Here is a 52,983-nt window from a genome sequence, read left to right on the forward strand (position 1 = left end):
TATTTTGGACTTGATGTTACTTGCAGCTGAACCTAATTCAAACTGATAGCAGTGCAGGGCCATTGCGCAGAGCTGTGCAGGTGGAAGTTCATTGGACAGAGGCACCAAGGTGGCTAAAGGGTAAATAGGAGCTGAAACCCAGCCTGCCCTCCCCTCCTTTGAACAGTGCTGTGCTCATCAGGAGGCTGACATAACAGTGGCCCTGTAGAAGATGGAGATTTTGTCTAGACTCTAGAGCAGCATTTTCCAAACTATCATCTGCATACTTATGGACACAGTGAAGATGATTTTAGTTACTTCCCAGACATAATTTGAAAAAGCGTTCAATACAAAATGGGTTTGCATCTCATGGTAGTTAGCTCTCTGTTCTGTAAGTTCAGACCTCAATGCTGGGAAGAACACTAAGAAAGGAGTTTGTTAAGGGGCAGGAGTGAAAGAGAACAGAAACTCACCAGTCATGCCACTAGGCAGTATGATATGGTGGCTAGAGTACAAGCTCTGGAGCCAAACCGCCTGTGCTCAAATCCTGGCTCTTACAGTGTGACTAGCTGTGTTATTTTGGGCATGTTTCTTTAACCTGTGTGTTAGTTTTTATAATAGCACTTAACACACAAGAATATGGTAAGGATTTAAATTAACACAGTGACTGACATAATGAACACTCAATGAATGTTAAGCTATTACCACCATTCTGGGAATTACTTAGCAAAGGAACTAGAAACTAGCCCTGTATAGCCACTGCTTGTTGGAAGCTTACTCTGTGCCAGAAACTGTACATATCTGACCTTATTCTACTCATTAGCAAACCAAGGCTTAGAAACTTTCAGTGACTTTCCCAGAGTTATACAACTAATTCTAGCCCAGCCAGAATTCAAAATCAGATTGGTTGGATTCCAAAGCCATGCTTTTTAACTGAGATAATTAAGGGTCAAAGACAATGCCTGCAAGATTTCACAAGCTTCCTTCTGTATACTCTCTATTTCCCTACTCATGTAGCAGCAAACTCTCTCAAATTGAAAAGGTCGGTATGGGAGTAAAGGATGGGTAGACTGGAGAGATTAAGAGCAACAACTGAAAGTGTGTGGGGGGGGGAGTCTTGGGAAATGGCAAGCAAGAGTGCTCAGGCTGAGTCCCTGGGAGCTAGGGCAAAATGGGAGAGCTCGGGAAGCTGAGCAGACCTGGAAAACACCTCGTGGTGATTTATGAAGCAGTGAACTCTCAAGGTAACCTTCCGTTCTATTGGTATTCAGTGCTTTAAAAATCTTGTTGCGTTGTAAAACACAAAATCAGTCCCGTAACTCAGCAATTTTATACTTTCTAAATCATCACTTAATTGATGGCTTTGGAAGAATTTGGTCATTGAAATTATTTCTTTAAGAGTCCAGAGCACGCCTGTTAAATAATGGAATCTTTGCCTTTATTGCAGAGATGTTATTTCAACCAATTTCAAAATGTTGCCAATAGTCGCTTGGGTTTTGCCGGTTTGGAGAAAAGTAACTTTACCCGTTCCCATTGACATTGTAAACCTCTCTCTCCTTTTAGGGCTGAAAAAAACGTCCTGCAACTAGGCTTATCGTTCGCAAAGTAACTTTTTCATTCATCAAACTCAACGTAACATCTGGGGAGGGGAAACACAAGCCCCTGAATTGAGTGGCCACGCTTTGCCCCGCAGGTCATGGGAGAACTGTGCGTGGTGCCCGCCACGGTCCTGGGGTCCTCGCCGGCGCAGCTCCCATGTGCTCTCGCGTGTCCAGGCCCAGGGCTCCGACCGCAGCCGCTTTCGCCGCACGCGCGGGCTCGGGCCGACCGCCCCGCAGGTCTGTGCAGAGGGCGGCTGACTCATCCCGCCGCCCACGTGGCTTTGGTCGGTCTCGGGAGGCCCCCGTGGAGGACAGGCCAGCGCTGCTCGCTCCTCCCGCGAAGGCGCCCCCGCGGCCTCGGCGTTCCTGCTGTCTAACGTTCACTCCACCAGCAGGAGGGTGCCGCCGGCCCGGCTCGACTGCATTCCCGGGCCGACTCCGCCTCCCGCCGAGGCCCCATTTCCTGCCCAGAATGCCCCGGAATCTGGCTCTGGGCCGGCTTCCCGCGACCGCCTCCCGACGCGCGCCCTGCTGCCTCGGAGCCGGCCAGAAGGTAGCCACCCAGGGACCCTAAAAGTTGGCTATCGCAGCCGCACAGGCGGGCTGGTCTCCTCGGCGCATGCGCTCAGGGGGCAGCGCGCGGCTCCTATTTCCGGTGACGTGGCGTGCGGGGGCGGGGCCAAGGTCTGTGGCGGGCGGGTGGGGGAGGAAGAGCGAGGTGAGCGCGGACGTCAGAGTGGAGAGCGGAAGGTCAGGCAGGCTCGGACCGGAAGTGAGACTAGGGAGTCTGTCCGCCATTGTGGACCCGAGAAGCGGAGAGCGAGAGGGGAAGCGGAGCGTGCCAGCGGAAGAGACGGGCCCCTTCCATCGACTCCCCAGCGCGAGGCCCTCTTTCTGGCTTCTCAGCGAGCAGCGGCGGCGGCGGCAGCTGGAGCAGTCCACTCGTCCGAGGGCGGCAGCCAACTGCTGTGAGTGCTCGGGGAGAGGCCCAGGCGGCGGCGGCGGCGGCGGCGGCAGCGGCAGCTCTCGGGTTGCGGTGAAGAATGTCAGCCACTAGCGTGGATCAGGTGAGGGAGCCGAGGCCTCAGGCTCGGCCCAGGCCCGAGCCCCGGAGCCCCACCCTCGTGTGGGGCTTCAGCTCCTCCCCGTCGCCGCCGCTGCAGGCCCTATAACGGTGCGCCGCGCGCGGGGGGCTGCGGGGCTGCCGCCGGCCTGGGGCGTGCGCCTGGCCCCGGGAATGTGCGGCCGTGGCGGGGGGCCGCGGGCCGCGGGCCGCGCGGGGCGGGGGAGCGCTGCTCCTCGGGGCCTTGGGCCGCTTCCGGAGGGCGGCCGACCGGGGGCTGAGCCCGGGCGAGCCCGGGCGGTGGACTCCGAGTGCGGGGTAGGAGGTTTGCAGACGGGCCGGTTGGGGAATTGGAGGCTGCGGGGGATGTGGTGGCTTTTAACTCCTGCGCGGATTGTTTACAATCACTTGTCTTTGATAACGCCTTTGGTTATTAACACGCTTTCCCTCTTTTCTTTTTTTCCTTCTCGCTACGACCCCTTCCGTCTTGCTACCCAGAGACCTAAAGGGCAAGGAAATAAAGGTGGGTTTGGATATTTTTATCTTATTCCCCCATGTTGGTTTCACTGTTACTTTTTATGCATTAGGGGCTTTTTGTGTGTTTTTGCTCTTTTTTTTTTTTTGTTTTGTTTTGTTTTGTTTTGAAATGTAGGATTGGAGAAGCATGCATCACAGCGAAGGCAGCCAAATAAATGTTACCCCAAACTTCGGAAGTTTTTTGCTTTGAAGCCACTGTTATAGAAATCAGAATGGCACAAGAAACAGTTTTCTTAGTTGTATTTCAGTTTAGGAAATATGACTGTAATGACATTTCTTAATTTTGCAGTTTGTTTGTATTGTGTAACTTCTGCCACAGAAATTAATGTGTTAGTGTGTATCTACGTCTATAGGTAAGTGGATATTCTGTTTTACGTGTCGGGGTTACACTGGAACATGCAACCATATGGTATTCCATGTTACATTAGTGAAAAATGCTGTTACTCACTGATTGTATTGAAGTGAGGAGTTGCATGAGGCAGTATCACGTTAGAGACCAGTACTGAACAGGCAGGTCACCTTGCTGTGCAGTCCTTATTTCGGGGTGAGACTTCATTTGGTATTTTAGAAAGGACTGAAGGGAATAATTTGTGAGGTTCCTGCCAGTATTATGTGATTTACTAGTTAGTTTTTTAAAAAAAAGTACTACTGAAAGTTAATCGTTTTTTAAAATAAGTGTATTTTCTATTTATTGATATGGAATAATATAGTCAGCTGACTAAAACATGGCATTGATCATGTGATATGAGTAAGTATAGAACAATAACTGCTTTCTTGGGACAGTGCCAATTAAATAACATTACAGGGAATTATATATTTATAACAGTTTGTAATAGGGGTTGAAATTAGACTCAATAGAATTATGCTTCCTGGGTTTTTTTTTTTTTATTTCACTATCCAAGTATGTTCTAGAAAATAAGATCACTAGATTTTTAGATGTAATTGAATTTCTTTATTTGTGCTCTTTATAGTCTTCAGGTTTTATTCGCTATAGCAAATTTGAAAGGAATAGGTACTATGTACACAGCTTAGTTAATTTTCTTTGAGTTGTACAATTAGTTTGAGAATTTGTACATACCAGGTATATGGTACTGTATTAGGTAACAAATTTATTGCTTTGTTTTGATTAAAGATGTATTTTCTTGGAGTATAAATTAAACACTTAGAAATTTTAATTTCTAGAATTTAATTTTTAGTTAAGATTTTAATTTTAGAATTGTTTTCTATGAGCATAAACCTCAGAATTTGATACTCTTGATTTAAGTGAGTTTTTAAAAACGTATTTGTAAATTTAAAAAGAATGATCTATTTAATTTTTTGCTAGTCTTCCCATTAGGAAGTATATAGACTTGGAGATAACGTGAAATTTGTGATCATTATTGCCTAGCATAAATTATTTTATCCTAGATCTGTGGGGAGGTGGCACTTTGCAAGGCTATTTGAAATGCTAAGTGTTTTGTGTTACCTGCTTTGAGGTAAGTATGCAAGTTCTATGAAGTACTTATTTGATGAAACAAAATAGAGCATCTATTTGGTAAGACATTAAGTTTGATTTATAGTCATAGTCACTTCACTTAGGTATGTCCTAGTAACATCTCTGATAGATACAAATGATAGATACATCTTTGATAGATACAAATGATAGATACAAAGGATCTACAAACAATGTTGCATATTGACCATAAATAAAAATATTTTTATGTTATTAAAATTATTTCAATCCATCAGAATCCCCTTTGTTAGATGTATTTAGACACATACAAAATATTTATTTGGATAGTTCTTTATTTCAAGAAGTTCATTGTTCAGTTCATAATTTCATGTATGCATTGAATGATGGACTGGGATTCCTGGAAGATCTGTGTTCTCATACTGCTTGTGGCTACTGAATTGCCAAGTGAGCCTGACACATTGTACCTTTTGGTCAAAATTCCTTCTCTGTCTATAAAAGTAGTAATTCTAGTCATAAGTCCTATTGTATGTTATGAAGATTGTTGTAATTATAATAGTCCACTGCTCTAGAAGCCATGATATTTGCTAGGTTTCTTTTCACCTTTCTCACCTCATCTATTTTTAAGGTGCAGGAAGACTATTGCCTAAGACATGGCAGTAGGGGAAAACTCTACTGGCCTAAAAGTATTGGTAATCATTTAAGATGCTTTAAAATAGTAGATAACTACAAGTGCACAATACACATATACATTACTTATATTTTTATGCCTCTGCAGGGAGAATTACAAGGTGAAGGCAGCACCTCCAGTGAACTGATACAAGTAGCTGTGTGTGTGTTTGAGAAAAACTGCATTAGCTGACTTGGTTTTCAAGCTAGTGAAATTGTTTTACAGTTGTTTACTCTGTTTACTTTTGTGAAGCAGAAAGCAGTTATTTTTCTTGAACTACAGCTTCAGTATTAAGAACATGATTATTAAACTTGAATTCAGAACTTACCAAACTTATTGAAACTACATGTCCCTGAGTTGTCCGAGTTTTGAAAGTAGGATCCTTTTCAGTTTATATGATTTCAAAGATGCTGTATTTCTTTTCTAAATTATCTTTAGTTGATAGCATTAGCTCTACACCTGGCTTTAGTGTCTTTGATTTTCTGCTAAGTATTTCTCTGTCTGTCCTTAATGACATAAATGCACTAAAGGAACTAAAATTTAAAAGAAATTCTATATCAGTATCTTAGTAAGGCAAAAAAATGATTTTGTAGTATAAATAATAATTTTAGGTTTACTTGTTTATACGTTTGAATTCATTTTAATTAATCGATTGTTCCTATGTTAAGTATTAGCATTTTTTTAATTGTCCTTGGCTAAGGTAGTAATGAAAGGTAGTAAAAATTTAAGGATAGTTATTTGCGTATTGGTCCTTAATGTAAAACTGACTTTATGTCACTTTTGTTTAGAAGAATTTTTGCTTGCTTCCTTTTCCTGCAGGCACCACAGAGAACTAAGTGTCAGATCCCATACTCCCAGTGGCCTCAGGCCTTGCTACCTGCCTGCTTCCTCCTACCCCTTAAATGTATAAATAGGCAAATACATGGAAAGGAATTTATCTTTTTGCTCCTTCCCTCTTCCTTCCCCTCCCAACATAAGAGACACATTTATTGTTTGGTATAACTGCAATTTAAAAGAATTAAATTTGTCTATCTTTTAGTGTTTCAGAAAAGTAGTTGAAAATGCCTTGCATTTTGGCAATATTCTTTTGTAACCCATCCCCCATCCCCGGAAATGATTGCAAAGCACTTAACTGTCATTTTAGGCTTCATTTTATTATTAATCCTTAAAACATTCCTATAAGGAGATAGAGGGTATATGGTATTGTCGCTGTTTTTGTAGGTGGGAAAACATGATGCACAGATCTGTTGACTTTCCTAACTTGATGTAGTCAGACCAGAGCAAAGAATCACCTGGCTCCTAAGGCCCATGTTCTATCTTGATTTGACTCTGCTTCATAGAGCAGAGGAAACAGGCGAAGAATCATGTAAGTCATCTGTTCTTTTTTCCCTGAAGAACTTGTACAGACTATGGAACTGGCTTGGATTTCGTTACTATTTTATGGCTTTCAGTCTCCAAGATACTAGAGTGTCATCAAGGAATGTTCAAAACCTAAAGTCTTTAAGACAGTTGAATTTCTTAAAGAAATGTATGTTTCTGAAACTCAAAGGCTAGGTTATTCAGATTCTAATTTAATGCAAATTGTCAGTATGCATAAAATACTTTTAATTAAGCGGTTTTTTTTCCTTAGATTGTCAGTATGCATAAAATACTTTTAATTAAGCGGTTTTTTTTCCTTAGATTGACATACTACTTGAGTAATCTTTTAAGACTTCAGTTATAAATGACTAGAGTATCAGTGTGTGTGAATGTTTTGTTCTTAGTCTCAGCTTCTTAGAAAAAAAGAATAGAACAGAGGAGGAAATAAGAGCAGTGTAATACATATTTAGATAAATTTTTAAGTGGGCACTTTTTACTATATTAGTATGGATTAAATTTCTGAGAATCTAACAAATATAAGAAATAGATCATTGTAATTTTGAAATGGATAGCTGTTTCAAATATGTGCCAATATGTACTAGTGTAATAGCCCAATAGTGCAGTGAGAAATTATTTTTGAAGAGGTAATAGACCATTCATAACTAGCTTTGATAAAACCAGTGGTAAAGGAGAATGGGTATTTAGAATCTCTTGTGCTGATATGATTAGCCCACCAGAAATAAATAACCTAAGGTACCCATCTTTTCATTTCTGGTAGCTGTTAACATATTTAAATTCTGGGGAGCACTTTTTGGCTGAACCACAGCTATGATGCAGTCCTTTTTACATAGAGTTAAAACACCTCAGTGGAGCCAGGATCAAGTTGACCTTCAGGTTGCTTTTGTAGTCTTAAAGAGCAATGTAGATTATAAGAGGTTTACTTTGAAGAAGTCACAGAATAGGATCATTTCTGATGATCATTGCTATTCGGTGGGAAGCAAAAAACTGAGGGATTTCACTTGTCTTTGCTCCCATGCTATTGTCAACTCATTACTACATTTTCGGTGATCTAAACTCAAATTAGGGAAAATAAAAATGGTTTGTGATTATAAAACTTAAATCCATTGCCCCCAACCTTAACTTACAATTCTTGAGACACTGTAATAAATCTTCAGATTATGAGGTTTTTCTTTGTTTCTAAGAGATGAGTCAACATCCATCAGAAAGGTTCAACTTTTTTAATCTCATGTTTCAAAAGTAGTATGGAATAATATATTTATTTACATAGACTCGCTAGCACATCAGGTTTTAGCTTTGTAAAAAAAAAAACTCGTCATGAAGTAATTTTTAGTCTTATTTGGATCTTGTAATATTTTATGTAATAATATCCAAGATTGCTGCATACTGTCTGAATATTCAGATGAGGTGAGGTACATAGATACTGTTAAAAACCTCCTTGAACAGAGAAGTAGTCAGAATTAGAGGCTACTAATTAGAGGCTAAGTCGCTAACTGGAGATCACCCAGCTTCTCAGTGTTGGGCTTAGGATTCAAACCCAGGACCTTTTTACCTCAAGTCTGCTCAAAAATACTCTGAGACAGTGTCAAGAGAATAACAACTTTACAGAGCATTTATGGAAATAGTCTCTGAACAGATATGGCATTATAACTTATTCTGACTGGTTTTCTTGTGTGTTGCAAAAGAAATCATGATTATCCGGTTGTCTTCAGTGTCTGAATTTTATTTGTACTTTCATGTGAAAGTCTTCATAATTTTTTGGTTAAAATTAAGGCCCTCTTTATTTAGATTTTTTCATGATTATATTTATTCATTGTGATTCAAAAGAATTTGTCACTTTCTTTAACTGGAGACATTTAAGATACTGTAACTTTAGTTACAAAAAAAGGTATATTTACCTCTATTGGACTAAGTAATAGATTTAACAAAGTTAGAGGACGTTCAGAAATCTCTGTCTACAATATTATTTGAAGTGGTATTTTAGCTTCAAATATAACAGCGAACCTTCTAACGTTTTAATTTAACTGTTTGCTTACTACAGTGTGAAATTGGGATATTTACTTTGTTTTTGGTAATGGCAAGTGTATGTATAGTTTGTATTTCTCTAATCTCGGGCTTATCTATACAAGATTTGTAAGTCTTTGGTGGCACATAAATGTTTGTATCTAAAATTAAAGTTAATCCTTAAGAGAGTTTTTAAATGAAAAGAACAAAGAACTCAGGATAACTTTTATGAATTGGTTTGAAAAATACTGAATATGTTAGGTTATTCTGTGAGTTTCATAAAGACAATTACATGACATCTAATAAAAATACATTTTTTAGTTTCAGTACAAAACGGTTCGATTCATCAAAAAGATGCTGTAAATGATGATGATTTTGAGCCATACTTAAGCAGCCAGACAAATCAGGTAAGTCTGATGGTCCTATATTTAGGAAATTAAGCTTAAATTAGTATTAATTGATTTTTCAAATACATATTTTAGTTGAATGAGACTAACCATAACAGGAGTTAGTCTAGTGTGCCTGCATAACAGTGAATAGCAGTTAGGGATTTATGGCACAGGAGAATTCTTTAAAAATTACAGACAGTTGAAATAGATTATGAAATATAAAGATGTGAAGATGAACATTATTTCTATATATACAAATTAGTTTTTCTTGACTGTTGAAAGAATTTAATCTTTTAATGTCACTGTCATATCTTCATAGCCAAAGCAAACTACAAGGTTTAATTAGCTAGAAATTTGGGGGAGAGTACTTTGTGCCTGAAATTTTGGGTTAAATGCAGTGTTCTTTACATAAGGTGTTCCCATTTGAATTTCACTGATAAAGTTTTAATATAACCTGGTAAGGTAGGGAATAGATAAAATAAAGAGCATAATAAAGATTGTAAACACTTGCTTCTATATTGTAGGCATGGAGCATTCCATGAAATCAAATAATTGGCTTTTGAGGTTGCTTTGTGTTTGGATTTTTCACAAATCTTGTGAATTTATATGTGGGAATAATTTCAGTTAAAACATTGAGAAATAAACGGGTATTCTTTGGTACCATTTCTGCTTGTTAATAAAAATGTAGCTACTAGAAAAAAATTTAACAAAATAGACTTTTATTATTAACCAGTTTCTTTAGGGAGAACATTCTGGAATGAAACTGCTTTTGTTTTGCTTAAAAAAAGATATATGAAAAAAATGTACCTTGAAATTTTAACCTCTAGTTTTTTTAAACTATAAAAGAACAAATAAGGAATCAAATGTTACTACAGAACTTTACAGTTGTAGAGCAAATGTGAACAAAAAGTAGTTTCCAGTTTGTGTGATTTAGAATTATTTTTAGGACTGTAAAGAGCCATGGTTATGTTCAACCTGATCTATCTCTTGATGATTTCTCCTTAATCACCCTCTTCTATCTGTTGATCTACATTCTGAATATATGTTAGGAGCAAATAAATAAATGAGAAAGAAGAAAAACAGGTGATAAAATCTGAAAGTCTGGCTACTCTTAAAAGAATGAAAGAATTCATATTTATATAATGTACTTTATTATCTCAATAAGAAATTTACTTTCCAACTAAAGGTTGTGAGAGAATATATCATTGGAAAATAGGGGAAGATCATTTGTTGTGCAATGTAGTGCAAGTTTTAAAAGAAACATTATTCTATTTGTGCCCATTTAGTAACCTCAGTTAATATCCCTTATAGCAAGCAGTGTTTTCCAATTACTTTTGAGAAGTTCTTATATTAGGTGTAGTAGGTATTCTCCCCAAAAGGTCTTTATGATCAGATAAGTTGGGGAAGTTTATTTGGTCTAAACAATTGAATTGTTTTTTGCTACTTGATTTCATAGTATATTAAAGTGTAAAATGAATTTTCTAAGACAAGGATATAGTATGCAGATCCTTTGACTGACTTGTTCAAACTCTGTTTTCAAGGAATTGTAGTGGATTGTAAATGTTTGAGAGTTGCTACTGTAAGAATCCTCATTTTACTTGGTAAGAGATATTTTGTAATTCATTTGTCACAGGGGCTTAGAAGATTGGTAATTGGGCATTCCACAGAGGTGCTTCAGGTTTGCCTAGGGGAAACTGGGGGAGGGCACCCTGGATCCCACCCATGTGGCAACCAGAGCTATGCTCTGCTTTTTATCTCTTTTATTATATATTTGGGATTTTGCATAAGATTTCACTTGTAGTTACAACTTTAAAAGTGTTAGAAAATTATTTTTTAAGAGTATAAAGGCTTTTACCTTAGTGAACCCAATTTTTAAATTGTGTTATGAAAGCTTCCTTATGTTTGCAAAAACATCTATAAAAGATTTGTTTAAATATGTTTAAATGGAAGGTCTTATGCTTTATGTTAGTTAAATCATTTTAACTCATGATATTTGAATCAATATATTCATGTGCATTTAAAGAGATTTTAAAGTTTGATACTTGTAAGGCTGTATTTTACTTCCCTTTTCTTGCAGTACTAATGAATAGGTTTTCAGCAATTACTCTTTCTGTAATACTACTAAAAATAATTATCTGTAGTCAAGGTACATATTTACCTTTTAAGGAGCAGTAACACTAGAATATTGAAAACTGGGTATATTGGAGAGAAAAAATGGAAATTATCTGAAATTTGAAAGTAAGTTGTACAAGAATTTAACGTACTCATAATTACCTAGCTGAAATAGAAAAAAAAAATTTAATTGACCTTTCAAAGTGAAAACTGGACTTACTGGTGAAATATCTCAAGTAATTATTTGCATATTTAAAGTTCTGCAGCTACTCATAGGTCATTGTACTGACCTAGCTGAAATAATTGTTTAATTTTTAAAAATTTCTCTTTACTTGAAAATAAAGGGAAATGAGTCTTTTGTCCTGAAAGGTGTTTAATGTTTTTACTTAATTTAAATTGATTTGTATATTTAGATCCAATTCACATCAAACCCAGGCGTATTTTAAAACAGGTTGTTGGCCTTTACTTCTGTAGTAGCATATTTCTCTTTATTTCCTAGTGCTCACTTTCTTAGGGAATAATTTTTATAGTAATTTTAAAAGTAAATATCTGTCCTTTGGTCTTAAAATTAGTTCTTTATAGTTCCTCAGAATACTCAGATAATTAAGTTGATCAGAAAATTCAGGTTTGATTGGTACTATTAAAGATGCCATATAGATTTGAAGAATAAATTGGGAAAACAAAGTTTGAGTTTGTCTGCTTGTATATGTAGGGGAATAAATTCCTAGAAATGTTTATCAGGGAAGAGGTATAGAGAACAAAGAAAGTAAAATAATACAAATTTTGTTATTTTTCTGTCTGTGCTCTTAGTTAAGGTTTTCATTATCTCTGCCTGCTGGAATGATTTCCTAAGTGGTAATTCTACATTCCTACTCAGCAGTCTTCTTAAAGTCCAAGTCTGATTATGTCATTGTCATGTTAAAGAATTAACACAGCTTCACAGCTTCCTTCCCTATCATTTTTGGTCAACTTGCTCCTTCTAATTTACTCAGGGAAATAGGACTTATCATTGTTTTGTGAAAATAGAATTTTCTTTCATGATCTCAGTAAGTATGATTTACACACACACAGACGCATATGTCTATCACTTCATGAAGTTTTTTCTGATTCCCCGTTACTTGCACGCCTCTCTTTTTACTAGAGTGTTTTGCTTTGTTTGTACTTCCATTACAATACCTATCAAATTACAGCATAAATATATTTTATTTTCCCCACTAGACCTGTGAAGTCCTCCAGGTTCTTCATCTTTTTGTCTCCAGTGACAGGCACTTTATAGTCTGGCACGTAGTAGGCATTTGTTAAGTATTTATTGAATAAGAAGATACAGAAGATACAGATTATCTTCTAGAATTAGGGAATGAATGACTAGTTATGGTTGATAAAATATTCAGGTTACTTGAGTAGGATGTGTAATACATTTTTCTTATGACATTCTTATGTCAAAGTATGCAGAACTTATATGCATAGATTAGATGTGCATAAATTATACTTTCTGAAAAGTACAATAATGTTTTTGAAATAGTAGAGGAAAGTGCAAATAAGCATTAAAAGTATATACTAAACTTCACTTTTTTGTTTTTAATTCGGAAGTGAGTTCTGGAATTTGAAGTAGTATCTCAGGTTCTTAATGGAGAACAGTTTTGTTTTACTCTGCAGAAATACTATTATTGGTGAATAATGCCTCAGTCTTTTATTGAACTTCTAAGACATTGCACAATATTCTTTCTTGGATATTTGTATATTTATGAAGTAAAAATAGGTATTAAGTTACTATAATTGAAAAACTGTCAGAGTTCAGTTGTATTAAAATGTCCTTGGGTCAGAACAGTGATCATGAACTTTTTCTTACTGTTCAAGTTTTCTTTGAGATAATAGAAAAACAATTACCTACTCCACAAGCCTAAGGGATAATATTGAAATTCTAAGGAAGAACTGTCATTCTTGTTTTTTAGTTTTCACATTAAAAAAAACCTGAAGGTAAAAGCTTAACTCGTGTATTTCCATATAGCACTTTGCAATTAACATAGATTTTTAAAAATTTTTACAATTGAATAGAGTAGTAGGTATTATCTCCATTTGAACAATGAAGAAACAGGGTTAGACAAATGAAATGATCTGAAGAGATCACTGACGTAGAAAGTGGAAGAGTACAGAATTGAGCTCATATGCTTTACTACTACATTACACCGTGACTTTATACTCTTAAGCTGTGTACTGGCTTTGAAATTATACGATGTGCTTGATCATTAATTTGAATTTTAAAGAGGCAAGTTACCCTGTATTAATATAACTATTATTGGTTGAATACTTAATGTGTCCTAGGCACATTAAGTATCTTTATTGCCTTTTAATAGATGAGAACACAGTTCAGTTGTAACTTGGCTATTGCACGTAACTGATAAGTACTTGGGCTGAGATTTGAATTTACTCATAGATGGCTCATGGCTTTACTTCAACCTTATATTAATGGCCTCTTCAGGTTGTGTTTCTGAGTTTATGCTGTGGGTAAAAGGTCTGTGCATCTGTTCTCACAAGTAAGTTTATTGTATCTGTTGATTATTATATCCTTCATATGTAAAATCCTTTTTTCCCTTTCAGTTGGTTTTTTGAATATGAGGGAAATACCAAAAATTTCATTTCACTTTGGGCAAAGGTCATATATCTTTAAATAACAGTAAAATTTCACTTACCGATTTTCAAATTATGAATAAACTTTTAAAGTGATTACATAAACTTGAAATCAATTATGTCTTATTATAACTAGGTTTGAAGTAAAAAGTGGAAGTAAGTTTTGAGTTGTTATTTTCCATCATCAGTAAGTGGAAATTCTGTTTCTCTTCACTACCAAGGTGCATTTCTCTAATTGATATTCCACCCAGGTAGCAATTGAAAATTTATGTTAAATTTAGCAAAACGTTTAAAAATATTTCCAGCATAATCAAAGCTCTACTGATTTCAAAATGTGTTGGCCGTATCTTTTTTTAAAAATGTTGAAGAGTTTCCTATAACTTTGTTCTTAATAGAACCCAAACCGAAGCCTTGCCCTTTTGAAAGGTGACTGCCTAAGTTATTTACATAGAGCTAAGGAAAAAAACATCTCATTCAGCTAAAACTACTGAAAGAATTAGGAAATAAATGGTTAGCGTTGTTTGATAAACTGCAAAAAGCAGGCCATTTATCCAATATACTAAAGGATTCTAGGTGGTAGTAATGGACTGTTCTGTATTCAGATAGGGACAGTAACACATCCCTGTTTATTAGCCTGAGCTGTCTGATTGATAGGCCTTTGTGATTAGTGGAGCACATTTTAAAGTAGTTTAAACTAAATATGTTGGTAAAATTCACTAATTTAGGGGTAATGTAGTAAAGGTCATGATTTTTTAAAATAATTAAAAAGGTACCTAATCAAAGCCTTCACACTCAAAAGGGGTTGGGCCTCTTCCTGCCCTAGAGGTGACAGAATTGGCAAAAATTTGTTCCCCATTAATCTCACAGGTTGGGGCTTTCTTAGGAATCAGTTCAGATTAAATAATAATTCAAATAGAATTGATAAACTGTGGTCCAGTGACCAAATCCATTCCATACAGTTTGAGAAAAACCCTTGAGTTGGCAGCCGTTTAAAGGGTTGCTTTAAAAAAAAAAAATGTATATGTGACTGTGACCAGAGACTGTATTTGGTTTGCAAAGCTTAAAGTATTTGCTCTTTGGCCCTTTAGTTTGCTGACCCCTGAATTACACTACGGGTATAGATAAATTAGGAAGTTGGTGTGTAACTGTTGTGCAAAATTCTGCATTTCTGACGGTGAAATAAGAATATCCAAAATAAGTTTTGAGTGTAACTTTGCAAACATTTTATTAGGAAGAATGAACTTAAACTTTCCACCTGGTCTATTTTTCCACTCCTACATCCAGATGAGGACTCACTGAGTCCCCATGTCAGTTGCCAACATTCTAAGTTAAGACTGTGAAACTGATTACATCCACATTTAGCCCAGCTCTTAGTAAGTGATTAATTAGATAATAAAGTAATAAAAGGATACCTTTAGTGACTTTAAACTTTAAAAAAAAATTTAAAAATCTTTTAATCTATTATATATATTCATTTATACTGGCCACTCAGCCAGTTCTGTTCATTTTTATTAATTAAGCATTTTAGAGTTTTTTATATCACAGTGACTTCCTTGTCAGTATGAAGCACCAGGAGTACTTTAATTTTTGGCAAATAATTTAGTAATTGAAGTGTGTTTGTGTGTATGTGTGTGTGTATATCCATGGCTAGTAAAGTTTATTCATTAATTTCTTCAAGAATTTTTTTCTTTGAAAACCATTGTTGGTGATTTTGAGTTTCCCTCAGGCTCCTCTTATATTTGTATTTCAGTATAGCAGTCAGTATTTCCACTGTTGGTCTCAGAAATGGTGTCACTGCTACGGTGGTTTCAGAGATGCTCTTCATTTCCTTTGTACTAATGTGAGCATCATTTGAATATATTTTCAAATATAGTTAATAATTATTTAGTATGGTTAAAGACTATTCAACTAAATTAGTAAATGGTAACACATGTATTTCTAGTTTTGAATACAGTAAAATGTACTTAATGTCAAGTGTATTTAGTCAATTTTTTTCTTTTAATAGTACTAAGTGACAGAATTGTTTTTAAGTCCAAAATTGACTGGAAATAAACCTGTTATAATTATTATTGAAGTGCAACCTTCATTTGATCCTAAGTTATTCTTGTTTTAGTTATATCAGAATCATTTCAAAGACAAAAATATTAGCTTTCTCATAGACAGTGGACAGTTGTAACAGTTGCAAGGTGTGCCACAAGAAAGTTCGTAGTAATAATAAAGTATCTCCGTTTTCAATGATTGTTGCCCTTTAAAAAAATAAAATGCATTCCAGGTAGTACCTGTGATGTTTTGTCACAAATTTACATTGGAATACTGTCTTGAGTGGGAAGGCAGTGGCAGAATAGTCCCAAGAAGGTAACAGAGGGAAGAAAGGGGTAAACACTTTACTCTGGGTAGCTTAGAATATCTGTATAAATTAAGGGATTATTCAGCCTTCAAAATGATGTTGACCTTTGCAAGGGGAGTACTAGTTGCCCTAACTAGATATTAGCTTAATTTTGTCCCCCTGCTTATTCTACAAATTCTAAAGCTATATCCAAGGCTTTAAAAAAAAAATCACACCTAAATCAAAGAGTGAAACTGTTGTCAGACATGTTTTTGGCATAAGAAACCAATTTTCCAAAGAAATCCTTACAATATTTTAGTGTTTTCTTTTTCAAAATGAGCAAGCAAAACAAAACAGATTTGGAGAATGCTTATAGGTATGATCTTGAATCTTCTTTTCCTTCTCAGAGTTTGAGCTTTTCTCTATTTTGTCTTAATAAAAGTACAAAATTTAAATGCTGAACTGGATTCCATAACATAGATGTACTATAATTTAATTTCTCTATTATTAGTATAGTCTCCAGATTTGTATAATTTTTACATATAAATTTTTGGCTACATCAATTGCTTAAAGTAAAGCTGACTGTAAATGGTCAGTTTGTGTCTTCAAAATTTATAAATCAACCTTTTGTAGGAAGTGAAGTATTTTTAAATTGTGCTAGAGGGCCAGGCTCTGTAAACAAAAATAATCTCCATCTCCTTTTCTCCCTACCAAAAAAAAAAAAATCCTGTAATTTTATAAACAATATTTTAAGTTAAAAATATCAGCAAATTTTTCTGTTGATAAAATTGGATTTGAAATTTTAATTTTGTTTATTTGGAACAGGTGGATCTATTTTTCATTTATTTAAAACTCTTTAATTTAACCTTTCAGATGTCTTCTTTTCCTCTTACTCTTCAGAAGACATTTCGCTCCTGATTATTATCTTTTGTTTTCCAGAGTAACAGCTATCCACCAATGTCAGATCCATACATGCCTAGTTACTACGCTCCATCCATTGGATTTCCATATTCTCTTGGGGAAGCAGCATGGTCCACGGCTGGAGACCAACCTATGCCATATCTGACAACCTATGGACAAATGAGTAATGGAGAACATCACTATATACCAGATGGTGTATTTGGTCAGCCTGGGGCATTGGGAAATACCCCTCCATTTCTTGGTCAGCATGGATTTAACTTTTTTCCTGGTAATGCTGATTTCTCTACATGGGGGACAAGTGGATCTCAGGGACAATCAACACAAAGTTCTGCTTATAGTAGCAGTTACGGCTATCCACCCAGTTCTCTTGGGAGAGCTATCACTGACGGACAGGCTGGGTTTGGCAGTGACACTTTGAGTAAGGTGCCTGGCATTAGCAGTATTGAGCAAGGTATGACTGGACTGAAAATTGGTGGTGACCTGACGGCCGCAGTGACAAAAACTGTAGGAACAGCCTTGAGCAGCAGTGGTATGACGAGCATTGCGACCAATAGTGTGCCCCCCGTTAGCAGTGCAGCACCTAAACCAACCTCCTGGGCGGCCATTGCCAGGAAGCCTGCCAAACCTCAACCGAAACTGAAACCCAAGGGCAATGTGGGAATTGGGGGTTCTGCTGTGCCACCCCCTCCCATAAAACACAACATGAATATTGGAACTTGGGATGAAAAGGGGTCCGTGGTAAAGGCTCCACCAACCCAACCAGTTCTGCCTCCTCAGACTATAATCCAGCAGCCTCAGCCATTAATTCAACCACCACCATTGGTGCAAAGCCAACTGCCTCAACAGCAGCCTCAGCCGCCACAACCACAGCAGCAACAAGGACCTCAGCCCCAGGCCCAGCCTCACCAGGTGCAGCCCCAACAGCAGCAGCTGCAGAACCGCTGGGTGGCTCCTCGGAACAGGGGAGCCGGCTTCAACCAGAACAATGGAGCGGGCGGTGAAAACTTTGGTTTAGGTGTTGTTCCTGTCAGTGCTTCACCTTCTAGTGTGGAAGTGCATCCAGTGCTGGAAAAGCTAAAGGCCATAAACAACTACAATCCCAAAGACTTTGACTGGAACCTGAAGAATGGACGTGTGTTTATAATTAAAAGCTACTCTGAGGATGACATTCACCGTTCCATTAAGTACTCTATCTGGTGTAGTACTGAGCATGGTAACAAGCGTTTGGATGCAGCTTACCGTTCCCTGAATGGGAAAGGCCCACTCTATTTACTCTTCAGCGTGAATGGCAGTGGACATTTTTGTGGAGTGGCTGAAATGAAGTCTGTTGTGGACTATAATGCATACGCTGGTGTCTGGTCTCAGGATAAGTGGAAGGGCAAATTTGAAGTTAAATGGATCTTTGTCAAAGATGTTCCCAATAACCAATTACGGCATATTCGCTTAGAAAATAATGACAACAAACCAGTTACCAATTCAAGGGACACTCAAGAGGTACCCCTAGAAAAAGCTAAGCAAGTGCTTAAAATAATTGCTACTTTCAAGCATACCACCTCAATCTTTGATGACTTTGCACATTATGAAAAGCGTCAAGAAGAGGAGGAAGCCATGCGTAGGGTAAGAGTACAGTACTTTTTGGTGTAGGATCTTTTTATTGGGGTGGAATACATGGGTGGGTATTGAACGCCTTTTCGTATTACATTCTGAACTTAAGAACGATAGTTTGAAGGAAACCAACCACTTCGCTTAAGAAGCAGAACTTGACAAACACTGGTGAAAGCCTATGTCTCATTTGAATCATTTCCTCTTTCTTTCCCAAGGGTAACCCTTACTCTGAATTTGCTTCCTGCCTATTCTTCATACTCCTCAGGTGATAGAGATCTTTAAGTCGTGTTCATCAAAGCTCAGTGAGTTCTGCATTTATAATTAAGCAGACTTAAGAACTGACAAGGGACTAATCACTATCTTGAACAACTTCATGGGAAAATGTGTTCAGAGTTTGAAACAGCCTTTAAATAGATGTTTGAATATTCATTTTGTATTTATGAGAAATAAAATAGAGTTTTTTCCCCTAAAACTCTTGAAGTATTTTTATAATTGTGTGCTTAGAGCACTTGTACAAAATATACTATGGATTTGACTTTAGGAAAGCAGCTTAGAGTTGGGAAGACATAGGCTTTAGAGTTAGACTACAGAGTTTGATTTTTAATTCTGTTATTTTTCTCTCTGAGACTCTAAAGGGAATATATCCCAAGAAGTTACTCACTGTTCATATTGACCATATTTGATCACAAGGCACACACAGCAAGACAGGCTAGGGAATGTTTCCTGTTTCAAACCACAAGAGAAAATTGGTGTGGGGGAAGGTGCTGTTTTTAGGAGGGAAAGAAAATGGATGGAGAAGGCAACTAGCAGGTATTTCCATAGACAATACATTTAAATTTCTTTGCAGATGAAGCACGGATAAAGTTAGAAGCTTCTCCAATAAATTATGTTTGTTACTATGGAAAGTTCGTACATAGAAATTAAGGTAAAACAGGAACTTAAGTCTAAGTGAATACACAGCATAGTGATGCCTATCTGTGTGTGAACATTTGTATGTTGTGGCTTCTTAATCTTTACAAAAGGGAACTGTTTCAGTTAACATTGATTCTAGACCAATAGTTTCCAGATTTTAGGACACATAAATATCGTGGGGTGCTTCTTGAAAATGCAGGTGTTTGAGACCCACCCTAGGGGGATGTACTTGATAAGCAACTTAGTAAAGTACATTTTTAAGCAAGCACCTTGGTGATTTTGCTGCTAGTGGCTGCTGAACTGAATTGTTAGAAACATTGCTTTGGAATAATACAAATGACTATTTAAGGCTCTGCTCAACCTTTGTAACTGCTATTACGAATAGTGGATCAGGAGAAATGATTTAGGGTATGGAAGGTGGGATGCAGGTGATGATTTCATTTTAGGATGTGCTGATTTTAAGATGCCTTTGAGAAATAACAGACAGTGAAATCTTGTTGATTAGGCAGTTAGATGTGGGAGCTTGTTCATAAACAGTTGATTGCACAGAAGTGGGATGAGATTACTCAGGGAGAAAAAAAATGCATGGCAGGGAAATACTGACTTTTCTTTTTCATACCACTAAGGAGAGGTCATCTTTATATATATTACTTAAAAATATAGTTTTATATTACGGAGAAGTCTGAGGCCAGCCTAAATTTTCTTTCTTTGGAAATAGCTATTTCTATGTGCATAGAAGATTTTTCATTATTCTTGCAATATGGACCTGTATTTAGAATATGTACAGTGTCGGTCTCTTAGAATATTCCTTAATCTTCTGTCTACAGGTCAGTTTTTGTTTTTATTTTCTTTTTTCTAATGTCAAAAATATGTTGAAATCTTTTGTCCTTGAATACCATTGGTTCTTTATTAATTTTTCTGCATTGCGAAAATCTCTTAGATTTGAATTTCTATGGTATTGATACGATTTGCTTTGTATTGATTCTGTGATTTGTTAGGTTTTGAGTTCTTCAGTGACAGTGCTATTTTGCTTACCTTATCACATCTATCTCCCCTTTACATCTATCTGTTGATTGTTTTCTTACTTGAATCTCTTGATCCAGAGTCCGTCTTGATTTTATTGAGCACAAAGTTTACTGTTCACAGCTTCTAGAAGCGTTTTCCTATTCCGTATCCTTTTTAATTTATTTTTTTTAATTTACATACAGTGGAATTGTAAATTTTCCTTTTGGTGCTGCTTTTTATCATAGTCCAGTGTTCCCCTCCCTCTTCCCCCTAATGCACTGATCTGTTCTGTCTCTATAAGGCATTTTCCATAATGTCAGATAAATGAAATTACACAGTGTGTAATCTTTTAAGACTGGCTGCTTTCGCTCAGCATGATAATCTTCGCAGTTTATCTATGTTTTTTTTGTATATCAATTCTTCCTTTTAATTACTAAATACCATTTCATTGTATGGATTTACCAGTGTATCCATCCATTGATTCTTTGAAGGACATCTGGATTTCCAGTTTTTGGAGATTGTAAATAAAGCTCCTATAAATAATCGTGAGCATATCCCTTTTTAAAGTGTTTTTTAAATCATACAGTAAAATTCAATTTTGGGGGGTTGTACAGTTCTATGAATTTTAACACAATTGTAGATTTGTGTCTCCACCACCACAGTCAGGAATAGTTCCATTATCCCTACAAAACTATTCTGTACTATTCCTTTGTATTTACATCCTTCCCCAAGTCTAACCTCTGGCAGCCATGATCTGGATTCAGTTTTGTTAGTGTCCTTTCTTGTGAAAAAGTATTTTAAGACTCATTTTGGCTTTTTTTTTTTTTTTTTCTGTCATTATTGAGCAAGGAAGAAGATCGATCATCCAGGTCAGATATTTGGTGATTTTTTTTTTGTTGTTGTTCTTTTGTTTTTTGTTCATTTGTTGTTTGGATTTTTGCACTTTGATGTTAGTTGCATATTCTCTTCCTATTGCATATGTGGAGGTGGGAGAGTCATGATGTAAGTTAACTTTACCAGTTAAGCAATTCATGAGCCTGTGAAGGAAGAGTAAGAAGGGAGAGCAGGTACAGTGGATACTCTAAAAGGTGAACTTTGACTTTCCTTTGAGGTTGAAACCACCGTGTCAGGAAACGCTTTTCCCTGCTTATTAACTGTGTTGCATTTGGGGTATCATGTGTCCATGCTCAATTTTATTCCTGTGCTGTTACCTCTTGTCCAGGCAGAATTGGTGGATTTTCATTTGTAGATTTCCTCTTAGATATTCTTGTATTTACACTATGGCTTTCCAGCAAAACTGCTTTTGAGTACTCTTGACATCCCAGTGATGAAGTGTGTTCTTCCTGTCTATTCTAGGTCCTCCTTGGCTCTACAAAAATGACAAATTAATGGTGTTTTGCTAGGATTCCCTTGCTATGCTTTTTAAATTTTTTAAGTAAAAGGAGTTGCAAGTCATTATTTAACATCTGTCTTGTATTACTGAAATTTCTTAAAGTGTCTGATATGTGAAGATTACATTTTTCTCCGTCTATATCCTTCAGACCTTGGGTAAAATAGGGTTTTCTTAAATAAGACACAAAACAGCACTTATTATAAAAGAAAAGATTGGTTAAATTCGATTAGATTAAAACCTGTTCATCAGAAGATACAAAAACATTAGGAACTGGGGAAAATTTGAGCATAACTGCCCAAAGATTAGTATCAATATAATCGTATAAAACTCCTATGAATCACTTTAAAAAAAAGATAAATAACCCAATAGAAAAATGGGCAAAAGATATATGGATAAACATTTTATGGGAGAGGAAACAAATATAGCTAATAAGTATTTAAAAGGTATTCAGTCTTAGTAATTAGGAAAATGCAAAATAAGACTGTAATGAGAAAACATTTTATATCTATTTGGCAAAATTACAAACTTTGATAGTATCAAGTATTTTAGAGACTGTAGATCAAAATCTCTCTACAGTTGCAGATGGGAACATTAAATTGGTACAGCTATGTGGGGAAGCAAGCAGTTTTGCAATTTCTTATAAAACTGAACATTTCATATATCTTATAATTCAGCAGTTTTCCTGCAGGATAGATACCTTAGAGTAACTTTGCATATACCCCTGAAGACAAGAATTCTTAGGTGCATAGGTGATAATAGTAAAAAATAGGGAACAACCCAAATGTCCATCAGCAAGAAAATGGCCAAAATGCATTGGTGCTATATAATAAACGTGGAATGATTGAACTGTATAGCTACATGTAGCAGTATGAGTGGATATTTTTTTCTTCGTCTTTTTATTTGGAAATACTTTGTAATTTATTTGGAAGAATAAAAATAGTATGTAGAACTTTTATCCAGATTCACCTGTTAACATTCTTCCCAGTTTACTTTGTGTTTTTGAACAATTGGAGTGTAAGTTCCATATATCATAGCTCTTTACCCCTAAAAAAATAGTGTATGTTTTCTGAGAATAAAGATATTCTCTTATATAACTGCAATATTCTGTCAGTTGATTCAGTGTTCTTTAAGCTTTTTTTTTTTTTTCCTTTTTTTTCCTAATTGTAAGATCCAGGCTAACATCACGTAAAGGACTTAGAAGAGCCAAAACAATTTTGTATAATACGAACAACTTTAGAAGGCTTATACTTACCTGACTTCAGAAATCTTTGCCTTCTTCAAATTTGGGAAAAATTTTTTCCTACCCTTTTTAATAGAAGTTTTGTAGTTTCAAATTTTACATTTAGGTCTGTAGTTATTGTTGCTTTCTTTTCATTTCTCTTCTTACTGTGTTCGTGTTTTCCTTTAAATTCTTGAGTCTACTTGTGATAGACCAGGACTTTAAGAAGCTAATTCTGTCTTGTCATTGCTGGGTCTTTTTATTGGCTATTTTTTTTCTTCTGGTTATTTTGGCAGTGGAGGAATTCCCCAGCTTGCCTTGCTCAGGAAAGCACCCTGTGGAGGAGCTGACCCAGACAAGACATATCCTGTCTCACTATATAAAACTTACAAAGTTGCTCTCTGTTTTAGTGTGAAGGGTATTGGTGAAACTTAAAACTGTAGGAGAAATTCATACTAGTTGTAGTATTTTTATAGTTTTTCATTCTTAGATTTGAATACATAATTTTAGGTGTGTTTGATTAAAACCAAGCTTGATGAAAGAACAACCAAGACAACCCCACTAAAAGAAATATTTAATTAGGGAGCAGAAGATAATATACAAAACAAAATTTGATTTGTTCTTAGGATTAATGTAAAAAGAAAGGGAAACCAGAAAATGTTTTTGGAAATGTAAAATGTGGTTGTCAGAATGAAAACAAAGCAGTGAGCAAGCAGATTAATAAAATGTTCATGTTTTAGATCCGGTTGATCTGGGATTTCAAATCAAAGAAATTTCCAAATGTGTAGTAATAGAGATGAAACGTATTAAGTGTGAAAGATGTGGAAAGGAGGTCCTCTTTCTCTAAACAAGTGTTTAAAAGAGTACAGGAAAAAACAAAGGGAAGAATGATTCAAGAAAGATTTCCAGATCCCCAAGCTTTTAGAAGGATAGATTCACTAAGTGACCAAAAGGATTATTTAAAATTTAAAAGAAAAAAAAAGACAGGATTAAACAGAATATCTTAGAATCTTAAAAGCTTTCCAAACAAAAGACAAATTATTTACAAAGCGAGGAGAATCAGTCTATTATCGGAATTCTCCTCTGTAGCTCTGGATACTCACATGTAAAATCTTATTTTGGAGTGGAGGGCAATGGGGTATATTCTGTTTTTAAAGACGAGCATTGATTTATACCAATGAGGGGAGAGTGCAACATAAGAGTTTAGCCACATGCCCTTTGTGGGAAAGTTACTTGAAGAGCTACTTCAGTAGAATGAAAAAAATTCAAGGAAGGTAATAACACCTGGTACTAGAATAAATATACCTCAATAGCGACTCTATGTGTGTTTTGAAACAGACTGGTCTTCATTGTGTGGGTGGGTGGGTGGGTGTGGTGTGTAGCAAGACTATAAGCCCCTCCACCTTTTCTGTTAAATGGAACTGTGGTCTTTGAAACCTAACAAATGAAATGAGCCCTTACTTGGGAGCCACTGACCTTGGAGATAGAAGGAAGCTAAAAAAAGGTTTCTGGCTAATCTCTGTTCTCGTTGGACCATAAACTCTATGGGAATAGGACTTTTGGAAAGTTGAATGTCATAATTTTTCTTTTTTATTGGTTTAATTACTGTGTTTTATTTAGGAACTAATGTACTTGATCATTCAAGTTACGTAGTGCTGCCGGTTGATTTTTCCATTTGTAGAAATGGACAATAGAATATAAAAGAATTAATTATAGTTATACATAATGTTACAAGATATGGAGTGAGAAAGAAAGGTTTGAGGAAGGGTAAATGCACTAATTTTCTCTTTCTAAAGGTGACAGATAATTGTTTATAGAGAGATATCAAGCGATTGTGCCTTAAGCATATTATTTCAAGTCATAAGGACAGTCACTAGAAATAAAAATAGTGTGGCTCCTAATGTAGGGAGGGGGAAGAGAAGCAGAATGTAACATATTCAACTGTGATAAATTACTCATATAGTAGGAATTGATAGTCTCTGAATTGATAAATCGAGTTTATGTATTAGTGTGCTTAGAGTTAGTGGCAACTCGTCAGGAGAACTTAAAATAGAAAGGGCTAGAGGAGGATGAGTTTTTACTTCAACTTGCTATTTTTATTTGTGTGTATTCTAATGATAAAGCTAGTTTAATTGGAAAATCAAAGAAAGAAAACAAAGAGCTAATAATATCAAGTAATCTACATAGCATTAGAGTCTACTTTGGAGTAGATAATCCTGAGTAATAAAGTTGAACTTGTGTTGTACTGAATGTGAGTCATTTAGATCCTACTATATTCTTTGGTTCTTATGAGTCTTTATTAATCAGGAAACAATCTGAGGTGAAATTTTGAGTTTAATAGCTCTTTTAATTCCATAGAGAGAGGGAGAGAGTTTTTAATTGCCTATAACTTTGAGATGAACTTACACAATATGGCATTTACCTATTCCCTCAGAAAGAGACAAAGCCCTACATCTTATGCAGAAACAAGCAAGGCATAATTATAATAAAATCCCTATAAAATAGTTTTAATTCTAGATCTTCTTTGTATGTTAGTCACGTATGCTATTTTATATGGTTGGGTATTTCCAAAGGGTAAATTTTAGTATCTGATAGAATTTGTTGCACAATTGTAATAACTGATTCTGGGATGAGATGTTAGGTCTGTCTCAAAGTAACCAAGTGTGTGTTAATATACAAGAAATTACTTCAATAATTATTCCTGTGACAACAGTAAGCAATTTTCTGACAGTTCTGTGTGTACAGATGCTTCTCAACGTACAGTGGGTTTTCCTCTCAATAAACCTATTGTAAGTCGAAAATATCCTGTTGAAAATGCATTTAACACACTGTACCTACTGAACATCATAGCTTAGCCTCGCCTGCGTTAAACTTTTCTATGGTTGCAGTTCTCTATTAGTGAGTTGATTGTGATTAACAGAAACATGTTCAGTGTATAAAATCTTGCTTTTCCTTTGAAGAATATTTCTCTAGAAAATAGTTTTTGGCCCGGGGTGAATCTACCATAAACTTTTATATTATGTAATTAAATGAGTAATTCTTTGATAAAACATTGAGTGATATTTTGAATAGTCAAGATGATTCAAGTTTTATTATACTAATGCTCTGTTCTGAACTTGGTAAATATTCTTGATAAGCCAAATGTGGGAAAGGAGGTGCTTCAGTTAACATTTTATAATACTGATTTTTTATTTTTTTCTCAGATTAATTTTGTTGCCCCGTAGGAAAGTTTTAATGGTGTTGTGTTACATTCCAATGCTGATAAAGAATTTCATGAGTTTTTGGTAAATGAACTACCAATAGTTTATTGGGTTAATTGTATGTCTTTGGGAGATATTTCTTTCATATCTACTATGGTATGAACAGTCATTATTAAATTCAATGGTGTTTTAATTATTTTTCTTTAGCAGCAAATACATGTTACTTTTAGGAACATATTAATTCTAAGTGAATATAAAATATTTCTAAGTTTCAGGAAGTAACTTAAGTTATTGAATTATCTTTTGTTTACTTTGTTTATTTTAGAAGTTTGGCTTGCAATTTCTTAATTTAGAAATTTGCTAACTATAATAGTCATGTGCCCCATAACAACGTTTCAGTCAATGATGGACCACATGTACAAAGGAGGTCCCATGAGATTATACCAGCACCCATCAGCTCCAAGGCAAGTAATTGTTACAATCTAGTTGTAGAGGGCGCAGGTCACAGTGGCCCATGTGGGGATGGAACCAGCAACCGTTTTTTTTTAAGAGCACCGCGCTCTAATTAACTGGCCGCCCCCTACAGCTGGCATTTTATCCATTGGTTACTGCCTTTGTTCTACTTTTCAGCATGAATTTTTCCAGTCCTGTCAGCCAATCTGTGCAGATTTCATTTCTGTTAAGTCATTAAATTTCCTGAAGAATTGAACCTATCATGTATTTTAACTTCAGTCATCGTTCGTCTATAAACTTTGTCTTTCCTTGGAACGTGCATACTTTTTTCTTTTAAAATTTAAAAATATAGTCTGATACTTTACTGTTTTAACTTAGGCAGAATTTAAGTAACACTTTTATCATAAAAAGAGAAGCAGGGCAGCCATTAAAATAATACCCTGTAAAACGTGTATGTATTTCATATTTCTGCGGCAATATATTTAATATGATATTTGGGAGTGTAAATTATGATTTTTTTAAAACTTTATTTTGAGGTAATTTTGTTGCAAAGATAATACAGTTTCTGTATATCCTTTATTTCCCCTAATATCAACATGTTACCTAATCATATGCGTATTGCACTTACCAAACTAAAATTAACATTGGTATGCTACTACTGTTAAATTACAGACTTAAAAACATTTTTTTCAATTACAGTTGACACGTAATATATTAGTTTCAGGTGTACAACATAGTAATTAGACATTTATATAACTTGAAAAGTTATAGAAACGTTCAAGATCTGGAACGGCAGTTTTGCACTTAGTTGTCACGGCTCCTTAGTTTCCGTGCCATGACAGTTTCTCTGCCTTTCCTTGTCTCAGGGCTTTCACGTTCTGAAGACTACTGGTCAGGTGTTTTGTAAGGTGTCCCTTGTCAGTTCGCCTAATGCTTTCTCATGATTAGACAGGTTATAGGTTTTGGGAAGAAGACCACATAAGTGATTTGTCTCCTCATCTGATCATACATAACTTACTGCTGGTGATACTAACTTTGATTACTTGGTTCAGCTTGTGTTTGCTAGGATTCTGCAGGGTAAATGTCACTTTTCTCCCTTTGCATACTCTGTTCTTTGAAGCAAGTCAGTATGTCCAACCACTCTAGAGAGGAGGAAAATTAAGCCCCACCTCCTGCAGCAAGGAATACCAAAGAATTTGCAGATTTTTTGTTTTTTTGTTTTTATTTAGCTCTTCCATTTGTTCTTTTTCTCCTCTTGTAGAATATTCATTTTGTCTTGGATCTATTCTTCAATTCTCTTATTTTTTTCTTTGTGATTTCCAGCTTTTTTTTTTCCCCTGCTCTGTGATTTGAGATAGTTCTTGCACTTACTATTCTACTTCCCCATTGAGGCAGTGACCATTTCCCTTTATCTACTGAAATTTTTAATTTGAAAATCAGATTTCTAAGCTAGGGTCTTTGTTGCATTTGGATCTCAGGTGCCTGCATGCCAGCGGTCTCCACCCCGTGTTCATTGCCTTCTTCAGCAGTTCTGTTTTATTGTACTTACGTTCTGAGTGCTTGTCGATGGTTTTGCTTCTTGGATAGGCAGTTTCTTTTTCCCTAGTGGCTCATTTGTGCTCGGGCCTGGTTACTGAAATATTGCTAATAGTGATAAACCTACAGCTGATTAAAAGGAAATAAGGTATTTGCTTGTAATGTTAAGTTGTTGGCCCTCTGAGGGTACTGAAGAAAATTTTGTTTTCTGGCTCTTCCCTTCTTAACTCATCTGTTAATAAATTCTGTCAAAAAAAACCATGGGTTGGCAAGTAAATTTCCTCCTGGAGTTCACCTCCACAGGCCAATATCTGGGAATTAGCCTTAGATCATATGTTCATCTCCAGTGCCTTTGCTCATCTCAGGGTGGGAAAGAAGCCTTATGCCAGAGACACAGAAGCACTCCAATACTGTGTTTCCCTGACCTAGCCTGACAATTTGCTCTAATCCGTCTTTTAGAGCAAAAATTAGTCTGCCCAGTTGAGGCCTAGCTCTAGTAATGAAAAAGGGAGGGAGAAGGGACCCTCTCTGCAAATTGTTTATTGAATTGTCAATCATTATTAAAAGTAGAAATTGAGTTCTGTGAATCACTTTGGAAAGTTTGTGTCCTCAAGAGTTGTACATGTTTAAAGTGTCATCTTCTGAATTTTCACTAGAGGCTTAGTCTTTCTCCAGATGTACTGGACCATGGCTCCTTTTGTGTAATTCAGGTTCCCTTTATCCCTGTGTTACCTCCCAACAACGTTCCAGTATGTGTAATTACAATGTCGGCTGTGTAATATGTGCTGTCTTAAATGAGAGTCAGCAACTGTAGACTTCAGGAGGATTTGAGTTTTATTAATAGACATTCACGCACCGTGCTGAGAACTTCCACATTTGCATATTCATCCTGGACCTTTCCTCTAACCTCCATATTTATGTATGCGATTGCCTATTTGGTAACATCACTTGTCTAATAAGTATCTTAAATATAATAGAACTCATTTCTTTGCCTGCCCCAAATCTCCACCTTTGTAGCGGCATCACTGTCCTTCCAGTTGTAACACTGGTCTCATTCTTGATACTTCTCTTTCTCACTCCATATCTAATCAGTCTATCAGCAAGTCTTGTTGGCTCTGCTTTCAGAATGTATCCCGAATTCAAGCACTTTCAACTACCTCTGTCTTTCACCCCAGTCTGAGAGCTGTTATTATTGTGCTAGCCTTCTTAACTGGCCGTCCTGCCCACCTTTGTTCCTCTACACAGTTAGCCGCAAAACAGCCCTTAAAACATCCTTTGTGACAAGTGAGATGGGACTGTTTACTCAGGCTTGACAGGGTTAGTATCAAAATATTGCTAACCTCAGAATACATTAGGAAATAGTCCCGTTTTCCCTTGTCTCTGGAACAGTTGGTGTAAGTTTAGAACTGCCAATTCTGGGACAATTAATCAAAACCTTATGAGCCCAGTGGCTTTTTTTTGTTTGGGGTAGATTTTTAATTGTTGATGTAAGTTCTTTAGTTATTCTAATTTTCTTCAGGTCTTCTATTCTTGAGTTTATTTTGGTAAATAGTATTTTTAGGAAGTTGATTTTGTGTTAAGGATTTTTTTCCATATGGCCATATTGGCATTAATAGTATTTTTATTTTTTAGCTATGTCAGACTTCATGATATTATTATTTATGCTTCTTTTTCTTTAAGTCATTCTTTCCAGAAATTTTTTCCAGTGTTAAGTTTTTTTCCCCTCAAAGCACCAGCTTTCAATTTTTGTTCTTTGGTTCTCTATTTCTGTTTTCTGTTCCATTTTTTTTCTGCTGCTATCTTATTTCATTCCTTCGACTTTTTGGGGCTTACTGTTATCTATTTTCTAATACACTGAGTTAGGTGATGAACTTATTATTTTTCAACTTTAAAAAAAATTCTATGCATGTAAATATTTAGGTGTTTTGAGGATGGTATAGTGTTTTTTTTTTTTTTTTATTGTACTGATGTAAAAGTTTTCAAATTTCCCTTATGATATTTTGGGAGACTTAGAAGTTTGTTTCAGAATTTCCAAATGTGGGTAAGGTTTTATTGTGTTGGGATAATGTGTTTGTTTTGCTTCTGAAATCTGTATCTGAAAATATGATCTGTATGGAACTGTTTGATATTTAGATTTGCTTTCTGGTCTGGCATATGGTCACTTTTTGTGGTTGTTCAGTGTGTACTCTAATTTTTGGCTCAGTTTTCTGTGTTCTGTATATTTAATCTATATTTTTACTAACTTGTCTACTCTACCAATTACTAAGAAGTGTGTTAAAATCTCATTATAATTAGGAACCTGTCAGGTTTCCTTGTAATTCTGAACTTTTAATATATGTAAAGTTGTATTTGTTGTTTAATATTGTTATAGCTTTAAAAAAAATTCTTATCCAGTATGTAGTGATCATTTTATTTCAAACTGGTTTTTGCCTTAAAGTCCATTTTGTCTGATATTAATATAGAATCAGTCTTCATTTGGTTTGTTTTCATTACTTTTAACTTTTCTGTGTCTTTGTTTTATTTCTTGTAAATCATGTATAACTGGATCTTTTAAAAAAATAACTTAAAATCTGAACTGTTCTGTGTTTTCATTGATGAATCTACCTTTTTTGATTTCTTGATATAAATGTGTAAATGATGTAACTGTATTTCTGCCATCTTATTTTGTGCTTTTTAATTACTTTAGAACTTTCAAGCTTCATCCCCCGCACCCCTTTTCTGTCCTTTTTGATTGATGGAGTCTTTTTTATTTTTCTCTTTTCTCCTAAGTTAGAGGTTATGCATCACATACAAAGATGTCTTATGTATGTAACCTATATATTTTATTGATTTAGTTAAAGTGCATAGTTGATTACAGATCAAACTTGAAACAGCATCTCTAGCTTGTATTTAAATAACACATGACCCTCATTGATCTAACGCATCATTTCCCTCAAATTACACCTCTCTGTCTTACTTATATCCTTAAGTAGTGTCGCCTTTTTTTTCTGTAGTTCTGGGCCTCTTCATGGAGTTGATGAATTCTCTGGTTTTGATCAGTTATTTTATGGGGAAGAATGAGCAATGTGCCGTTATATCCTCTTGCTTCATCCCTAGTAGTGTGTTGTATGTTTAGCTGTTTAAAGCAGGCCTCACAATTTCTCATAGAAATCTTGTTTTCTTTTGTAAAAGTGTTATTTAGGGCCTTTGTAAAATTCAACTACAGTTTCCTGATACTCAATATTTTTTGGTCTTCTTTTGTTTGATTTTTGTTTTTCCTTATCCTCTTGAAACAATTGATTAGGTAGCTCTTTTTTTAAAATTCTTTAATTTCAAAGTATCTCACTGATACGAATCTATGAAATTTTTATTTGTAGTTATCAAGTAGGGCATTTATTAGCTTTCTTTTTGAAATACTGTTATTCAAGTTCTAGGACTATATTTAAGTGAAAAGAAAGGAATTTAGTAGCAAAGATCTTAAAAATTCTCTTTGGAATTTAAAATATAACTTCCTGATGGTTGTCAGAGGGGATGGGTAACTAATTTGACCGTTTGCAAAGTATATTCTTACTTATTATGGAACGCGTTACTCATGAAAAGTAAAATGGGAATAGTGAAGACAGTAAGTCTTATAATGTGTTAAACACAAGTGATTTTCAAAGTGTAGTTCTTGGACCAGCAGGTTCCATTTAGGATCACATGTAAACTCGTTAGAAATGCAAGCTCCCAAGTTCAGCTTCAGACTTTTGGGGCCCGATACTCAGTGTTTCCATAAGCCATCCAGGTGATTCTGATGCTTGCTGAAGTTTGAGTTACACGTTAAAACAAGATGGTAAAAACAAACTACATGATGCATTCATTTGGAAGACAGGAATATTATAGGTAAATATTTGGTTCATAAACATGAAAACATCACTCAGTTTAACTTTTGAGGCGTTTCTTGGAATTATTGATAAATATTAATACTTCTTGATGTGGAAAGTTATGCTGAATGTGAAAATATGATACGGAGGAAGTTTGTGATTCAAAGTGTTTTTTTATTAGTTAAAAATGTAATGCAACTCTTTTCCTTTCCTCCTAACGCTACTTCAGCCAATAGTTTTCAAATTGCTACAGAGTACTTTTAGTGTATTTGATACCTCACTATCAAAAACTCATTGAAAGGGCTAGAAAGACTTTATTGTAATGCTCTCGCCTTAATCAAAATGCTGTGGGGAAAGAAGCTGTGGCAAGGGCCTTTACTCTCCTGAAATGGGTTTGGCGTTCTTTATACTTTGAAATGTTTTGTGGCAGTCATCCCAGTATGGTGTGTATAGGGAATAGTAACTTGGTTTTGAGTAATTACTTGATTTAGTACTTGAAGAACTTTTTATGGAGGTGGTTTACATCATAGGTACATAAAATTAAATGTTTAATGATGGTATTTTGTTAATTTTTTTTTTTTCAGGAGAGAAATAGAAACAAACAATAACCATATGAAGATGTCCTGTTAGAATTACAACACTAATGATGTAGACTCTGGAAATGCCTAATAAGTCAAAGAAGACGTTATTAAAGCTTTTTTTCTGCTTAAGGTGACATCTTTGAACTCTTTAACACAGAATTGACTCTTGTAATGGTTTTCATCAGCGCATCTGCCCTTATACTCTCACCACACACACTTGAGAACTGTAACTTCGTCAAGCACTTTCTGTCCTGCAGCTTTTCCCAGTATCTGCTGTCTTTTGTAATTATGCATCCTAGCTAAGGCACAGAAGACTGAATGAATGCAAGGATTCATTAACTGTTTGAACTTGTTAAATACTAACGGTTAACCATTAGAAGTGGTTCAATGATGTAAGAGTCACACTGCTTCAACTTTTTCTTTGTTGTAGTTTTTAAATTGTCGATTTTTAGCTATTTGACAGATTAAAAGCAAAATAATCATGCCACATTTAGTCCTGGAGTTCAAGTCTAAATGTTTATGTGAAAATTATTGTAGTAAACTTTTAATATGGCAAAGCAACCTTAAGCTCTATTTTAGCCAAATGAAACATAATCTGAGATTATATTAGAACATTTCCCTTGTCTTCAAACTGTTTGGTGTAACAGAATATTGATATGCAGCTTGGTGGATCTCACCAGTTAATGCACATTCTTCTTCCCTCCTTCCCCCAATAATATGTATACTGAAAAATGTGCATTTGTCTGAGAAATTCTTTTGTTTGCTACCACTTAATTAATGAATCTCAAAATTTTGAGTAAATGTACCTCAGTCTAATCAGACTTTTTATGACCTTTATAACTATGTTTAAAACCCTTAATTCCGATTTCTGGGTGTTTGCGAGCCTGATTGCTATCATGAAGTAAACCTTTATTAATTACTGTAGGTATTCACTAGCTAAATAAACATAGTCTTGTTTAGCAAGCATATACTGTTCCTCAACTCTTTTCTCCAGCTTTTGCAGTGTCCTGGCATCCTTAAAATACTTTGAAAATATGGCCTTGATCCATGGATTAAATCAGTATCTAAGTGAATGTGTTGATGTTTTTATTGATCAGATCTATATAAATGGGAATACAGCATATATCTGGGTATTCTTATAGTTATCTTTTTAACATCCTTTTTTTTCATTAATTACATATCAACATTAATTTTTGTATCTTGAAACAAATTGATTTTGTATGATTAAATGTGTAAAGCATCTGTATAACTGATTTTTGGTGGCATAAGGTTGTGAAGATAATGTACTGCCCCTTATATTACTGTTCCAAAAGGAGAGAGCTGTGTAGAAAGATACGATAAGGGTGAAAATAGCAATACAGCAGATTTGAATACCTTGGTATTTTGCATTACTCCATTTATGTTTACATCACGTTCAGAAATGTTTTCATTTGGTTACTTCAATTTAAAAATTTAGTGACATGTTTCTTTGCGGCTTTCATTTATATAATTTTTTGTACAATGTTTTCTTAAAATGTACAAATACTGTATTCATGTGAAGTAAAATACAGTATTTGTAGATAATCGTAGCTACTTCACAGGTCCTTGGTAGTCCCGTTGTAGTTATGTCAGTGTTTACTGAAGGGAACATTAAAATATTAATGGTATTTTACAAAATAAAGACTTTCGTAAAGGAAAGTTGCACCTGTTTTACCTTTTTAAGAGTAAGCCATGAAATCTTGTAACATGTCTCTTAACTATTTATAATGAAAATTGGCATTTGGGTATAGTAACCACGGCAATGTTCTACGTCCCTAAGATTATACAGGTAGGACATGTCAAAGAGGACTGCTGTCACCCTGGAGGCCCTATTAGAGAAAACTGTAAAGGGGTGACCTTGTAGGAAGGATCTGAGTCCTCGCTCTGAGGTTCTCTTTTTCTTGGTGCTTTATTAGCAACTCTGAATATTTTTATAAAACTAGTTACATTATAAATGGATTGAAACTTGTTTAATTTACATTTGGTTTCTGTGTGAGAAGAATCGCAGAAACACAGCAAGCAGGCTGATTGCAATAGCCGACTCAGAAATGTCCGGTGTAATTGGGTGGTCTGTTCATCATGAGGCATACATCCCAGTGCCTTTCACCTGGATTTCTATTAAGTGAAATGGGTGCAGCCTTCCTTTGGAAGTAAGAACTTTATCTTTCAATCAGTTGGTTGTGTTTTTTTTTCTTCTGTTACGTTTTCTTCAGAGCACCTACTTTCTCTTCCTCCTTGGTCTGTCAGTGTACTGCAAAATGTTTTTCCTCTTTAAGTGAAATTACCACAGATTGTCTCAATAGCACAACTAACTGAATGTTTCTTAACTGGAGGGACCAAAAGGGAGAGAACCTGGGCTCTGCAGCAGGAGACACATAATCAGATGTTTGAATAATCACAAAGTAAGACACGATTGGCCCGGTAAATTTTTCTTGCTTAATGTTTTTCCAAGATATGTCTTGAATGTTTCTTATTAAAGTTATCTTATGTGGGTATCTTATTTTGAAAGGTATTATAGTTTGTATATTTAACAGTAAAGGGGAAAATGTAACCAAAATTAGTATTCTTTCTCTATACATATTGGTACTTGAAGATTCCTTTCAAAAGAAACCCAGCCTTCTCCTAATTTCAATACTTAATTCCTCATTTTAAGTGATCTTTCTAATTCAAAAGCTGTGTTCTTTTTGAATACCATGCATGGAGGTTAAGCTGATGTTAAAGCAGTCTGCAATAAAAAAGAATCAGCTTAAGTCATGTAATCATTTCAAGTGCATTCAGCATCCTATAAAAATAAGTTTGAGAAATTTAAGAGGATTGTGTTTTCATTAAGTTTTGCATATCTTTTGTTATGCCATGTAAATTCCCTTCTTTTTTGTATGATTAAAGAAAGTTTATGATAAAATGATTAGTTCATTTACATTCACTTGTAGCAGTTACATGAGAATTTGAATTTTGTCGTGTTTGGGTTTGTTCATTCCTGTGAATGATGGTACAGTTAGGTGAGATTTTCTGTTATGGTACCCAAACTCACCATTTGGTCCTCTTTAATCTTTGAGGGTTTCAATAAAAATTGTTCACTCATATCTGTGTTTCCATTTTATCTTTATAAATATGTATTGTCTGCCAGAAAATGTAACAGTTTTGTCGACTGTATTCCGGATTTCCTGATTGACATCTTTCAAGTACAAATAGATTATGTGACTGTTTTGGTTGGCCATTTAAATTAAGTGGGGAAATTAAAGAGGGAGAATAACAGTTTATCCTAATTTTATCCACATAAGTGAGTTTATTGAATCACATGCTCTTAATACTAAATTTAGAGCAAAAGAGAAAGAGGCCTATTTATTTTCACGTAAGTGGTGTCACCAGCTGTCTAATCCCCCATTCTTTAAACCAAAGAATGATTTTTCTCTCAGTCTGTGCATTATCCTTTGGGATAGATAGAGCTTATGCAGATAGGATCATGGTGACTGGACGGTACGTTGATCATTTCTGGGTTCTCTAAGGTATTTGTTCAGATGGGGGAAAACCAAAGAATTCAGTTTTGTGCTGTCGAAACCCGCCAATACAAGCCACACTGTTGGCCTGTGACCAGGGCACAGTTTACGGAATTACCCCGTGTCCCACACGGCAGCAGTGTCAGAAGCCTCCTCTTCACTGGTCATCTGATGAGAGGCTTTGCATCTCATCCGCATACTTGTAGTTGTGACCCTAATTCTTATTTGCTTGACTTTATCTTAGTTAGTGGTACTAGAGTTAGTCATTCTGGTCTAGCAACTAAAATGTTCTTGCAGTCAGAAGTTAACTGACCAATTCAAAGTTGTTTGCTTTGCTTTCAAATCACAGTATTTGCCAGTGCATAATTTTGATGTGTATTCTTTTCCTTGGTGCAATAATGAGAAGCCAAACTCGCTATATATTATGTAGTAGTGGCAGTTTAAGTACAGTTTGTTTATAAATGGTGCACTAAATTCAGAATTTGTCTGTAATTTGAATTACCTGTACAGCATTGAAACTAAATGTAAATGAAAATTGTTTTTGTAGAACTTAGACTAGTTAAAACTTAAAAACTTCAGAATAGTGTGCAAGGACTATACGGGTGCAAAGTTTGTAACACTGGTGGCCTCCCCATCCCTTCCTGCCACCCTACTTGCCCCTCCGAAGAATACTACTTACGTAGAATACACTTCGAGATTCAGATATTTGAATGCCACTTTAAAACATTATTGGATATTTCTGACACATCAGTAACCAGAGTGGAATTATTTTATAGGGAATAATCTTAGAATTGGAAATTAAAAGACCAGACTGCCAATTACTTCTAACTGGTAGATTGACACTGAACAAATCACTTCCTTTATTGTTAGTGCACTGAGTAAGTTTAGGAGGATGGCATAGAATGCATCTAAATTTCTTACGGTTCTGAAATTTTATGATTGAAGTAGCTTTGTAACTATGACTTATGCTAGCATTGGCAAATATTCTTTTGAACCATATTAGTTTGTAATATGATTTGTAGTAGTGATTGTGTAGTTTCAGAATATAGGTAATGAATACTTCAAATTGTATTTTAGTCTCCAGTTGAAGCCGGTAAAATATGACCACTCATTTCCCTTCAGTGAATTTTGAAAGCTAGTTGTAACAAAAATCCCCATCTTTTTCACACTGTTGCTAAAAAGTGAAATGAGAATGTGCGTCAAAGAAATCCAAGCTTTTTTCTATTCTGCCACTTTACCCTTTTATTTTTTTTGAAGTAGTTTATTTTTCAGAACACATTTACAGAAAAACTGGGAAGACAACACAGAATTCCTATATACTTTGCACCCAGATTCCCGTTTTTAACGTGTTCCGTTATTATGGTACATTTGTTAGAATTAATGGACCAGTATTGATGTGTTACCACGTGGAAGGATTTTTAAGTTTTTACCTAATGCCCTCCTGGTCAAGGATGCCATCAAGCATGCCACCTTCCTTTTAGCTGTGTCTCCTTAGTTTCCCCTTGGCTGTGATGGTTCTGACTTGTTTTTGATGACGTGGATGGCACGGAGGAGTGCAGGTTGGATATTTTGTAGAATGCTCCTTTGGAAGCATTCTGCTTTTAACTTCTGCTTTTCTTATTAGATTGGAGTTATGAGTTTTGGGGAAGAAGACCACGGAGGTGAAGTGCCATTTCCGTCACATCATACCAGGGGTACATGCCACCAATACATGGTAGATGGTGATCACTTGTCTGAGTTAGTTGGTCAGTTCCTTCATTCCAAAACTATTTTTTCCCGTCCTTTCCATACTCTATACTCTAAGGGAAGAAGTAAGTCCACACTTGAGTGGGAAACTATCCTCCCCTTTATCCTTATATTTTTAAAAGGAATATGGGAATCTGTTTTATTACTACTTAGCCTCATCTTAACAGCCTTTTTCCTTTTTCCTTAGATATTTTTACCACCTCCTCCTCCCCACCCCCCCGCGCCCTTATCCCTCCCTCACATGCAGACACATTCTTATTTTTCAACAGAACAATTGTATTTTGGAGGAATTCTAATGGATACTCCCACCTACTCCGTGAATGAATTATAATTGTGTGCATAGTGGAGTGATGATTTTAATAAAGATGATGGCAAAATGTCTTGATTTTAATGTGTATAAGGAAGAACAGATAGTCATTCAAATTTGACAGGGTTTAAAAACCTGAGGTAGAAGTTAACCAGTACAATTATGTTTACAGTGGTGCCTTCCTTTAGAAAGAAAAAGTAAATAGCTTGACATACGGTTTTTGACTGAATGCTTTCGAACACTTCTGAGGCTGCTATTCTGGCCCAGCATAGACTTAGGGTCCATTGATAGACCTGTCCTGGAATCCTGGCTCCATTAAACTAGCTTCAAGCCTAGATTTCCTCATGGACTGAAAAAATAAGTGATTATAGAACCTATTTCAAAAAGATTAAATGAACTAGTATAAAGTGCTTATTAGCACAATCCCTGGGCCTCTGGAAAGCCCTCAAATGTTATTATCTTTTGTACTTAGGAGAATTTAGAATTTATTGATTGCCATTAAAGATTTCTTAGGGTAATCATTTCCTCTTTGATGCAGGTTAAAGGTTGTAGAAAGTTGATTACTTTCAGTTCATATATCATTGAGATCCTGAGAATGGTCTCTACCTAAATAAAGCTTAAAGTATCATCTTTATTTTTGCAACTTTGGTTTCCATGGTTTTCAGTGACTGTCAACCATCCTTTTTCTAAGGGAAATGTAACAACAGTTTATCCTGCTGGAGCACAGCAGATGGCAGAACCAAAGGCGGATTAGACCAAAAGGAAAGCAAAATGGGAAACAAAAATATATACAATCGACAACAAAGCTAAAGATGAACGTTAGATAAAAGAATTTTTTTCTTTCTGTGTTACAAATGCCCCCTTAATATTGATGCCAGTTTAATATGTTAGTAAATTTTAAGCTCAATTATGAATATAACAATTCAAAATGGAAACACTAATATGGATGGTTACCTCCCTATTTCATCAGTGATACTCTGCAACTTTAGAATGACGAGGTATTTGACATAACAAAATAAGATGGCAGTTGTAATTCTAATATATATGCACAAGGAAAATTATATCTTGAGGTAAAACGTTTACAAATTAAGCTTCAACTATTGTGTTGCATGCTACCATTAAAACTTATCTACAAATATATATTAAGCTTATTTCTGTTTGGGCTTGCTATATTAACTGCCTTGGTTTCCTCTGTAAAAGCACCCCGTGCATGCTTATAGTACTTGCATCTCAGCTATTTTCTACTTTGCTCATGTTTGTGTGCTTACCACGAGTCATCTGGGCTTCTTTCTAAACTTGTTTATTTCTTTTATTAAGAGATTTAAACATGTAAACTGGTAAAATAGAGTTGTGCCTATGAAAATTAAATCGATGGCTTTGGAAATACCTGATAAAGGTGGGTTGTTTAATTAGGTATAGATCAGAAAACAAAATCATGGCAGGAAAATCATAAAAATCCAGAAATTTGCATGTAGTTTATAAGTGTATTTTCGGTTTTCACTTTGTAGGGAAATCAGATGATGCCTTAGAGGTGAGATGTGATTCAAAGTATTTGTCTTTTTGATTAAAATGTTTAAGGTTTGTATCACTTTTTATGACTCCACTCCTTAATGAATAACTATTGCATTAACATTGTTCATTTTTAAGATTTTAACCTAAATTCTTTGTAAAATCGAAAAACGTTTCTCACCTGCAGTAAACAGGTTAAGCATTTCTGTACGTGGCTGTGTGTGTACATGTGTGATGATCAACTCTTAGTGGACCGAACTGGGTCCGAATGCTCAGTAGTTGCTGCCAAAGACAACTCCAAGGTTATCTTATGACAAGGAACTTTATTGTGAGCCAGCAAGCAAGGTCACACCAGGGATCCTTCCCAGACCAGTGTATCCCCAAACAAAGCATCAAGTCCATCTTTATCAGGGGAAATCATACATAAACAAGGGGAAACTTCATCGTTGCCTGTGTAGATGGGGACATTCCAGGGCACGTGCAGTCAGGAAACATGGCTATACATACATCAAATGTTCAAAAATGGTGGAAAATCTCCAAGATTTTAGTATTGTAATGAGGGATAATGAGGAAAGTTCAGGAAATCACTGGAGGGTGCTTCCGGCTGCTCCAGCTGGTCTCGGGTTTCAGCTGGTTCATCCCTGGTCACTCAAAGCGTCCTGGGCTTGTTTCTGAAAATCAGTTCCAGCAATCATCAACCTCAGGGATTGTGCAGCTATGGATAAACATCTGACTAAGTCTTGACCTTTCCGTGAAACTTGCAGCAAGTTACAAGATAGCACTATACAAACCTTACAAATTTTAGTGATCTGAGGGGGGTTACAGGTTAATTGAGCAAAGTTATAAACTATAAACAGGTTAATCTATGCTAGGCTACATGTGTAGTTTAGGTTACACTGTTATCTTTGGAAATAAATGTATTAAAGGGAAAAGTATTCATACCACTGTCAGAGTTAAAACTGTCCTCTACCCTTCAAGTTCTGGCTGGATTGATAACACACGACATGAGCAGCAGAAAAAGGTTACTATCATGTATACACCTGCATATAAAGGGAGAGACCCAGAAAAACAGTAACTCACCAAAATGGCAGAAACCACCTTAAATACATCATCCTTCAGCTAAAGACAAGAAGATGGGGTTGGAGAGTCGGTTAGGGAGAAAAAGCAGTGACCATGCCTTCTCTACTGATAGTGAAAGCAGGCCAGATACTGTGAGAGAAACACCCTGACAAATGCAGATTTCCCTTAAAAATGTAAATGTTCTTTTACAAAGGATAACTTCTACTTGGTTTTTAGGGCTTTTCCCGGGTGTGCTGTTTTTCTTAAAATTTACCAGCCTAAAATTATCCCAAAGGCATATTTTGTGGTGGCAAACTCTGCTCCCCTTAACCACTTAGAAAATGTAATGTGCTAGCATTCACATGTTTATTTCAAAGATCTAAATTTATGTATGAAATGTTGGAGAGAAGAAATGTATCCAGTAACAATTGCTGGTGTCTAAATTTAAAGCCACTGAAACCATGTCAAGTCTTGACAAAACTATTCCTCAGAGCTTATGTAAACTTTTGTTCCCCACCCCCACCTCCACCCCGCACCACCCCATTACTCCCGTTCAATAAGGGAAAAAATGTAGGAAGAGGAAGTTAGTCATTAAATTCCATCTTGGAATTATGTAGCCTATGATTTCCAGATAGGCATGATTTTTTTTTTCCATTTTGTTTTTTCTTTATAAATTCTGCTTGCCAAGCAAAATCTGAAAGGTCATATATTAAATACATGAAAAATGGAATGCATATCAGTAACATATATGTAGAAATAAATGACTTATTTGCATCAGTATTTGTTTTCAACCGGATTAAAAGATTTCAGAGAAGAGGTTTTGAACAGCTTTATAACAAAAGTTCAAAATTTTAAAAAGACACATTAATACTAAGTTTTATTCACATATATACACCCTCTTTTTCCCTTCCAGTTCATGTTTACGGTTTGGTGAGAAATCTATTCCATTCACAATGAAGTGGCAACTTTCGCTCTTTTCAAGGAAAGCCTTAGATGTTTTTCCTCATTATATATCTTGTTTTACACCATTCGGGATGGGAGCTTAGGCTGACCATCACAGATACACAAATGACTGCCGTAGTGTGATGTGATTCTTGAATGATTTTGAGATAGAGCGGGGGCAGGGCCTCCAAGAAAAACCACTAACCGCCTGCCTAAGACAAGGGACCAGTAAATCAAGATATGATAAGGAAACCAGCCAGAACTGGCCAACACCAAGATGGTGAAAGAGTCACCTCCAATTGACCTCCAGCAACGTTAGAGTCTTTGTAACATAGCTCCATGCTAAATGACACACCCACTAGCGCCATGACACCTCCAGAGGGGACCACAGAAGGACAACAAAGGGGGTGTATCTCTGATTCTCAGAAAAGTCCACCCATTTCTTGGAATTGATATTTCTCCCCTTCATTTCCATGTAAAGTACCTACCAAATAACTGCCACACTTCAAATCGAGTCTTGCCACAGGGCAACCTCTGCTCTGCCTATGGAGTAAATCTTTATTCAATAAATACTTCCCCTTTATTTCCCTGTTTACGTTTGAATTCTTAACTGCCTGAAACCAAGGATCCTCTTTCCTGCAACAGCTTTGATATTTAGATCTCTAGGACTGGTAACACATCTATCCCAGGTGTCTAAATGGACTCTCCTAATTTACTGATAATAAAATTACCTCCAGTAAATACCATATTTACAACATTTACATAATACTTGTAATATTAATCTCACATTTATTCACAGATTGGGCAGTGGTTCTCGAGCTTTTTAGCCGCAGGACCCCGTTACACAGAAATTATTGAGGAACCCAAAGGAGCGTCTGTTCATGTGGGTTCTATCTATTTACCATTGGAAACTAGAACTGAACAATTTTAAAGCGCTTATTGTTTCATGGAATAACAGCTGGGTTTTCATCTTTCCTGGGTCCCAGCTGTTGCATTATCCCTTGTCAAGTAATCTTCTGGAAAACTGGACTGTACACTCACAGGAGAATGAGAATGAAAAGCCTCAGTCAGACTGAATATAAGTTGGCTTTGCAGACTGCCTGGGGGACCCACAGTTCGGGGATGGCCTTTGCTAAGGGACTCTGCTGTTCACGTTCCTCTGTAAATGACTACCCTGAGGAAGATATTTTCAGCCATTTCTTGAGCAGTCAGTCCTGTCTGGCAAGGAACTCGCCACTATATGCATACACAGGCCCCTTCCCGCGCATGCACACCAGTCGTTTCTTTCTTGGCCTATGAACATAAAGTCAAACACATTTAAATCCACATATTCCTTACAAGGAATCTATTGATTCCCAGCTTTTAGTGATCACTGAACTTTTTTAAAACTTGGTATTTCCTCCCCTCAGGTGGCACTTGACTGCCTATAAAAGTAAGAACTTGAGTGGTTTAACATTCAAAATTACTTTTGATTTGTGTTTGTAAGAGATTTGTGTGAGGATACTTTGCATCTGAAGGGAAATGTTTGCTCTAATCCTCGTCTTCCTTGTCTGCCACAACCCCCACCCACTCTCCCACTGAGCATTCTCTCACTTCCTTTTTCCTCTGCTCTTTTTCCACCAATTTAACTTATCCAAGCTCCAAGCAAAGGTAGTGGTAACAAAAACGAGGGTGGGGTGGGGGCTTGTCAAACAGTCAGTGATTCCTCTTCTCTCTCCTCAGCTACCTTACGTTTCTCCTGTCCAAATCAGCACCCTTCACTCCCACTGTTAGCGAGCCCGGTTCCTGCTCAGGCCTCAGCCCACACCACCTTCCTGCTGCCCTGTTGCTGGGCTCTGACCGCTCCGGCTTTCTTGTCTTCCCACAAACTTCGGGTTCATCCCCACCTCCAGGTTTTTCTGTTTTATCTGCCTGCCCCAGGTATTGGCTCTCTTCTGCGGGGCTCTGCTAAAATAACTTTCTCAGAGAGTGTGTCCCTAATCATCCTATCTAACACAGTTACCCTGTCACTCTCTTCTAGTTTCCTCATAGAGCTTATCTAAAATTGTTTGCGTCTGGCCTTGTCTTTGTTCTGTAAAACGTGAGTGTCACGAGGTTGAGGGACTTTGTCTTGTTTACTGACATAAACACTGCCTGGCACAGAAAGTGCTCAGTAGATGCAGGTGAAATGAGTCACTGACCGCCAAGCCCATCCTTGCTATTGATGCTGCTTTGCTGACCTTCCTTGCCTGGGAACCGGAAATCAGTCTAGGAACTAGGGATGTACAGAGGAAGAAAAAGGTGGTGCTGCTAATGATTGCTTGAAAAAAAGCCACGTGACTCATTTTCTTTACCCAGAGGTAGGTTGACTGCCTGATAATATTCCCATTTCCCTTTTAGTATTCTCTTTGCTGCTTTTTTGAAGTCAGCCTGCCACCTGCATTCCTGCCTCCTTCCCACACTCTCTTTCTGCCTTCTTTTCTTCCTATTTTCCCCTCAAAATTAGCTTTGATTCCCATCTAAACTGGATTTTCTCTGTGTCAGATATGGTGGGGGAGTACAGTGTGATTTGCCCTGAGATCGCTTAGAGTGCTAGAGAGGAGCTGGGAGGTAATTTAATCAAAATTTCCAGTTTCTACATGAAGAAACAAGTTGCGAGGCTATGACTTTCCCAAGGTCTCAGTTAGTGACAGAACTAAGCTTTCAAGCTCAGATTTTCTAGTTCCCACTTCAAAGTCAAATACTTCTAAATCTGTGCCCAAACCCACTACTTAGTGAATTGTTGACTGACCTATCAATTTCATGAGAAATATTCTCACTCAGATTTATTTGGAGAAATAAAAGAAAGTGCATAGTGCTTATCATCTGGAAGACTTTGGTGTGTCAGCTTTTGCTGTCCCCTCCCTCTTCTCTCTCTAGCCGTCCTGGCTTCTCATGGAGGAGAACTTGAGCTTTCTTTAGTTTGATTAATGTTTATTTCCTTCTCTGCACTCAACTGTAGATCCTCTTCAAAGCATTTAGCTTTCAGATCTCACATGGCCGAAATTGCTTAGACAGGTGAAACTTTAAAAGCTTTATTTTTAAAAATTATTGTAATTATTAGAGACTGATGATTCCTTGTAATTGAAGCATATATATACCATTTTTCACTCCAGAAATGTAATCACTTCTTTTAATTACACTAACACCTCTACCATATAGAAAAAAGTTTGACCATAAGATGATCTTGATACAGAAGTGATGTTTCCAATTTTAGAAAAGTGGAAAGGATTTTATCAACTGACTTTTATACTACCCAGCTTAATGTGGTTCCTAATTGAATAATTACAAAAGGAAACAAAGATAAAACAAAACACAAAAATTTTTTAAATTACACAAAGTGACAGCAGAGGGAGCTATTGAGGTTTGATTACATTTTCCATTGTCCTGGTTGAGATTTTTGCTTTGTTTCCCTTTAAACTACAGTATTTTGACTTAGGCTTTCTCATCTCGATTATCAATATGCAGGAAAAGTTTTATCAGATTGGAGGATACATAAGCACTTTGAGAGACTGCAGAAAATGAAGCTTTTTTTCTTTCTATCTAGTCCCTTATCATCCCCAACATACTTCTAAAAGTAGTTGGTATAAGAAAAGCAATGACAATTTTACAGTTATAATTTTAGAAATGAGGAGACTCTATTAGTGTAAATCTGCGTCATCAGGGTCAAATGCTCTACAGGCCATTGTCACAAATTGTCACGTTTCCTGAAGACTTCAGTTGGGCTTCAAAAGTTATACAGAGCTTGCTTGTATGATCGCTCGCACTCTGCCCTGCTTTAGTTATATGAAGTGGAATATGAGATCTGAAAGGGTTAAGATTCAGCTTTTAATGAAAAACCTTCATCAGAAGTCTGTGTGTGTGTGTGTGTGGTGGGGGGAGACAGTTGAAACTAGACTAGATCTGGTGTGTACATGTGTGCCTGCATGTGTGTAGTGGGTGCTGGTTAGGGAAGGGAAGAGGAAGAAGTTTGTTTCAGGCCTTTCTCCATGATCTTCTTCAGGTCACATCCATGTGCACGATCTGCTTCTGCTCTTGATGTTCTTGTCTCTGTACCCTACTGCTGGCCCCGTGCCTCCTGGCTGGACCCCAGCCTTGGAGTCCTCCCCACTTCAAGCCCACTTCAGCCACAGTCTTCACTTCTTCACTACATACTCTGAATTCCTCTTCTAGGAATTTCTCCTTTTGTGCACAAGTGCACCAAAAAAATGTGTGGGTATTTGGGGCTACTCCTTGCAGTATTATTAAAAAAAAAGTAGTAGCATTTAAAAAAAAGGAGGGGGGGGGACAAGGGAACATTTGAGATCTTGCTTCCCAGCATATGTCATCAGTTTGGCTCAAATAAACTCTTACAAAAATTCTCTGAAAAAAAAAAAAAAAGCCAAAAATGAGAATGAATCTGTTCATTTAAAAAACAAATTATGAAATTTCTTCAATGAAACACTACATAGCCATTAATGCTGATGTGGGAAGATGATGTATTTTCTTTCTTTTTAAAGATTTTATTGGGAAGGAGAACAGGACTTTGTTGGGAAACAGTGTGTACTTCCAGGACTTTTTCCAAGTCAAGTTGTTGTCCTTTCAATCTTGTTGTGGAGGGTGTCGTTCAGCTCCAAGTTGTTGTCCTTTCAGTCTTAGTTGTGGAGGGCGCAGCTCAGCTCCAGGTCCAGTTGCTGTTGCTAGTTGCAGGGGGCACAGCCCACCATCCCTTGCGGGAGTCAAACCGGCAACCTTGTGGTTGAGAGCCCACTGGCCCATGTGGGAATCGAACCAGCAGCCTTTGGAGTTAGGAGCCTGGAGCTCCAACTGCCTGAGCCATGGGGCCGGCCGATGTATTTTCTTAAACTGAACATCTTATGGCACATGTGATTTATATAATCTGTACTATGGTTTTTTAAAATTTAACACATAATTGAAATAAGATTTACATATACTTTTAATGCATAATTTAAATTTAAGGTAATTTTTAAAAAGATTTTTATAGATAAAGTTTCTGGAAATATAAACAGGACATTCATAACAATGGCTACTTCTGACGTATGGTGCTAAACTCGCTGGGTATGGAGGAGGGAAGAGGAGAGATTTTGCTTTTGATCTTATATCTTTCTTTGCTCTGAACTGTCTATCAAGAGCTTAAATTTAATGATAATTAAGTTCACAAACTTGCCACCATGAGCTTACATTGGCAGCAATGTACAAACAGCTCGATAAAGTTTCATAACCTTGATATATCAGTGTCTCACAGCTGTGTTTGTGTCGACATGTGGCGATGTCTTGCTGAGTGGCATTCATTATTGTTGCGTGTTTTTGTGTGCCGATGCGAAAATGTCTGAGCTTGAATTAGAGCAATGAACAAACATTAAATTTCTTGTTAACCTTGGGAAGAATGGAAGTGAAATCAGGGACATATTGTCCAAGTTTACAGAGATAATGCGATGAAGAAAACGGCAGTGTACAAATGGATTAAACGTTTTTCTGAAGGGAGAGAACGCGTCACTGATGAAGAGAGGTCAGGGCGGCCAGTAACGAGCAGAACTGATGAAAACATTGCAAAAATTCATCAAATTCATCGGCTGACTGTGAGAAGCATAGCAGACTAGGTAAACATTGATAGAGAAACAGGAAAATGTTACTGAAAATCTTGGCATGAGAAAGATATGTGCAAAAATGGTCCCTAAGGAGCTCACTGACGAACAAAAGCAAAGGAAAGTCGAAGTCTGCCAAGACATTTTGGAGAAGCAAGACGATGTTTTGTGCCATGTTATCATTGGTGATGAAACATGTGATACCAATATAATCCTGAAATTAAGCACCAAAGTGCACAGTGGAAGTCAGACAATTCTCCACAACCAAAAAATTTCCGTTGGTCGAAATCAAATGTCAAAATTATGTTGCTAACCTTTTTTTGATATCAGAGGGATTATTCTTTATGAATTTGTACCAACTGGACAAACAGTTAACCAAGTTTATTATTTGGAAGTGCTGAAAATACTGTGTGAAAACGTTAGACGAAAATGACCTGAACTTTTTATCAACAATTCATGGCTCTTGTATCACGACAATGTACCACCTCACACTGCACTGTCTCTGAGGGAGTTTTTAGCCAGTAAACAAATCACTGTATTGGAACACCCTCCCTACTCACCTGATCTGGCCCCCAATGACTTCTTTCTTTACCCAAAGATAAAGGAAATATTGAAAGGAAGACATTTTGGTGACATTCAGGACATCAAGGGTGATATAACGACAGCACTGATGGCCATTCCACAAAAAGTTCCAAAATTGCTTTGAAGGATGGACTAGGCACTGGCATCCTGGGTGACCGTAGTGATATTCAGCAATGAGGTATGTAGCACTTTATCTAGGGTGAGTTCACAAACTTAATTGTCTGACCTCGTATAATTAACAAACTAATTTAAATTTAGTTTAAATGAATGAATCTACTGCTCTTCCACGATTGAATCCCAGCTTGTCTCCCTAAAGCCTTTAATTACAAAGTCATATGTGTATGACTTTATATATAATATAAATACATGACTTTGCTTAGATTAACCTGTAAGGCTACTTAGCTCACCCTGGAAGTAGTAAGAGTCGGGAAACCATATCCTGTAATTTGCTAAGAGTGTAACTGAAGGGCTGAGACTTAATTAATAAACTTTCTTCCATACCTATGCCAGGACTGTTTATCTCAGGAGAGGCCCAGGATGATTTGCAGGACCTGGGGGCGGATGCGGCCCAAACCACCGAGGCTGAAGAAGCGTGGAGGACTCTATATGACGTCTTCATGAACTATCCTCATTATACCCTCACTATAATACTAAAATCTCCTCCTAGGGGGGGAGACTTTCCACCATTTTTGAACATGCAATATATGTATAGGCATGTTTGCTCACGATACATGTGCAGGAATGTCCCCATCTACACATGTGATGGCGGAGCTCATTTGGAAGTTAATGCGTGATTTCCCTGAGTCCAGATGAATCTGATCCTTTGCTCAGACACGCACTGCTTTGGGATTGGGCAAGAAATTTAACCTCCCTTAGCCTGAGTTTCTTCCCCCAAAAAGTGGGAATACTGATGACATTCTTGCAAGACTGTTGTGAGGGGAAAAGTGAATTTGAGCAAAGGTTTATAGTATGATCACCAGCCCAGCAGATGTAGGTGCCCAATAGGAGATAACAGGTATTTCTTTTGAGGATGGAGGTTGTTTTCTCCATTCTTCTATCCTTGACACTTTGTTGAATAAATGTAGTAATGCTTTTTACACCAGGCTTTTCTTCTCCAGTATGATATCGTTTTCTAGACTTCCGTACCAAATTGTACCTGTACTATGTTCTCATTCACATCAAGCTGTGCTCTCAGCTAGCTATTTGGATGAACAATCTTGATTGTGGCTGACTATCAAAGCTTGCTGACATGTTTCTAATGGTCCTCGAATAGCTGAGCTCAAAGGGAAATCTAACAGAGACATCCAGTTATAGAAAATTCAGAATAAAGATTTGGCATTCTCAAATCAACTATACAGGTAGTTGCTGCCAGTGATGGTGTGAGTTTTGTCTGGTCAGCATGGAGCAGAAAAGAGCAGTCAAGTTGGTTCTGCTCTGAGGGCATCACCAGAGCGCATCAGAGATAGAAGGTGGTTTTGTAGTTTTAAGTGTCACTTCACCTCTTCTTATGAATAACCCCCCTTTAAAAGCACTTCTCCCATCTGCTTTTCATTATGTTTTATTTTGAAATTATGAGCTGCATTTGTTCTGTAGCAGAGTCTTGTCAACACAGAATTTTGAATGAATTGATTAATCTATGATTTTTTGCCCAAGTCTGATAATATTCCCAGCACCTAATTTTATGTCCTTTTGTTTAATGGGGTATAATCAAACACTTTCTTCCACTTCTCGAGCAGCATTTAGATGGCAAGAACCACTGATCAACTTGATTGTTCCATAAAGATATAAATGCTACTGGTAGAGTTCACTTGTTTAGAAGATTCTTCTGGAACTGGTACTCCATTAACGTGATAGGCGATGATGCATCCAGGTAAGTGAAATACATGTCAGAAATAGATCCTATAAAAATTCAGTGCTTCCTGTCTCCTTTAGTTTCTTTCAGCAACAAGCTGGAAGTGTGTTTGCTTTTAACTTTGTTTCTTTTGACACTTCACTTTTTTATTAGCAACAAGAGATGTGTTGTTTTATCTTCTGTTTTTAATCTCTGCTTTAACCCCCCCTTCACGTGCCAAGTACAAATTAAAGGTCTGCTTTTTTGATAACTAAGATTGTTATCCCAGGAAATGAGTCAGTGCAAACGTATCTGCATTAAACACCAGAAGCAGAACCTGTTTTTAACGAAATGCATTGTTTTAGCAAGAGTCCAGGGCTCAGCAAACAGATCAGATGATTCCACCCGATGACCACCACCAAAACCTTTGCCAATCAAGTTCACATGCCAAGTTATATACGTGGGAGGAAATGTTTCCTACAGGAAATCTCCAAAATGCCTATTTGGAGTGGATAAAATATGGCTACTGTTCCTTTGTAATGGCTCTGATAGGGGTCATATTCCAAGGTATTTTTCCCTAGAATCTAGCCTGCCCTGTGACTGTTTAACCAACTGAAGGCTGTGCAAGTGACACTTGCCTAAGTGGTCTAAGCTTTAAGAACATGTGGAAGCTTCTGTTTTCCATTTTTTGGGAGTCCTGAGTAGCCATGTAAAAACCTGGCTACCCTGTTGGAGAGACCACGTGACACCATATGGAAAGAAAGACCAATCCATCTCAGTGTCCGAAAAAAGCCTCTAAATGGCTTTAGTCTCATTCTCCTTCAGTCTCATTACAACCTTGTGAGAGACCTGCCACATAGACCTGTAACAGGAGGGGCTGGCTTTGGGTTGGGTAAAAGCTGGAAGGGACTCAAGGAGATTGCTAGTGAAGCTGGGAAGAACATCTGAGTTATCGTCTTGAGACAGTTTCTCTTGACTTCACTGGATAAGGAGAGGAAGTCAGCATGCCCACTTTCTCTACCCCTCCGGTTTTCTTCAACTTCCCAGCTTCAGCCAGGGGTACCATGGTTTTCACATAGTCAAGATTTGTAACACATGTTCTGTCCCTAGTGACAAGGTCAGATAAATTTACTTTTCTTTTTACATAGAAATCGGTTTAAAGTCATGCAAAATTTTAGATTTGGTACTATAATTTTCTCATACAGCTATTTTTTTCTTTGTTCCCCCTCCCCCACTTGTTGGCTATCTTTTTTCTTGTCAATGATAGAAGTTCATACCTGACATACCCATATAACTAAAATCTTCAAGATTTAAATAGTTTCATCTGTTGCATGAATTTTGCTTTTTATTTCTTGAGGACATTTTCCTCAACACTCTCTGGCTTCCTGTTTTAATTTGCTTTCTGGGTCCTGGCTTCCTGTTGATTGCTTTCTGGGCCCTGCTGCTCATTTTTCTTCTGAGATTTATTTTCAGTGCAATCCTAGTTCAATTCCATTGTTTGCTCTGCTGTTTTCTCTTTCTTGGATTCCTTTTCTTATTCTGCTTGATGACATAATCAAGTAAATATTTTTTCATGTAAATATTTCCAAGTAAATATTTTTGTCATAAAGGGTAAGTACACAGTAAAGTTTTGGTCTTTGCATGTAAAAAATCTAATGTTTTCTATCACACTCAATAGTTTAGAAGGATGTATAATTTTAGATTGAAAGGGTTTATCCTCTCAGAATGTTGAACTCTTGCTTTGTTATATTCCTAAATCTAGTGTTGTTAAGAAGAATTCTAAGGCCAATTTGAAACTTCTTTCTTTGCACGTAAGTTATTTTAATTATCCCTTGCAGTATGTTTCTTTTGCTTTAGTATTCCGAGTTCCACAAATATGTCTACATATGGATCTTTTTTTCATTCATGGTTTTGGGTACTTCCAAACTGAGAATTCATGCCATTGTTTAGTTATGTAATACTTTCTTCTTGTATTTATTTGATTGTCTTCTGGTCTTATTTTATCTATTCTGTCATATTAGAATTCATATTAGATGATTGAAACTTTCTGAAATGAGCCTCCATGTTTTTAATGTTTTTCTTTTATCAAATTTTATTCACTTTTTAAAAAATTCTACATTTTAATAGGTTTTTCTCACCCAGTACTTCTATTTGAAAAAAATGTTTTCTTCAAATATCTGGTGACCTTTGGTTGTTCATTTCTGTTCATGAATAAAAGACTAGGTAGGTTAGTATAGGTAGAAGGCATGGCTTTTCTCTGCTATTGAGCTTCTTCCATGAATGCAAAGTTGAATGGGAGCTATGTTTGCTTATTCATTTATTTATTTACTTATTAATTAACAGATAAGTAAAAAGCGCCTATTGGTTGTTCTGGGAAATACGGAGATGACCATAGTGAGCAAAATAAAACATGATTCTTGCTTTCATGGACCTTTCTGTTTAGAGGAGGAGACACAATCAAAATGCATTCAAATAAATGAGTCATAACACACCAGTATATGAGGAAAGGACAAGAGTTATATGAAAGCATATAATACAATAAATTGACATATTAGGATACTTTTGGCAGCTAGTAACAGAAAACCGAGGTGTCCTGCACAGAGAAGCTGAACTAAAGAAAAGGGAATGGCTCATTTAGTGAAGAGGCCATGTCTCAAATGATATTGTTAGGAATCTCTTTTTTTTTCCCTCAGTTGTCTTCTTTTTCTCTGTTGTTTTCATCCCTAAGTGGGTCCTCCACAAGTGGTGACAAAGATGGCCACCAGTGGTCTGAGTTAATGTCCTACAAACCTAGTGACTCTATCCTAACAATTAAGAAACTTATAACATCTAATTTGACTGTTTCCTATTATTTAAGCAAACTCAAATAAAAGATTCTTTCTCAGAAATTTCATAATGGTCCCAGGATTGTGTTTCATTGACCGGGCTTGTATCATCTGTCCTTCTCTGAATCTATTACGCTGCCTGAGAGTATGGAGTGCTCTGATTGGCTAGGTATGTTTATATCCCACGTTGGGGGATGAAGTCAGCCATAAAGTCTTATTTAAGGACAGTTAGTTCCACAAAGAAAAATCAGTCAAGACAAT

General features: G+C 36.5%; 1 protein-coding gene across 3 annotated transcripts; it reads left to right on the forward strand.

Moving 5' to 3' along the window:
- The first annotated feature begins 2,300 nt into the window (after nucleotides 1-2,300).
- YTHDF3 (YTH N6-methyladenosine RNA binding protein F3) lies at nucleotides 2,301-35,903 on the forward strand. Of its 3 annotated transcripts, XM_081070182.1 has the most exons (6): nucleotides 2,539-2,647; nucleotides 3,142-3,166; nucleotides 6,522-6,666; nucleotides 9,003-9,088; nucleotides 17,076-18,674; nucleotides 32,807-35,903. In XM_081070182.1, exons 3-6 carry the CDS (start codon nucleotides 6,609-6,611, stop codon nucleotides 32,828-32,830), a joined length of 1,767 nt encoding a protein of 588 aa, XP_080926308.1. In that variant the 5' UTR covers nucleotides 2,539-2,647; nucleotides 3,142-3,166; nucleotides 6,522-6,608; the 3' UTR covers nucleotides 32,831-35,903. The 3 variants fall into 3 exon arrangements, with proteins under 3 accessions (XP_080926309.1, XP_080926310.1, XP_080926308.1); XM_081070183.1 differs by lacking the exon at nucleotides 6,522-6,666 and having other exon boundaries at nucleotides 2,301-2,647; XM_081070184.1 differs by lacking the exon at nucleotides 6,522-6,666 and having other exon boundaries at nucleotides 2,338-2,548.
- Nucleotides 35,904-52,983: the final 17,080 nt, after the last annotated feature.

Source organism: Rhinolophus hipposideros, assembly GCF_964194185.1.
Source record: "Rhinolophus hipposideros genome assembly, chromosome: 13".
NCBI classification, from domain to species: Eukaryota; Metazoa; Chordata; class Mammalia; order Chiroptera; family Rhinolophidae; genus Rhinolophus; species Rhinolophus hipposideros.

What these genes read in the sequence shown, in the direction of transcription:
- YTHDF3 (XM_081070182.1), top strand. Translation starts at nt 6,609, where the DNA reads ATGTTCTATCTTGATTTGACTCTGCTTCATAGAGCAGAGGAAACAGGC. An exon ending in TAAGCAGCCAGACAAATCAG is followed by an intron (nt 9,089 to 17,075) that starts GTAAGTCTGATG and finishes TTTGTTTTCCAG; the next exon opens with AGTAACAGCTATCCACCAAT. An exon ending in AGGAGGAAGCCATGCGTAGG is followed by an intron (nt 18,675 to 32,806) that starts GTAAGAGTACAG and finishes TTTTTTTTTCAG; the next exon opens with GAGAGAAATAGAAACAAACA.